We start from the raw sequence: 70168 nt of genomic DNA, 5'->3' as shown, positions 1-70168 counted from the left end.
TTTGATAAAAGCAGTTGCCAGACCACCTTAGGATCTGCCTTGCTCCCAGAGGGCAACGCAACAAGAAAAGACAAGAACCTCTCTCTTAAGTATCAGCCTCATTCGTCCAAACTTGTTCTGCTATTAATAACTGAGCAAAAAAAAAAAAAACCGGTCTTGCATGAGGCGCTAAGGTGTTGGGGTGCCCTCTGGCGGTGCCTGGCAACAGCAACCAAAGATTTCTCCCCCCAAAAGAGAAATGTCGAGATTGTGTTTTCACAGGGAAATGACAGGCAGTGTTTCTCATGGTGGGGGAGCCTTCTTCCACTCGAGAGCAAGAGGGCCAGCCCTCTGAGACGCAAAGAGGGCCTTGCGGGGACTGCCTGTTTGCAGGTGTCACTATCTGCTTCAAAAACAAACATGAAAGGGGAAGAGGGTTACCTGATCATGCACACATCCGTATGGACTGGAATCAGTGGTAACGCAGGACAGACAGAGAAGAAAAAGAAGAGTTGGTCTCTATATGCTGACTTTCTCTACCATTTAAGGGAGACTCAAACCGGCTTACAATCGTTTTCCATTCCCCTCCCCTCAACAGACATCCTGTGAGGTAGGTGGGGCCGAGAGAGCTCTTAATAGAACTGTGACTAGCCCAAGGTCACCCAGCTGGCTTCGTGTGTAGGGGTGGGGAAACAAATCCAGTTCACCAGATTAGCCTCCGCCGCTCATGTGGAGGAATGGGGAATCAAACCTGGTTCTTCCGATCAGACTCCACTGCTCCAAACCACCGCTCTTAACCACTACGCCATGCTGGCAAGCCTCTGATGTCTCCTGTGTGCATGATCAGGTAACCCTCTTCCCCTTTCATGTTTGTTTTTGAAGCAGATAGTGACACCTGCAAACGTGCGTAGTATGCAGCAAATGTCAGAACAATAGAAAAATGCTGCACTTTCAAATGTGAATCACATAGATTTAAAAGTGTGCAGCAATAAGTAAAGAAAAATAATCACGGTGGGCTGCTTTGAGCTAGAATGGGGGTGGGTAGGTGGTTGAAAAAGGCCCAATAACAGCAAAATGGACTAGCAAAAGGCCAGGATCCTGCAGCTACTGCTGGAGCAGATGCCAAGCCAGCATGGTGTAGTAGTTAAGAGCGGTGGACTCTGATCTGGAGAACCGGGTTCGATTCCCCTCTCCTCCACATGAGCGGCAGAGGCTAATCTGGTGAACTGGATTTGTTTCCCCACTCCTCCACCCGAAACCAGCTGGGTGACCTTGGGCAAGTTACAGCTCTGATAGAGAGCTCTCAGCCTCACCTACCTCACAGGGTGTCTGTTTTGGGGAGGGGAAGGTGATTGTAAGCCGGTTTGAGTCTCCCTTAAGTGGTAAAGAAAGTCAGCATATAAAAACCAACTCTTCTTCTTCTTCTAAGGCAGGGCAGTCAGACATTAGTCAGCTAAGGGTGGGAAAGGGCAGCCAGGTGGAAGCACAGGTAATGCTAGGGGGGGGAAGGGGTTTGCTGAGGCCATTAGTCACCATGAGAAGCACCTCCTTCTGGCTGGAGTGGGTAATATCAACACAGAGTCCCCGCTGGCTGCACTACTAGAACATCAGCTGCAGTTGGTAGCTCATGAATTGCCACAAACCAATTCTTTGAAACAAATGGGTGAGGAAAACAGTGAAGCAACAAGTTGGGATGAACAACATCTGGACTGTGAGAATCAAGCACTCCGCAGTGGAGAGGAAAAAAATCCTTGTTTGGTTTGTCCTGAAGAGATGGCATCTTTGTAATGAAGAGCTTCTGGAGCAGAGCTTAATCAGAGCCGCGTTTCTCAGCTTCACCCAAAGCATCCCCATCCAGCATCCTTCATGACACAGGCCTGCCCTACAGAGCAGGGGGGGGGGCATGCTCATTTTCCCTCTCCCTTCCTTTTCTTAACATAACCTGGTTTGCCTCTGGCCTCATTGTCAAGAGGGGCTTGAAAACAGCAAGAGAGAGATGTGCAGAAATCTCTCCTCGGTTTATCGAGGCAATATATTGAATAACTCATTATGTGAAGACTGAAACTATGGATTTTATGTTGGGGGAGGAGGTTATCAGGATTGTCCCTCGTGAAAGAAAAAGAAAGACAGAAAGACTCCTGATCTAGGCGATTTTTCTGAATTAAATTCAGTTCATCTGTGTTCAGACCGGTGAGAAGGGAAGCCACAGTGGCCTCTTGTGTTCCTAGAAGAGACGGCTCCGGGCACACCCAAAATCTCCAGCTATTAAACAAGTTAAGGCAGTGCTGATGATCACATGGGCAACAAGTAATTATTCCAAATGCAGTTATACCGGGGTTTATGAGAGTCACATTTTTATGCGCCATTGTTGTTTTTCAGCCTTGGCCTCAAAGGTTCTCTGTCGCTCTTCTAGGGTTCTAGGGGCCACTGCCTCGTGCCGTTTTATCAGGGGCCCACCTGGCCCTTGACAGGCATCACATAATGCTGTCATTCCCACTGCTTGAGTTGTAAGTATCCACAACTGACCTCTGACAAACAGTGTGGCATCTACAAGGGAACTGTGTTTGATCCAACAGGATGGGGATTGTCTGGAGGGGGGGGAACACTGGAGACGAGGAATTTATAAGTGATACACCAAGAAGGGGATTACACTTTCTCTTGTGAAAGGGGGAGGACATTTAACCATTTTCATCCATGACCGTAAAGGGTTTTTTTTTTGGCTACATTCCATTTTAACTAAGGCAGTCCAAAAGAAAATACCCTAGAAATACAAGTAGGGGGGAAATTCCAGCTTATCAGCTGATGTGAGGGGAAATTCCAGTCCTAAACATGATGCTCCATTACCTTCCAGTATACACCAAAACAATTTCTTACTTGGCAGTCCAAACCTATACCATGCCTATCTCCTGTTGTGGCAAACTTCAGAAAACAATGCAATGGAAGGAAATAATTATGTATCTGTGTAAAATATTAATTTCCTCCCCCACCCCCGCCCAAGGCAATCTACAAAAATACCTGAATAGACATCAATAACCAACAATTAAAACCGTCAAAATTACAAACTAGCAGAAGAAAACAGTAAAAAATACTAAATGGCCAGAGTCCCAGACATGGCTTATATTGCAAGCGACTCCAAGCCTCAGCAAATACCCTCTCAAACTAAATAACTTTACATCTTTTCTGTAAAACTGTTAATGATGGCGCCATCAGGCAGGCAGGCCGTCCCTCCAGGGGGTGGGCTCATGTCACAGTCCTTGCTTGGCACAAGCAGGTCCCTGTTTCCTTCTGTGAAAACTGGAGACTGACAAAAGGGTGGACGGATTCTTCCACCTTTTCAATGCATTTTGGGGGGCAAAACAAGTGACTCGGGCTAACCCATACAGGAGAGTTTCCGTCTAGACATTAGGAAGAATTTTCACACAGTTAGAGCGGCTCCTCAATGGAACAACAGGCTTCCTCAGGAGGTGGTAAGATCTCCTTCCCTGGAGGTTTTTAAGCAGAGGCTAGATGGCCATCTGTCAGCAATGCTGATTCTGTGACCTTAGCAGATCATGAGAGAGAGGGCATCTTGGCCATCTTCTGGGCATGGAGTAGGGGTCACTGGGGTGTAGTTGCGAATTTCCTGTGTTGTGCAGGGGGTTGGACTAGATGACCCTGGTGATCCCTTCCAGCTCTATGATTCTAAGTGGTGGCATAGACAGTGGACACAGAGCAGGAAACGAAAGCAACTGAGACACAGGCCTGACAGGAATAGACAATGGACTTCAACTGTGAATGTCCCTTTGCACACAAAATAGCTTCCATGTAAACCAGTGGTTCCCAACCTTTTTTTGACCAGGGACCACTAGATCTTTTTTGTTCGGTGCAGGGATCCCAAGGTTCAAAATAAAAAATCAGAGAATTTGAAAATAAACTTTAATCATAACTGTTAGTTAAACATTAAACTTAGAATAATATTTGAATATATATATTTTATAATAGAGAACTTTTAATTGAAAATATTAATTTATTATGCGTTTATAACTTTGTTTCACAGACCTTAATTCAGTTCTTGCGGACCCCTGGGGGTCCACGGACCCCCGGTTGGGAACCAGTGGTTTATAACTTTGTTTCGCGGACCTTAATTTAGTTCTCGCGGACCCCTGGGGGTCCATGGACCCCTGGTTGGGAACCAGTGCCATAGGCAGATGATGAGAGGGAGGGCATCTTGGCCATCTTCTGGGCATGGAGTAGGGGGTCACTGGGGGTGTGAGTGGGGGGAGGTAGTTGTGAAATTTCTGCATTGTGCAGGGGGTTGGACTAGATGACCCTGGTGGTCCCTTCCAACTTGGTGATTCTATAATTCCATGGACCCCTGCTTGGGAACCAGTGATGTAAACAGACAATTTGCGCAAGGAGAGCAATTCCCCCCCCCCGCCCCCTTACCTTTGCTGCACGCGTTTTGTCCTGCAGGAACTTCTGACACAGGGGATGCGGCCCCGTAAGAAGATGCTCCCGCGGCCCTCTGCAACGGTGCCATCTGTGCCACCGGCTCCTTCTCCACCTTTGAGCCCAGGGCGGCCCTAGGAGACGCCAAAGCGAAACTCATCCTCTACCTGCAAAGGATGAAATGGGATCGCGCCGCTGCTGCTTTAAGCGCAGGGCTGGCTGCGTCTGGTCCTCCGCCGGATGGAAATCTGGGGCTATTGGAAACGGGCTGCTTTCTGCAGCCGGGCTCCTTGCACGCTCGCCCCCCACCGAGACATCCCCCCCCCGGCACCCGGGGAGTCCTCCAGCCCGTAAGGCGGAGCTGTGCCGGCGAGCTGGCCTCCTCCTTAGGGCCTCCTCCTTAGGGCCTCCTCCTCTGCTTTTCCTGCCCATACATGTGTTTCTGTTTTGCAGCCCTTGCATGTCCTGGCGGCTCATATTTATATTTTAAGTGTAGCTGGTGGGTGGGCGTTAGGAAAGGGGGGGGGGGTCACAGGAAGCCGTCCAAAATACTCAATTTTTTTCCTAATTTTTCCCATGCAATACTATTTTTCCCCCACTCCTCCTTTATTCGAGTGCAGCTTGAAATCTGATCCTAATTGCTATTGGAGGAGGGCGAAAGTGGCTATTTTTTTCATTCCCCTGGATGGGGAGACACAACGAGGAGGGGGGGGGTGAATTTTCAAAAAGGGGAAGGAAGGCGGATCCACGTGGTTTAATCGGAGACAGACAGAGACCCCATTGTTCCAAATCAATAAAAAGAGAGGGGGGAGGGAGGAAAAAAAGGGGACGCTGGTAGGAGAAAAAAAAAGGGGGGGAGAAAAACCCTCCAGAAGGAGATGTGGACGGAATCGCCACCTGGACCCTAAAATAAAAATCGCAGCGGAAGCGCGCAGGATCTGCGTTTTGGGGAAAGGCGACTCAAGAGGAGACCGCTGGGAAGCAGTTGGAGGACGCGAAAGTTTGTTTTAAAATTTCCTGATTTTTTTTTTTTTGCAAACTGCCCCCCCCCCTCCAAAAGCAGGTGTTAGAAGACCGGTGGGGGGGGGCTTTTTGCTATTCGGGTTCCTGGCTCTTTTGTAGCAAAGGCCCGATTTAAAGCGGGGGAGGGGGGCAGGATCCAGCAAATTAAGAGACCGGCTTTGAGCAACCCGCGAATCCGAGTTCGTGCGAGGGGATTATTGTGCAATGATTTGCAATTATTTTAATTAATTAATTGCAATAATTTGCAATTATTTTGTGCAATTATTTTTTGTAAAGTTTGTTACTAGGAAGGATAAATTTTGTGGGTTGGGGGGAGAGAAGCCGCGGGTGCTTCCCAGGGCCGGCATCCATGGGCCGCGGGTCGGCTTTTCTTAAGAGTTTGGGGCTTCTTTATTTTTAAAAAAGAGTTTCAAGCAATTGCCCCCCCCCGTCTAGGTTTTGTGTTAATTCTGGTATTTTAATATGCAGTTATGGGTTGTTTTCTCGGGGGGGGGGCGGTGATCCGCGTCTTTCATGGCTTGCAATTCTAATGTTCGGGGGGGGGGTGATGAGTTGTATGCGTTGGCCGGCTATGTTGTGCGGCTGGGGGGGGGGTCTTTCTCGCCCCCTCCTCCTTTGTTCTGCTTCAAAATGCATTTGGGACCTAGGAAGGGGGGAGGCAGTCGCTGCTCTGGAAAGTCCCAAGATGTGTTCCTGGGGGGGGGGATTTCGGGGGCTGGGGAGACGAGCCCCCCGCCGCCACCCTGTCTAATTATCGGTTTCAATGAAACCGGGTGGAGGAATAAGAAGCTACTTAATTGCCAGTTTGCAAAAGTTGCAAGTGCAGACGCCAGGCCGGGGGGGGGGGTCTTGTTTTGTGAGATGTTCTAATGGGGGGGGCTTTGGAAGGTGGGGGTCTGCTGGCAAGGAGGGGGTCCCTTCCCCTGGAAGGGGGAGTCTGGGGGGGGTGACCCAGACCAGGCTAAAGGAGGAGCTGGACCCCTGGCCACTCCTCTGTCCCAATAAATGTCCTTTAGAATCTGTGGGGTCTGTGGCCTGATGACCCCCCCCTTTCAGATGGTGGGGGGTTTCTCTTCTCTTCCCCCCCCCCACAAATATGAAATGGGTGGGTTCCTGCGCTGACGGGAGACCCCAGTTCTCTTATCCTGACACAATAACATAGATTGGGGGGGGTCTTTCTTTCCCTCCCTCAGTTTCCCTCCTGTGGGGCCAAGTTAGGACTCCCCCCCCCAACATACTCCTTGGTGGGCAATTTCCCCTCACACCCCTTTCCCTCCAAATGGGTCTGTGAGGAGGGGGGGCTGTCTGTGAGGAGGGGGTCAAGTGGGCTTCATGCCCTTCAGTTTTGGGGGGGGGCGCTGGAGGGCTAATTTCCCCTCAGTGATGTCCATGGGGGGAGGGATTGTCACAAAAGCTTTTTCTGCCCCCCCCCCAATTTATTTCAAAGGCCCTTGCTTGAGACCTTTCTCTGCCCTCCCCTCAAGGCCCCAGGTACAAACAGGCCACAAAGCCCCCTCCTCAAAAAAGCCGGCTGGTTCAAGGAGGGGTCTCTCCCCTCAGCACCTTTTTAGTTTTGGGGGCGGGGGTGTTTTATTTTGTCAGTTATGTTTTCTTGCTTCAGGGGGGGGGTCTTGTTCGTGAACAGGAAAGATTGTCTGGCGTGGGAGGGGGCTCCATCTCTGCTTCTATTCCCCCCCCCCAAGAAAAGGCCGGAGATGGGCTTGTTTTGTGAGCAGTTCTAATGGGGGGCTTTGGAAGGTGGGGGCCTGCTTGCAAGGAGGGGGTCCCTTCCCCTGGGTGGGGGGGTGCATGCTCCCACGTTGCATACTCATTTATCCTGGGAGGGGGCAATGGGGTGCTACTTGTGTCCCCCTAAGTTGCATACTCACTTATCCTGGGGGGGCAATGGGGTGCTATTTGTGCCCCCCCAAGTTGCATATTCACTTATCCTGGGGGGGGAGCGTGGGTGCCACTTCTGGCTTGCCCGAGACACTTTTTCCAGGCGGGGGTGATGTTAATGACCCCCCTCCCCTTAATGACCACCTCTCTCTCCTTTCTTCCCCCCCTCCCCCAGGCAGGTCTCCAGCAACTCGGCCAGTGTTGGGCCATGCCCCGCAGGAAGACGGCGGCGGGGGGACCAGGGAGGGCATGGGACAGCGCCGGGGCGGGCAACGGCCCTGGGGGTGCTGCACGGAAGCGGACCCCCTCCACCGCCTCATCATCCCGTGGGGGGGCCCTCCCGCCGCCCAAGAAGAAGGAGCGCAACGGAGGAGGAGGAGGCGGCGACGAGCAGGGGGGCGGCGTGGCATCCCGGAAGGCGTCCCGGCCCGGGGGTCGAGGGGAGACCCCCCAGCAGCAGCACCTCCTGCAAGGACCGCCGCCCGCCGCGGCCGTGGTGGTCAGTGAGCCCGAGCACAGCAAGGAGCGCATCGTAAGCAGGCACAACAACAGCCCTTCGGGGTAGACCCTTCTGCCCCGGGATAAGGGGGGGCGGCGTTGGAAAGGTCCCCCCTTTAGAGAAAGGGAGGAATCATAGAGTTGGAAGGGACCACCAGGGTCATCTAGTCCAACCCCCTGCACAATGCAGGAAATTCCAATCTTGAGCCAAACCCAGGAAAGGAAAATGCATCATGGGGAGGGGGGCGGTGCAGCCCTTTAGGGGGATGGGAGGGTCCACCTCTGGGGAGGATGTGAGGGGAAAGGACTTGCCAGTGTGGGGGGGATTTGGAAGGTCGTGGCACATGTGGGGGGGGGGTCCACAGAAGGAGGGGGGGCTGTTGTGGCAGCTGAGAACCAGCAATCCCCATTTAGGGGGCAGAGGGCACATTTTCTGTGCAGGGGTGTGTATGTTAGGAGAGTTGTGCAATTGTGCACCCACCCACCCCCACAAATTCAACTCACTTGGAGAGAGATTGGAGGCCCCCCCACAATGAGAATGCAAGGGGGTACTAAGCATCTCAAAGGAAAGAGCACGTTGCAAAGAGACCTCAGGTCTTTGTATTTGGAAGGGGGGCATGTCCTCTGGGGGCCATGATGGGCAGGCTGGAGGGAGGTCTGAGCCACCAATGGCTCCCGAACACTTTTTTTAAAAAAGTTTTATTGAAATATGCTGAATATTACAGAATATGTCAAAGTATATAACATATACAAAAAACATAACATACACCATTTGAATGCCTGCCTTGGAGTCTGGGAGGAGTAGCAGGTTGGTGCCTGTGGCCCCCAACTGCCTAAACGTCCACCACCACCCCCGTCCCAAATGTCGGGGGCTGTTGGACAGCAGCTTTTTCTTGCTCTGGGGTGCAGCAGCGTGAAAGAGAATCGGCATCCGGAGCTCTTAGTGGAGAAACGGGCTCCTTTTCCCATTCCTGCTTCAGTTCGGGGAGCCTGGAAGCAGGAGATGGGTGCCGGGTAGGGACTCTCCTCCTTTCTGCCTCTCTCCCTAGGAGCTGGCGGAAGCCCTGCTAATCTGAAGAGGGTCAGGCAAGAGGTGCGCATGTCTGGTCTCCTCCCCCCTTCCCAGGCTGCAAGGGAAGTCCTGCTCCCGAAGAGGGGGTGGGCACACCCACCCTCCTGCGCTTTCCACATGGTGGGGAAGCCCAGCCTTTCTGGGCAGCGGCGGAAGAGCGCTTCATTAGCATGGCTGCCCGCCACGCTCCGTCTCCTCCCCACCATCCCTTTTGTCTGCCTGCAGACCTGCCTCTGTCAGAAGGGAAAGAAGGAGAACTGTGGGGGGGGGGGGGAGCTGAGAGCTGTTGTCTGCTAATTAAAAAGACTGGGCTAATTAAAACCTCCCATTGCTGGCCGCCCAGTGGCTGGAGCACCAGGATCACGCCTTGGAGAAACTCTTCACTGTAGTTCCAAGCCTGCAGAAGGAACACCCGCATGCCTGGGCGGGATGGCAGGGGCTGTGGTCTGCTTCCTTTCTTCAGAATACACCGTTTCCAAATCCAGGTCTGGTTTGTGCAAGGTTTGCCAGTTGCACGGTCAGCTGGTTTTTAATATAATTGATTGTTCAGTTCTGTGCACGTCTGCTGAGAAGGAATGTGTGAACTCAGTGGGACTTAACTTACTCCTGAAAAAGCCAGGGTGGGGGAGGGGTCTGCACGTCTGGAGCTCCTGAGCATTTTTTTTTTCAGATATCAGCTGCATTCAGACCAGTTCATGTTGAGGTCATGTGGGGAGAACCTCTTTTTCCCTGACCTGAAACAGGCCTGTGGGGCCTCGGCTTGTGCTTCTGAGCAAACGTTTTGTCAGTCGTAGAGCTGAATGTTTATCACAACAGTTCTGTTGCTGCTCTGTGGGGTCATTGCAGGTTACGGAAAGAGGTACCCCCCCCCCAAATACACTATGTTTCCAATCAGCCCCAGGCCCCCGCTGGCTGATATTTACAAGGGGAAAGGCTTGGTGACTCTGAAATCGGAACTCCTAGTTTCTAATCTAGCGTGACTCTTACTTTGAGTATCTGCTCCTCAATGCAGGTTGACCTGACCTGGGAGGGCCAGTTTCGGGGGTCCCAGCCCATCTCGTGACTGGACTACGTCAGTAAAGGTTTATTGTCGGGGAAAGTTCAGGGCTTCTGGTCCAGTTCTGGATTCTGGAATAGAAGACGTCTGGTTCCAATCCTTCAGAGGCTAGGGCCCTAATACTGCCTGCAAACACAGCGCTGACTTAGACGCTCATTCTCTCTTTCTCTGACACCCAGAAACTTGAAGGGCCCAAGTTCAAGGGGCAGCTTCTGATATTTGGAGCAACTAACTGGGACTTGATCGGCCGCAAAGAGGTACCCAAGCAGCAAGGTAGGTTTACAGCAGCGCAGATCCTTTTCGGATTAAATGACCGGACAGGAAGGAAAAGGAATGCGGGTGTTTTTAGCACATTTTAGAAACAGGTCATTCCAGCAGGCCTTTGTAGGGGTCAGCTGCTGAAGGGGGCTGACTGAATGGCAGAGAGCCTGCTTTGTCTGCAGAAGGTTACAGGTTCAATCTCTGGCATCTCCCATTAAAAGGATCTCTGACAGGTGCTGCTGGGAAAGGCCTCTTGTCTGCCAGTCAGAGTGGACAACAGTGGCCTAGATGGGAGTTCGTATACAAATATAATGGGGTATAAGAGGCTGATCAGGCTTCTGCCATCGCCGTCACTCCCCTCTCTCGTGCTCCGGGTCCCTTCCCCAGCCCACATCTGCCTGCAGTGCTGGGCACATCTCTTAGCAGGAATTGTGGCTCCTGGGGTTCAGTTGCCAGCCGCTGGCTGCCATTTTCCAGGGTGAGCCTCAGACTTGACAAGTGGTGTTCTTGACCGAAATAGCTTAGTCTGCCTGTGTCGTGACTCTCTTGCTCTCTCATGCTATTACTCCTCTTGCATTGCAGCTGCATACCGTAACCTGGGCCAGAACTTATGGGGGCCCCACCGGTACGGGTGTCTCTCAGGGATCCAAGTCCGGGCGGTCGTGTCGGGGCCATGTGCTGCTCACAGCCTCCTCATTACTACGGAGGGGAAGCTCTGGAGCTGGGGTGAGTAGCAGAAGCCGCCTTTGGGCTTGATTCTCCTTCGGTTTCGCATGCAAAAGGTCCCAGGGCGAGTCTGCGGCAAGTTGCTGGTGTTGGGGAAGGCTTGTGCCTGGAGATCACGGAGAGCTGTTGCCAGTCAGAGTAGACTGTGCTGTTGAGGACGGTGATTCAAGATAGGGCAGCAACTTTCTGGCTATAGGTGGGGGAGGAAAGCACAGTGCAGAGAGAGCGTGTAACTGTTTTGCATGGAGAAGCTCCCAAGTAGCATCCTTGGAGTCTCATGGCAAAGAATATGGCACAGCCAGGCTGGAAAAAGACCTTGGAGAGTCACTGCTAGACAGACCAGACAATAGTTGATTCAACGGACTGTTGGCCTGACTCTATATAGAGTTGCTGTCTGTGTGTTGATCTTTTATGGGGGGGCATAGTGGGAGAGCACAAGAGGGCCCCAGTTCAGTATACAGCATCTCCAGGTGAGAGAATGTTGGGCAGAGTGGCTGGTGAAGACCTTCATGAGAGAGCCATGGGGATGCCGATGGGGGAGTCCAGAGAACAGAAATCTAGGCAAGTTGTAGCTGCTTGATTGGTTTTCTATAGATTTTCCCGCAGTTTACGTTTCTAAAAATGAAGGATGCGTGTACTTGTCTTGTCTTGTGTATGTGTGATCTTGATGGCACAGTATTTTTGTGTGACTCTCTAGGACGCAACGACAAAGGACAGCTGGGCCACGGAGACACCAAGCGTGTGGATGCCCCCAAGGCCATTGAAGCGCTCAACAGCGAAATGATCGTCTTGGCAGCTTGTGGCCGAAACCACACACTAGCCCTGACAGGTACGGGAGGTTTCCTGTGAGCGTGCAGCACCTTTTGCTGGGCTGCTGTGATGCTGTAGAATGTTCTCAAGCATTCTAACTGCTCAGTGGGAAACGGGTGACATTGCAGTGTTGGAGGTGGGAGTAGCAGCTTCGTGAGATGAGAAGAAAGTTTTCACTGGATAGGAGAAGGCCTCCCGCAGTGCCTCAGAATAGGAGGAACTGTGCTGTTGGCAGGAAGAAGAGAGGGAGAGAAGCTGAGCAAGAAGAGTAGAAGCAAAACCCTCAAAGTAAGAGAGAAAGTAGATCGTGTAGACAGCGAAAAATGGACCTGGTGGGTAGGATGAGTGGAAGAGGGGGCAGAGCAAAGAAGACTGGAGGGGCTCAAAGAGAAAGAGGGTGGGGGAAGAGACTCACACATAGTCCAGAGTCAAGCAGGATACCCCAGGGAACTTCGGGCCCCAAAGGCAAAAACGAGGGAGAGGGTGGGTGTGTTCATACAGCCTCTTTCCCTTTTGCATTCCAGAGAATGGCTCTGTATTTGCCTTTGGAGAGAACAAGATGGGGCAGCTCGGCCTTGGAAATCAGACGGATGCGGTTCCCAGTCCCACACAGGTTGGCTCCACAGCTTTTCCTCCTTTTATAAACAATGGAAGACACAGTGAACTGATCTGCAGGTGTCCACTGAAGCTCAGTTCAGCTCTCGGGGAGCTAAATTAACAGTTTCTGCTTTGGGAAATGTCTTGTGTTTTCATGGGCTGGAAATGGGTAACCTGTCTTTCAGATATCTAAAAAACTTGGATTTCAGGGAATGAATGGTGCATTTATTCAAAATATCTCATGCCTTGTGCAGTTCTGTCTGTGGCAACTGTTGGGTGCTCCATGCATGTATCTGTTTGTGCAAACCTAATAGCAAATGAATTTGCACAGAATTGAGAAACTTGCTTACCTGGCACAGGGTCAGTTGTGTGCCCTTTGAAATAGCTTAGGGGTTGTACGTTAACTTCCTACAAGCATACAACCTGCAGCAATTTCTCCAGTGAGATGACACCGACACTTTTAAAACTCCCCCCTTTCAGATCATGTACAACGGGCAGCCAATTACCAAGCTGGCCTGCGGAGCGGAATTCAGCATGGTCATGGACTGCAAGGGGAACCTCTATTCCTTCGGGTGCCCTGAATATGGACAGCTGGGTAAGTGGCCTATCCTCTTGGAACTCTTCTTTCTTTGAGTTTATCTGCTCTTTCTCCCAACAGACACCAGCTGCTTCAAGGGCATAAGAACATGATGGTCCAGCTGGATCAGAACAGTAGTCCATCTAGGCGAGCGTGTTGCTTTCTGCAGTGGCCAGCCGATGTCTGGCCAAGGGCAGGGCGCAGAGGTCAAAGCTGTTCACAGGGGCCGGCATTCAGAGGGACTGTGCCTGTGAACTGGGAAAGGGGGGAGTCCCATTTATCCACCAGCGGGCCTCTTCCTCTGAAATTTGTCTCCTCCTCTTTTAAAGCCATCCAGACTAGCAGCCAGAGCTAAACCCTTCTTCACTCCATTTGGAGTCCTACCAGTGAACCGTGCACGGTGCTTAGAAGTGCTCCCTCTTATCTGTCCTTCACCCATGACACAGCAAATGCTTGGGATATAGGAAGCTCTCCTCACCTTTTTTTTCTACTTTTATCACATTACTAAGGGAAAGGACAATTTTTTGAATTCTTCGTTCAATGTCCTGTGGTTCCTGCCAAGGAACCATTCAGCTGCTATGAAAAACTAGTATCTTGAACATGCAGAATACTGACTTTCCCTTCATTTCAACAGTTAAGCAGTATTCTTCTCTTTAAAAGACTACTGTTTTTAGTCACCTTGTTGACTAGTCACCTCGTTGGGATTTTCTTTGCTCTGATCTGTTTGTTTGTTTGTCCCACTCAGGGCACAACTCTGACGGGAAGTTCATCGCCCGGGCACAGAGGATAGAGTACGACTGTGAGCTGGTTCCCCGCCGTGTTGCCATCTTCATAGAAAAGACGAAGGACGGGCAGATCCTTCCTGTACCAAACGTGGTTGTGAGGGATGTGGCCTGTGGTGCTAACCACACGGTAAGGAGCCACAGCAGAGCCTGGGACAGGCCCAGAGGAGAGGGCGCGGATGATGGGCATAGGCAGCTGCCATGGTTCTCCCTTGTTCTCCCCGTCCCATTTTAATTCCTCCAGGGAGCTCAGAGTGGTGTATGTTGTTCTCTCCTCCCATTTATTTGTCCTCTTGGAGACCCTGTGAGGTAGGGCAGACTGAGAGAGGGGTGGGTTCTGCCAGCCTTTCCATCTTGTGTGGCTCTTGTCTGCACAGTCCACAGATCCCAGGCATAGCCTTATGGGTAGTCTAATGGATTTCCTTCCTTCCCCTGTCACCAGCAGAAAAGCAACACCACAAAGGACTGACCCAGATCTCCTTGTGAGCTCTGTTAGTAGAAAGAGGGGGGGAATGTGTTTTTCCCTGAAAGAGAGAATATGCTAAGCATTATGAATTAAACCCATGTGACATTAGGCAGGTGCAAAGTGAACTTCTGTTGGGAGAGAAAGGTGTACTTGAGATGCTTCATTCATGTTAGAAAGGTACCAGTAACAATATATTAAACTACTTTTCCATCCTTTTTCCTGAGCCAGCATGGTGACTTTGCAAGAGTGCTGGTCTGTGATCTGGGACCCCCAAATTCAACCCCCCCTGCCTTGGAAGCACCCAGGATCACTTTGGGTTGGTCACATGCTCTCACCCTAACCTACCTCACAGGGTGGTGGTTGGGAAGCTAAAAGGGGGGAGAGGGGAATAAAGCATTGAGCTGCTTTCAGCCCCCACTGGGGAGAGACTGAGTTTGAATTTATAAGTAAATGTTAAGAACCAAGTGTTTGGAGAACTGTCTTCCAGTTATTCTCATTGTCTGGTTTCTCCTAACAAGGCCATATTAAAACAAGCCCTCTGTAAAGCTTCCTCCTCTCCTGAAATTCATTCCTCCTCTCTCCATTCAGCTGGTTTTAGACTCGCAAAAACGAGTCTTCTCCTGGGGCTTTGGCGGCTACGGCCGGCTGGGTCATGCTGAGCAAAGGGACGAGATGGTGCCCCGATTGGTCAAGCTGTTTGACTTCCCTGGCCGTGGAGCAGCACAGATCTACGGTGGCTACACCTGCTCCTTCGCTGTTAGTGAAACAGGTATGTGCGGCCATCCTCAGGTAGCTTTTTAAAGTGTAAACTGTTACTTCTCTAAGGGCTGAGTCGGGAAGGGACTGTTGCAGTCCTGAACGGGTGCCTGGAGATGGTAATAGGAGGGACAACGCCAGTAAAATGCAGCTCAACTCTGACAAACCAGAGGTGGTTTTGGTCAATGACAAAGACGTTCGAGGAGTCAGCTGGCGGGGGGGGGGGTGCGCCTGAAGGAACCGGCTCATAGCTGGGGTTGCTGCTGGTTCCTGGCCTGCAGCAGGAGGCCCAGGGCTGCTTCTCTGTGGCAGAGGGTGCCTTTTATCCGCTTTGGCTGGGATGCCAGGTACAGCTGTTTCTTGGAAAAAAACGTGATCTGGCTACAGTAACCCATGTTCAGATTACATCCAGGCTAGATTACGGTAATGCACTTTATACTTCTGAAAACAGTCCAGACATTTCAGCTGAAATGCAGCAGCTGAGCTGTGGTCAGGGGAAGAAGAAAGCCCTGGTAGCACCCCCTTGCTGAAAGATCTTCCCGGGCTGCTCACTTGTTTCTGGGCCCAGTACTTGAGCCCTAAATGGCTTGGGGCTAGCATACGTAAAGGACTCTCTCCCCCCTAATTAAGATCTGCTTCACAAACCCCCCTGCTCTCTGTAGCCCTTCACTCCTTCGGAGGTGAGGCAGGTGGCAACCTCAGACAGTTGCTGGATTTTTATTAATATATTTTAATGTTTTGTTTTTTATAATTTTTATTTTGTATGCTGCCTCAGGCAGGTTTCTGGAGAGGCAGCATAGAAAAGTTCTATGTGAATAAACCTTTTGCCCCCCCCCCCACTCACACACAATTAATTACAATGCAAGCCTGCTATTATTGGATGGTCTCAAGAGAGAGACTAACTTTTGAGAGAGACTTAACTTTTGTAAGAACTCTAATGGTGAAGCAGGCATAAGGGTGAAGAAAACCTGCCTGTTGGCATTCCAAAGCCCAGAGTTGTGGGAATAGGTGCCTGCAGGGCCAGCGACTCCAGGAGCAGAGCGGAGCTGCCCTCTGCCAGAGGCTGTGGTAACGATGAACAAGAAGGCTGACCCCCCACCCCTGTCTTGCAGGTGGCCTGTTTTTCTGGGGAGCCACAAACACTTCGCGGGAGTCAACAATGTACCCCAAAGCGGTGCAAGATCTGTGTGGCTGGAAAATCCGCAGCCTGGGTTGTGGGTAAGATTGTGATTGTGTGTGAGAGAGAGAAATCTTTACAGGAAAATTGGGGGGGCGAGAAAGAGTTGTTAGGGGTTTTTGTGAACTGCCTTACCCCCCTCCCCAAGTCCAGAGCTAGCTTGTTAACAGGATTGACATATACAGCTGAATTCTCTTCGGAACTGGGAACTGGAGAAGTGGTCTGTTGTCCCCAGTGAGGTTTGCTATCCTCCAATCTTGTTCACATGCTCCCCAGCCTGGCCCTTTTCCCCTGTATCAGTTGTCCCCCATGGTGAACTCTGCCATGGGAAGTGGGTAGCTCTGGGACCGATTCTGTTGATGTGCAAATGAGCAGGAAGGGTTGACCTTTTGATAGCCAGGACAGGGGCTGTGGTGGGGAGGGAGAGATCTGCCTCTGCATAAGGGTCTTTGCCTTGCCTTCCTGTGCTGCAGGGCCACACTAAAAAATCTATTGGGAAGGTCCAGTTGCTCATTGTTGCTTTTAATAGAGCAGTTTCTATGCCTCTAATGGGCTCTGAGGTTCTTTTAAATTTGTTTTGGACTTTCTTTGTATTGTCTGCTAATGGTCTTTCCATTCCATTGTCTTTATAATGCTGGAAGGAGAATTGGAAATCTCGGGTGGGGGGAGTTTAATGGGAGGTGGGTGAGAAGGGTTTAAAGTATCTTGCTTCTGGGCGGGTCAATATCCAGGGCTCCTGAGGCTCTTCCTTTCTCTGGCATCCTCACCCTAACAAAGGGAGAAGGATCAACCCTCTTTTAGTACTGGCAACATTGGCTTTCTGGTTCCTAAAGAGAAAAGAAACTGCCCTACCTTAACATAAGAAAAGCCATGCTGGATTAGCCTTTCTGTCTATAGAGGACCAGAGGGATGGGAATTTTATTTATGACTGTTATTGCCTGCTTTTCAGACCAGGTGGGTTCTCAAAATGGGATGCAACCCATCCCATAGATGCAGCTTGGGAAGGGACTGGTCTTTTCAGCCCCTGGTGCTTTATAATCTAAGTCCAGGCTGCAGACTCCTTCCTCCAGGGAGAAGGTGCAGAAGGAGTTGCAGAGGGACTTGGGACTGCCAGTGGGTGCTGGGGCTGTAGGAAGGGGTCCCCAGCAGGGCTTTCTGAGCAGTAACCTCCTTTGTGTACCTGTTTCAGGAAAAGCAGTGTTATAGTGGCTGCAGATGAGAGCACCATCAGTTGGGGCCCATCTCCAACCTTTGGAGAACTGGTAAGGAGGCAGCCACAGGGGCTGCGGGAAGCTACAGCCGGGGGCTTTTCTGTTGTTGCTTGGCACGTCCAGCACATTTCTTCTGGATGCTTGCGTTTGACCATGAACCTTGGACAAAGGGTCTCTGCAGAGTGTCTTCCCTCTTCTCCCCTGCACCCACCATATGGACCTGGTAAATGGGTTTTGGGGGAGAGACCCTGTATGGTAAGATTGCAGTGTCCCCAGAAACACTAGATGGGTAGGGCAACCAGGGAATGCCTAGTTCTTCAGGGGGAGGGGGAGGTGACTCTGACACCACTCTCAGCCCCCCCTGCGCTTAGCTTGCTGGGCATCCCTCAAGTAGCCCCTGTGAGTAGTGGAGTAGCGGCAAGCCCGGGTGCAAGGGGGCACGGGGTCATTCCTGGCACCTGCTGTGCTGGATGCTGTGGGCAAGGCCTAGGCGAGCTGTCCTTGGGGACAGCTTCAGCACCGCCTTCTGGCCTCACACTGCTGATGGGCCTGGCAGCATCTAATCGCTGAATGCTTTGCTTTCCCCACAAGTGTCAGAGCCTGTCTGGCGTGTTCTTTTAAGAGGCAATTTGGCAGGCAGAGGCTGTTTGTACCCCAGACACTGCTGTTTATGGGCACCATTTTTCACCTGGAAATTGGAGATTTATTTCCAGAGGTCTGCACACTAATCTCAGGGCACATTCTCCTCTGTGGAGTAATAAATTCCCACTTATCCCTCCCAGAGAGACTCTTCATGCTTATTTTTTCCAAGCCAGAGATCAGTCTTCAGGGTTAAGATGTCAGGCATTGACAGTGTCTCCGTGACTCTTTGCTGTGGATACCAAGGCTGAATGGTGGGGCCAGAGGCGCAAAGCAGGGTGCAGAGCTTTGTGGCAGGCGCTTTCTGACTTCCAGAAATTCCGAAGCACACGTTCCCCCAAACGGGAGGCTAATATGTGAAACAGCTTTTGAGTTTGCTGGCTGGCAGTTACCGTGGCAGCTGTTGGCCTTCTCGGCTCTGACTTCTGCTTTTTGTTTTCTCAGGGCTATGGAGATCACAAGCCCAAATCCTCTACTGCGGCTCAAGAAGTGAAGACCTTGGATGGGATCTACACAGAGCAGGTAGGAGCAGGAGCAGCCAGAGGGGAGACCTGTTTGGCCTCCTGCCCAGCCAGAAATGGCCGTCTGAGGTGAGACTGAAGCCGCCAGTCGAGCCGAGTGGCCAGCGTTTTCTTTCTGCTTGCTCAGGTGACCATGGGCTACGCGCACTCCCTGGCTATAGCCCGCGACGAGAGTGAAGCCGAGAAGGAGAAGCTCAAGAAGCTGCCAGAGTACAACCCGCGCACGCTCTGACGCAGGCCGCCCGCCCTCGCCGAAGCAGCTGCCCCTTCTGATGTGCACTGGGACGCAGAGTCGTACGAAGAGATGGCCAACGGCGACGCGCCGGCTCTTGTTAGAACGCCAGAGATTGGGTTTTATGAGCAATTTCACATTTTGACTACCTGTTGCTATGACTCTTCCTCCTCCCCTGCCCTCTTCTGCCCTTTCCAAAGGATGGCTTGTTTCGTATTGGTGCTTTTGTTTTCGTTCTTTGTTTTGGGGGAGGGCGTTACGTTGAAGAGATCTAACTTCACCATTCCAATGAAAATGGCAGGACCTTTTTGTCGAAATTGGGACGCCTTGACTTTTTGTTAATTTGGCTGCGGTTAGCCGGTGGACCAGAAGCCAGCCTTTTGAAGCAAGGCGGCAGCCAGAGCTTTTTCGCCCACAAAAGCTGCCTGTTTTGTAGAAGGGCCTCTCCTGCCTTTACACCACTTCTTTATAAACAAGGGGTAAGTAGGAGACCTCTGTTCATTGTGGGGGCATTTGTGGGGCTTCTTGCTCCTCTCTGCTTAAATATGCACCTGTCACACAAACACCCCCAAGTACATTCAGACATGAGCCAGTAGGAATATCTGTTAATTCCTTGTCACTTAAGGCTGAGTTTTCACATGGCAGGGTGTTGCTGAGGTCAAACGGTGGCTTGCATGCTGAGTAGCTCCCTCTGTTGCATCCTTGTAGGATTAGCCTGTGTCCTTTTCTTATGGGGGCCTCCCCGGCAAAGCTCGTATGGTCTCTGCCATTGCAAACGCCCCACCACATGAGGGCATCTGTGAATGCTGTTTAAGTGTGAGAGGAGAGTGGGAGAATCAGGAAGGGGGGCATTTCTGGGTTGGGTGGAAGGGCTGCTACTGGCTCTTCCTCTCCCCCATCAAGCTGTTGAGTAGGGGTAGTTCCGTACAGAGCAGAGAGCCAAGTTCTGTGCAGCTGGGACTTGCTGCCCCTGCAACTTGGAGAGCCCCGGCTGTTCAGTCTTGACTCACGCCAAAGGGCTGCAGCTCAGCCCTTAGCGGTCCCAGGGGGTTGCCAGTTCTGCCAAGGGAACGCCTCTGAAGGGTGCTCCCATTCTAAGAGCACTCCCAAGTGGTGCTGAAGGGGGAACCTGGATTAAAATCTGGTTGGAGGTGGAGCGGTTGGTCTCCCAATTGCAGTCTCCTTGACTGGCTGCCCACAGGTTCTTCTGCCATTCTGTGCCATGTTAGAGAAATTTGGTGCCTTGAACCAGAGACCATGTATGTTCTTTTTCATATAAATCCCTATATTAAGGCTTTTCTTCCCGTGTGCTCCCCCACCCCCTTTTGTTCTCCTGAAACGCACTCTTGAAAGGTTTGGGCAGAGAGTAGCTCTCCCACTGAGGGGATGAAAAGAAAAGGAAGGGTGTAGCGTTATTTTGCCTTTTGGGAACAAAAATGGGCATGGCTGGTCTACGCAATTTCCTTCTCTCCACAGTCCTCTTAACTGTTCAGCAAGTTTTTTGAAACGTTCTGTTACCCTCCCTCCCCACCATGACCTTCACAAATTGGGAGGGGTTCATTTGCCATGTAGCTCTGACGTGAGACTGGACCACCTCTTGGGAAGAAAGCTCACTTGGAGACGTAGTTTGGAAACTTGTTTTGGGGAGAAAAGACCAAGAAGTGTTTCATCGCCACCAAAGAGAGAGTGTGTTTGTGTGTCTCTTAAGGAAAAACTTTGCTCAGGTACTCTTTGAGTGCAAATGTGCCGGAGGCCTCTAGTTCTAATGGTTGGGGGGAGACGCAAGGAAGGGAGAAGAGCTGGAAATAAATGTTGAGGCCATTTTGATTTTGAATACGGTGGGAAAGTTTCCTAGCCTCATGCTGTAATTACCCGTTTGTTTGTTTGTTTGTTTGTTTTTATATTTCTCAAAATAAAATGTTTAAATACAGGATGAACTTGCGTAGACCCTCCTCAGTGCAAAACCCACGCGCTCGCCATCTGCGCATTGTGGAGGCATTGCATCCGATGGGTTACAGAGCGCAGAGCAGCTTCTGGCTTCCTAGAGGCACCTGGTTGGCCACTGTGTGAACCGAACGCTGGAATTGATGGGCCTTCATGGTCTGATCCAGCAGGGCTTTCCTGACATCCTGAGCAGTCTGTGGTGCTCTCTGCCACTCAGCTGGGCAACTCATGGAGGCTGTCAGTGTAGGCCAGGCCTCAGACGTCAAGGGCTGATGCCTCAGGCTATGGCTGCACTTGGGGTTGGCCAGAATCTCAAGACTTCCAGGCATGTGGTGGCAGGGAGGGGGATGCTGCATCCCCAGAGGCTGTGGAAGTGCCTCCAGCTCTCTGCCCGTGTGTGACATTTCTGAGCTGGGAGATTGTGGAGCAGAAGACCACCTTGGCCAAGGATGGTTGGTTCTCTGTGCCTCTCACATGCACACACAGGTACTCACAGACACAGGATATGTAGGTGTGAGTACCTTTCCCACCTCCGTGGCATTAATCAATACTTAACATTTCTTCAGAACTTTAATCAAACAGCATGTAAAAATAATTGAGGTGGGGGGAAAGGTTGTTGCCAAGATACAGTTTTTTAAAACGATCTGCAGATAATTGAAAATGACCTGGTTTTTAAAAAGGAGATGTATACCTCACCCTTGTTCTTCTCTGGCAGCTGGAGATCTATAGCCACATGAGGGAGAGAGGTGCAAGCCCCCATGCCTGGATGCCCACAGTGGCCCCTTCAGGTCACCTGCTTCTGCCCTAGGCCTGGTCTTTGGAGGTTGGTGCTGCAAGGATTAGCAGCGAAGGGTTCTGAATGCTGGCCCTTCCCCCCTCCCCCCTCTCTCGCTCTCTCTAAGAAGACTTCCTAGGGCCTGCCTTGGGACAAGTCCAAGGGTCAACCACCCATCCCAGTAGCACCAGTCACAATCCTAGCCTCTGTAGTCTCAGGCAGGCAGTGTACATTGGAGGAGCCAGGGAGTACTTTTGCAGACTCCAAGCCTCCTCATTTCTTACAATTGTGCCTTTCTTCAAACACAAATTGGGAGCAGAGGAATGAAGCATCGCTGTAGCCCCTTAAGGTTGTCGCAAGAACCCTGGAGGTCAGGATGAACCGCGTCATGGGAAGCAAGAGGATAAGATGGTCTATCAAACTCCATCCTGTATTCCCAGCAAGAGAACCAAAGGAGGTTCCCGAGAAAGTTCCTGATTTCTACATGCAAGATTGGGGCCAGTGATGGAGCACCTCTGAAAGTGTCGACCTTTCCTGTTCAAAGTGTAGGGAGTCAAGGCATCGGCATGTTCCACCACTTGAAGGAGAAAGGCTCCCGGCAGACGTTGGTGCCGCAGTGGATTTCGCCGTGGTTTCGGTGGTAGGCCTTGTAGTCATCGACAAAGGTGCAGGACAAGCCCAGGGGCTCCAGCAGCCGCCGGACTTCCTTTTCCAAGCAACACTCTCGGCTCACGACGGGCCCAAATGGCTTTGGGATGCCCAAGTGCCTCCCCAGGACAAGCATGTTCACCTGCAGGGAGGAGAAGAAGAAGAGTTGGTTTTTATATGCCAACTTTCTCTGCCACTTAAGGGAGAATCAAACCGGTTTTCAATCACCTTCCCTCCCACCCCCACAACAGACACCCTGTGAGGCAGGTGGGGTTGAGAGAACTGTGACTAGCCCAAGGTCACCCAGCCAGCTTCATGTGTAGGACTGGGGAAACCAACCTGGTTCACCAGATTAGCATCCACTGCTCATGTGGGGGAGTGGGGAATCAAACCCTGTTCTCCAGATCAGAGTCCACTGCTCCAAACCACCGCTCTTAACCACTAGACCATGCTGGCTCTCTTGCACCACGCTGGCACGCTAGAGGGAGGAAGAGGCCCCCGGCAGTGGCAAATGCTCTGAAGGGACAGTCAGAATTTTGATACACAGTGTGGTTGGATAGTGGAGCCTCTCTGGTTTAGGCTACATCGGGGGGGGGGTCTACTCAGAGAAGCTCCAACGGCATTTTGAAGCTGGGCCTTTTAGGAGAAGCCTTTAATCAATCAAACTGCGACAGTGATCTGAGTTGTCATTCTCTGCCTGCAGCCTCTGATGTGGGGGAGTGGAGAAGGGGGTGGAGGCAGGCTTGGGATGGTCAGCAGATTAATCAGCGGGGAGGTCCAGGACTTCAGGCCACCTGCTGTAAGACTGCAACTGAGGGCAGGGTGTGTGTGTGTGTGTGTGAAATGTTGACAGTCTAGAGGCAAACGTGGTGTATGAGAAGTGGCAATTGTGGGGAACCCCCTGCTCACAAACACCTGCAAGGGGGCCCAGGTAGGGGTGTTTGCCCAGCATCTTTTGCTCTGTTTCAGAGTCGGCCTCCAAGAAAACCAACTGCTTCTGGAGCCTTACCATGTCAGGGAAGTATGCAGCAGCTTTGCCAGAAGTCTCATCAGGCGTAAACAGCTGGGGGATATCGATGATGTCCTCCTCAGTCAGCCCCAGCTCCTCTTTGAGGATGTCTCTGTTCCAGTCGATGCATTTCTGGAGACAGAGGAGGCAAGTCGGAGAGGGAGAGGCTGGTTTGACCTCAGGCCAAGGCTAAGCAGTTCACCTGCCAGCTGTGCTTGGCCTGGCCACGCAGGAGAGGGAGAGCAGAGGGGTGGAGGGTCTGTGGTTGGAGAAAGGGCTGTGTTTTCTGAGGTCATTTATAGGTCCCCTCTACTACCTCCGCTTTCTGTGTTCTCTTTCTGCTGCTTGTTTAGACTGAGGCACCCGTCTGGGCCTCTAACGTGTTGCCCTGATCCCCTCTCCCTGTGGGCTCCTGGGGCTGCTGGCATCTCCTCCCCACTTGTCCTAACAGGCTCTCTCTGATCACCTGCGGCATTCTCTCCTTAGACGTATACTTAGTAGTGATTGCAGGGGGGCGGGGACAGGTCACAGGGCTGTGCACCTTCACACAGCCTCTGGGGTATTTAGAAGGAGCAACAGCAGAAGCTTTGCTGTCTCTCACACATTGGCAGGGTGTTTTTTTGTGTGGGGGGGTTCCCTGCTCCCTCTGTATCCCAGTTTCTGCATCCGAGATAGTATGGGGGTGCTTGGCCATCATTTGATCCCCTGCCAGATGCCTGCCAGTACAGTTGCGGGGGGGAAGGTTGATTACCTGGAAATACTCGTTGCTGACCTCCAAATCTTGATCAGCCAGGATTCTTTTTATTTTGACCTGATGGCAAATGTCCAGTTTCCCTGTAATGAGAGTCAGGATGCTGCTTGGTTCATGCTCATCTGAGTGAGAAAAGCCCTCGGCAACAGCACCATCTTCAGCTCAGCAGCCCAGCCAACCCCGAAATCAAGAGCCGTCATATGAACATAAGGTGTTCCAACCCCCATGCCTCCACTAGAGGATCTGGAACGAGGTGGCACCCATATAGGGCCAACAATGCCCCTCTTTTCAGCTGAGTCAGTTGAAAGTGATGGGTGTTCTGAATAGTCATGGGCTGTCAGAGGCCCAATAAACAGCAGAAGGGTAGTACCACTGGCTTTTTATCCTGCCCTTTCTCCAAGGGGTGCTGAGCAGCTGTTTGTGATTCTGGCCTCCTCCAAACCATCCTGTGAGGCAGTCCAGGCCGACAGGGCATGTGACTAGCCCAAGGTCAGCTTAACGGCTGTGGGGGGTGTCACGTGGGCCTCCCAGGTCCTGCTCTGGTGCTCAAAACATCACACCGCGTGACTGGATAAATAAAATGTTTGAATTAGCAGAAATTGTAAAATTAACAGCGTTGGTAAATCAAAATAAAAATGAAGATTTTGTGAAGGAGTGGGAGGCATGGATGATAAATTGTGATAAGGAACTTAATATGAATGATGTTAAAGGTTATGAATTAATCTAATTCAACAGTTAAGAATAATACTATTATATTGTTAAAGGGGAAAAGAAAATAAGAAATAAGAATGAATATAAATACGTTATAAATGAATTAGATAAATATTGCAAAGAGGATAACAGAGGTTTGGTAGTAACAGAGGAGGGGAGAGGGGAAGTTAGAAGAAAATCTAGGTAGAATTTTATGGCTTTTTATTTTGGTAGAAAAATCTGTATACAAGGTTAATGAAAGGAGCCCCGTGACGCAGAGTGTTAAGCTGCAGTACTGCGGTCAAAAGCTCTGCTCACGACCTGAGTTCGATCCCGACGGAAGTCGGCTTCAGGCAGCCGGCTCAAGGTTGACTCAGCCTTCCATCCTTCCGAGGTCGGTCAAATGAGTACCCAGCTTGCTGGGGGTAAAGGGAAGATGACTGAGGAAGGCACTGGCAAATCACCCCGCAAACAAAGTCTGCCTAGAAAATGTCGGGATGTGACATCTCCCCATGGGTCAGGAATGACCTGGTGCTTGCACAGGAGACCTTTACCTTTTTAAGGTTAATGAAATGTATAAAATTATAATAGAAAATTAAAAAAAAAATTTAAAAAATCACACCGCGCAGAGTGTGGAGATTTCGGGTACCGTATCCTCACCCACACAGGCACCATAGCATCTGTTAACTCTGGCTGGACTTCTGGCAAACTTGGATCCTGTGCTATTTAGGAGAGTCATCAGGGATAAAAGACGTTCTTGTAGGTTACTCTCATTCCTGCTCTTTGACCTGATATTGGGATACCCACATTAACCATACACAGCACAATCATGCCTACATGCTTTCACGTTTTCTGCTCCCCAAAACCCTTTCAGTACTGAGTTGTCACGCTGTGCCTTTGGGTTACTTAAATGCTCTCCAGCTCCAGCTGATCCATGTGGGTGTCTGGCCAGTGGAAGCCTGAGGATACTGCTGCTTATTAAACCTCCCCACAATGTTCTCAGAGTGCAGGAGGGCAGCCTTCAAAGCTACCCCAGAGTCCAGAACACAGAAGAGACGTGGCATCTGTCTGAGGGCATAACTTTGAGGAGGGCAAGTGTCCCTTGCCTTGTCAGCCTCTGCAGACTTGGCATGAATATGTGAAGGTGGCATCATTACTTCTGAGCTTGAGCTGAACAGGGCTTCTGTTTTTGTAGGGTGGGATATTTTTGTAATGACTTGGTTTCATCAAACTAAGCACAGATGACTAGCTGACAACCCACTACAAACTCTTCTAGGAAAGCAAGGCCATCCTTCCTGAAGGCTACAGGCAGAAGAACCCCCTCACCTTCAAACATGAGAGCATCTCCGTAGCCCTCCTGCTCCTTCACCTTTAGCAGTTGGTAGCAGGCGGAGGGGCTGGCCAGGAGCAGCCGGAAACCCTGGAAGCCAAAGAGGACAGGCGGTGAGTAAGGGCGGGGGGTCTGGAACCTCAAAGCATTAACATAAGGAGAATCCATCAGCTCAACCATGGCATTCCCCCCACCCCCCGCCCATCTTAAAGGCTGTTTCGTAATGAAAAATAGCTCAGTTCTACTAACCAGTAGATATAAGATCGGGGGAAGGCCTCAGCCTCTATGCCCTCTTGCAGGATCTCCAGAGGAACTAGTTGGCCTTTGTGTGAAACCAGATGCTGGACTTGGGGGACCCTCACTGGTCTGATCCAGCAGGGCTCTTCTGATGTTCTTACATTCTGATTTCCAAGCCTAATTTTGGATCCAACAGAATTTGCCCATCCCATGGATGCACGAATCTGCCTTACGCTGACTCAGCCCGTGAGTCCATCAATGTCAGTATCATCTACTCAGACTGGCAGCAGCTCTCCAGGTCCCAGGCAGTGGTCTTATTTATCACCTCCTACTTCATCCTTATATGAACATATGAAGCTGCCTTCTACTGAATCAGACCCCTGGTCCATCAAAGTCAGTATTGTCTACTCTGACCGGCAGCGGCTCTCCAGGGTCTCAGGCAGAGGTCTTTCACATCACCTACTTGCTTGTTCTCTTTAACTGGAGATGCCGGGGATTGGAGCTGGGATCTTCTGCATGCCAAGGAGATGCCCCTACCTCTGAGCCATAGCCAGTGTTACCCTCACTGAGCCCATGAGCACCAAAGGAGAGACAAGGTTCTTAAGGCATTTGCATGCCTAATTGATTGCCTGTCTAGCTCGCCTGCCAGGTTGGGCCTGCCCTGGAGCTAAGGCAGGAGTGAAGGAGAAGGACAACATCGTTGCCATGAGAGACGATGCAGTCAGAGGCTTCACAAATGCAATTAACATAATTGCATAACAGCTAAAAGCACAACATTATTCACGTGAAGAAGCAGGGCAAGCTGAGATCTAGCGCATCCTCAGGTTCCTTGCACCTCCAAACTGCAGGGGTGAAATAAGGGATCACACCTCCTCCACAGAGAGGCAAGCATCTGTACCATGGACATGTTAATCGACTTTCAAACCAAAGACTCTTAGGACAAAGGGGAGTGAGTGTGCTGCCTGTTTGTCTTGATTCTATGTACATAATTTTTTTAAAAATTGTCAGTTATAGTCTGCATGAGTCGGAAGAGACTTGACGGCACTTAACACACACACACACACACATAGTCCGCATTTCTTGGAAAGTCTCAAGGTGGATTAAAAAATATAGAAAATATGTTCAAACAGCAATGACCTCCAATAAACAATGCATAGGACTGGGATTCCAGAGCTGGAAAACAATGCAAACAAAAACCTGTTTGGGGCACGACGTCCCATAATGCAGAAAGCAGGTTACAAAGGTAGAAGACAATGCCATAAATGAAGGTGCAGCATGCAATACACACGGCAGCAGAAGACAATCCTGTTCTCTTGTAAAAGCAACCTCCTGCACGGTCCCAATACACAATTAATCTAATTACCTTTATAAAAATGCCCTCCTGAATATTTCTATTTTGCAGAATGCGAGAAGTAAGGGGGCCCTTCCTGACCTCCCCAGGCAGGCTGTTCCACAAGGAAGGGGACCCAGCAGAGAAGGCCTCTGAGCGGGCAGGTGCTGATCTCACCCACCAGTTTCATTTTAGACACAAGATGCAGGCAAGTTTCTAGCTCTTGTGCCGTGGGGGTGGGGTGGGGTGCCTGCCCAAATCTCAAAAAAGGGGCTGAATAAGGTTTTTACTGGTTGGAGAGGGGGTTTCAGTGTCGTTGCTACTCCCAAGACCTCCCCCCGCCCAAGCAGAAAGCTTTATACAAAATGGGGGAAATGCAACATTATGGAAATCTGCACGGTTAGCATTTTTTATGCAAGGCAGAGATCAAGGGATACCGTCGTACCTACCTTTCTGTCAGGAGTGGGAACAAAAGTCAAGAACTCATCCACGTGCCCTACAACCAGCCAATCAGAATCCAGTTCCACGGGAGACTGTACTTTCTGGGCATAGAGGAAGTCCCGGACGACCTTGAACATCTCTCTGTTTTCTGCCCTATTAAGCAAAGACAAGCAGTGGTTGTTTCGGGTCACATCTGGCTCAGGGTTGCTGCCAGCCACATCTGCCACTTCCAGGTTGGTCTGCATTTTCCTTGGAGAAAACCACGGACAACGTCTTCTTCGTGATCTCTCTCCTCGCTGCTGCTTCACGCACATTTCCCAGTCCTGCAAAGCTTCCTAGGGCAATGGCTGCTTCATGGCACAACAGAACAGGAGAGACGGAGCAGCAAGTGGAAGAGCAGGAGGAGAGCCCTGCTGGGTCGGGCTGATGTCCCAGCTGGTCCAGCATCCTGTTTCCCACAGAAGCAAACAGCATGGAGACCGAAACCTCCCCTTCTTGTGTGTCCGCCACAGGAATTCAGAACAGGTATACTGCCTCTGAGCATGGCAGTTCCATTTAGCCCTTATAGGCTGTGCCAGAGACCTCTCCTCCATTCATCTGTCTAATCCCCTTTTCAAACTATCTAAGCCCAAAGGTGTCCACCACATCCCGTGGCAGCAAGTTCCACAAGTTAATTTCTAGCCCACCTTTCTCCCCAGTTGGGCCCAAGGCAGCTTACATCATTCTCCTCTCCTCCATTTTAACCTTACAACCACACTGCGAGGTAGGGTAGGCTGAGAGTGTGAGTGACTGGCCCCAGGTCGCCTGGGAAGTTTCCATAGTATGAGTGGGGATTCAAACCCAGGTTTCCTAGATGCTAGTCCAACGCTCTTAAACACTACACACTGAGTTAATGATGCGTCATGTGAAGAAGTATTATCTGATGCCTGCTGGAACTTCACGTGGCAAAAGGGTGAGGAACAAGCCAGTCGCATATGCTAAACCAACTCAAGTGATTCTTATTCCCCAACGGAGCCCAGACCTGGGTGGCCCAGGCAAGCCCAATCCCATCAGATCTTGGGAGCTGAGCAGGGTCGGCCCTAGTTATTACTTGGATGGGAGACCACCAAGGAAGTCCAGGGTCACTTCGCGGAGGTAGGCAATGGCAAACCATCTCTGTTTGTCTCTTCCCTGACCCGGGTGGCCCAGGCAATCCCAATCTCATCAGACCTCGGAAGCTAAGTAGGGTCAGCCCTGGTTAGTATTTTAATGGGAGATCCCAAGGAAAGACCAGGGTTGCTACGCAGAGGCAGGCGATGGGAAGCCACCTCTGTTTGCCTCTTGCCTTGAAACCCCTGCAGGGTCTCCGTGGGTCGGCTGTGCCTTGATGGCGCTTTCCCCCATCGGAACCCGGTGCTTACTCACCTGGCGATGTAGCTCCCAATGAGGATCCTGCCCAGGGGGTACTGCTTGCCCCTGACGGTCACCGGAGGGCTGACTTCAAGGTTTCCAAAGGAGTCCAGTTGTGAGGCGACCTGATCGTCAGCTGGCTCTCGTTTCACATAGCCAAAATCTGGGCCCTTCCGTGGGTGCAAACGAGAGCAGAGTTAGGACATTCTCATCACTATGGGTCTAGCAAAGGACGGTGCAAAAGAAAACGGCCACACGGGGGACGGCTGGCCTTTGCAGGGCGAATTTAGGGCCATCGATGGCTGTTAGTGAAGAGAGCTAAAAGGAACTTTCAAGTTTGGCCTCGTTCTGCCAGTTGAAACACAGGTGTTAGTGATCCATTTCAGGCCTTGCATGCGAGCACCAAGGGAGCATCTATTGGGCGCAAAATGCTGAGCTAAATGGCGGGAACCAGCAGACCGGAGATCTTTGCAGTCCTATGTCTGGCTCAAAGAGCGGCAGTGCAAATTATTTACCAGCTTCCTCTCACTGCTACTCCGAAGGTATATTAAGAGGCAAAAATGGCCCCGAGAAAAGGTCCCTGATATGGGGGGGGGGAGATAGGAGGGAGGGGGCCTTCACCTTTCACCATCTCTTTAGCCACAAGGCCCAAGACACTGAGAAACAAGAAGGTCAACCACATACCAAAAGGTCTTTAAAGGGGAAATCCTTCAGCTCTCTGTTTCTAGGGGAGTCGAAGACCACCGGAAACCCTTTGTGGGGAGCTTGCACGTAGCCAATCTCCATCTCATCCTGTTCCGGAAGATGAAGAGAAACACAGACGCTCTTTACTTCCTCATGCCAACAGGTGAGCACAGCAGCAACAGTCTCAGGTACCCACACACTGCAAACCACCGGGGCAAGTCTGCCCTGGAACACCCCGAATCTCAACTCCATTTCAGAGCTTTGTGGCCCCTGTTTCCTCTGGTGAGGACCCCCAAGGCCCTTTAATGCTCTTGTTAATTTGAGCATAGGAAAGCATGCTAATTTCTTGTATCCTTTTAAAATGCACATCAACACAGGAGAGCTGATATACTTGGAGAACCAGCCCCCATCCACACTCAGCATTGCGAGGAATGCTTTCACATCTCTCCTCTAGGTGTGATAGCTGTGGGGGGACAGCCAGGAACTGCCCTTAGTCCTTGGGGGCTGCTGCACCTTGTCTGGCGTGATCTGCTGGCCCTGCAGCACATCTGCAGCTCTGTCCTCATTCCCACAATCAATCACCTGGATCCAGCGGTCTCCGTGGTTTTTGTCTGCCCTGCAGACGACCAGGGAGCAGCCAGCCTTGCGTGCCAGCTCCTTCACGGCATCCACGAAGTCCGTGTTCTTGCTGTCCCTGGCCAGCTTGCTCACGGCCGCCACAAAGTCCCTATCGTTGGTCTTCCTGACCAGCCTGCACACTTCGGCCACTACGCTGGCATGCTCGCTGTGTCTGTGAAGTTCTTCCACAGCTTCCACCAAGCAGTCGTAGCCTCTGCTTTGGGCAAGCTCGGTCACATCGTCCACAAAATCATCGCTGTCGCTAATGCTGAATACCAAAATGAGAAGGTGAGGAAACTGAAAGCAAGCCACGCTAAAAAACAAAAACACGTCCCCAGATGAGGGAAGGGTTTGCAGCTTCCACAAACCCAATGAATAGGAAATGCTGGACCAAGAATCTGAGCCTGGGGCATGAAATGACAGCACACCGACAGAAACCTTTGTTTACAGAAGATCTCTCACCTGCAGACATACACTTTTGTTGGTTGCAAGGTATTGGGGGTCATTATCCATGGGGCAACATGGAAAACCACAGCATCGCTGAAAATGGGAGTCGCAGGAAATTTCTGTCACAGGGAGGAAGGAGAAAAAAATATGTTGGCGAGCAGGACTCAAAGACAGCTGCTCCAGTGAGGCCCGGCAGCAGGGCTGCTTATTTTAATTTTGGATGAACGGTTAGTACAAAACACCAAGAAGCTACAAGGTGGGGAAATGGCTCACTTGATCCACAAAGGATTGGGTTAGAAGCCAGGAATGAAGATTCAAGGCCAGCTCACAGAACCAAGGGGTGACAACTCCCTGAATTGCCCCATGTCAGGCTGCAGGTGCTGAGGTGGGAAGGAACTGTGCCCACACAAAGCCAGCGCATCAGAGAGACTTTTGGATGCAAAAGGTTTTTAGCCACAGGAGAGTTTTCCAACATGCCATGCCCATTCTCTTTCTCTCTCCCCCCGCCCCCCACTAACTGCTTGGCCACTTGATCCTGCCAGTGATATAAATCCTTCCTCCCATTCAACTTCTTCATAAGAGCACATGTTGTGACTCACCTCCCACAGATATTCCAGGGCATAGTGAGTCTCAACCAGTACTTGCCCCAAACCCTAAGCTCTTGGTGGCTTCATTGTGTAACCACCCCATAAGAAAAAGGCTCTGGGTTCCACGTATTTGCCCCGGCCCTGCTCTCTGCCCAGAGACAAAACGCTTCGCTACCAACCTTGGCTTAACTCCTCCAGGTTTCTCAGCCAACTTGCGCTTGAGTGACTGTCCAAGTGGCACTGGGGACACAGGTAGGGGGACTCCATTTCTGGACCCCACCACCACCACACCTGTTGTTTCCACCTTTTTCTCCATGAGACTTAAAATGGGCAAGCCCAACCACACCTTGACTGGTGCTGCACAATGGCCCTGCCAGAATTCTCCCTCCTGTGCCCCTTCTCAAACCTTTACACCTGTAAATCTGGCACCACAAGGCCCCACTGCTCCTTGGCACATGTCCGCGTACCTCAGACGGGTTCTCCAGCAGCGTGACATGGAAGGATACCAGCCCTGAGAAGTCGACATCTGGAAAGGCCAGCCCTTCCACGTAGAAAACTGCCTCTTGGTCTCTGACACCCTTCACCTCGTAGGAGGAGTTCCTTGGCCCCAGAACTGCCCGGTATTGGCTCACCTCCCTTCCCTCTGTAAAGCAAACACAAGGATTTCCCCACAAAATAACACCCACCTGGTCAGAATGGGGGAAGGTATCCATTTTTGCAAACATAGACACCCTCAGTGTGCATCTGTATAATTAAGGAATTCACTGCCAGAAGCTACAGCAGCAGCCACTAATTAGATAGCTTTTTAAAAAAACAAGACTTAAAGTCTATGGAGGACAGATTTGTCAACAAGTAGTAGCTACAAAGGCTACATGGAACTTCCATGTTTGGGAGCAATATACTTCTGAATGCCGGACACTGAGGCAAGGGGAAACAGAGGGAGACCCCCCCCCCACTCCCCATTCATGTTCCTGCTGTGTCTGTTTGGCTTCTACTGGAAATAATACAGTGGATGTGATGGGCCTGATCCAGCAAAGCAGCAGCCATGCAGGGGAATGTGGGATGCCAGCCAGGTGGACGGAGGAGAATCTTTGCTGTGCATTTTGATTGCTGTTGTGTGTAGAAAGAAATTTCAGTGCCAAGATCACATTCCCTTGGAGAAAGGGAATGAGGCCCCGCCACTCCTCCTCCGGGGCCATCCATCCACATTCTCCATGGGCAGCACTGAGCTATTCCTTTACAAAGCAAAGCCCGAGGCAGGTCAGCCCACAAGCTCTGAAGACACTTACCCTGAGCATGAAAGACCCTCACTTTATCATTTTCAGATGCCGAGACGTGGAGAACCAGCTGGTACTTCTTGAAAATGTCAGCAGGTCCTCGAGTTGTCAAAATCATAACGGACATATCTTTGAGGTCTGAAGAGGAAAGGAGAAATCAGCTGTGGCAGGAGGCAGCAGGAAAATTCCTCACGTGCAGGGCGGCAGGCTTTTTATAAATGCCTTGGTGTGAGCAATAGCCATGGGGAACCCAACTTGAACTGTTGCCTGTGTCCTTATGGTGCTGGCATGATACAGGCTGTCTCATGTGTCGCAGTTCTGTAATGATTGTTAAGAAGTGAGAGAATATGCTCCACTCCTGGCTGTGGTTTAACTGAACAGCCAGGGACCCTTCTCCTTGCTGGGAACAGTGCGCATATCACTGGAAAATAGTGCTCATTTTGAATGTAGCCATTTAAAATAGATCCTGGATGGTGAAAGTACCCCTCAGTTAGAAGTCTGCGTAAAAGGAAATGTGTTGGCCAGGCACCTAAAAGCAAGTGAGGTACCTGCCAGGTAAGCCTCCGTGGAGAGGGTATTCCAAAGGTGAGGTGCCACCACAGAAACAGCCTCGACTCGGGTTACCACCCACCTCACTTCGGCAGGCAAAGAAAATAAGGCTTTGGAGGGAGGTCTTCTCTAAGCAGAGGCTGGATAACCATCTGTCAGCAACGCTGATTCAATTACCTTAGGCAGATCATGAGAGGGAGGGCATCCTGGCCATCTTCTGGGCATGGAGTAGGGGAGGGGTCACTGGGGGGGTGTAGGGGAGGTAGTTGTGAATTTCCTGCATTGTGCAGGAGGTTGGACTAGATGACTCTGGTGGTCCCTTCCTACTCTATGATTCTGGACAGTACAGAAGGAGGCAGTCTTTCAGGGATCCCAGCCTCAACCTAATTATGGCCTTCAAGGTAAGAACCAGCACTTGAATTGTTCCTGGGAAAAACAGGCAGCCACCGCCGACCTTGCAACTCAGGGGCGATGTGATCCCTTCTGTGTCCAGCTCCTGCTAACAGCCTGGCTGCCTCAGACGGAGCGCATTGCAGCCATCTAAGTGGGATGTGATCAGCGCCTGGATCACCACGGCCGTCCAGATCAGGCTTTTTGAGGCATGGCCAAAGATGATGCATCTGCCAAAGGGGGCCACAGAGGAGACCTGACTATGAACCTGCTCCTGAGAGGCGGGGGCGGGTGTGCAATGAAAAGCATGAAAGCTGTGCTGGTTTCACGTGGTCACTGACCTTCTTCCGATCCCACTTTTTCATCTTGACAGTCCAGCCCCTTTGTCTGGGGCCAGTCTCTGTCGCAGTTGACCAGGAGGACGGCTCCTTTGCCTTCTGGGCCCCACGTCCACTTTTTCTGCACAGGCAAAAATCAGTGGCAGGTCTTGCCAGCACAAAGATGTGGAACCCCACACCTGCCCCCCCCCCCAGCCACCGGGGAGACAGGGCTTCTTCCATGCAGCCTCTGCCCATCACCTTTGGAGGGGGGTGGTCATGAAAAAGAGTGCCCCTCCCACTCTCTCAGCGGCTAAGGACGAAGCTGGTTTCTGCTGCTGGGAAGAAGTATGCTGATTTGTTGTTTTTTTAATCAGCATAAGTCTACCTAGCTGAGCTCACGTAAGCATGTTTACAGGGAAGCACCACCACAAGGTGACATTTCCCTGTTAATCACTCATCCTTATAAATATGATGGAATTGAGCAACAACCCCAGGGAATTCGGCCACTGAAAAGGAACGTTGTCATTCCTGCGGTCATCATGCAAACAGATAAGGGCTCCTCTGAGCCTGCCGAGCGCTCCGTCCTGCTTTGCCCGGCCGCTTTTCCTGGAAGCCGCGGGCCCTCTGCTTCCCTTCCTGTCCTGCCAGGGAAGGTTTTAAGAAATACTCGACCCCAGCCTTGTTATGGTGAAGAATAAGATCAACCTTCAGCAGGGTCACCCTCCAACTGACCGCTCTGACACTACTCACCTGGAGGTCCCAAAACAGACCGGATTTGGGAGCTGCATGGACCTCACCTGGACTTAGGCCCCATGGCAAAGGGGATCCACAAAGTGTTCTGTAGGACCACTGAGCGGCCTCTAGCTAAAGCACTCCAAGACTCTTATCTTTTCTACCTTATTTTCAACTTTCTTTGTCACGGTTCCTGAGCGGATTGAATCGGCATCCAGGGAAATCTCTGCAGAATGGTGAGAGGGAAAGAGAAACATCCGTGGGCCAACGAAGCAGGCTAGAAAGGAGGGCTACTTCTGTCACACACTTTTTAGTGTTAACAAGTGGGGAACCCCATCCTTTTGTCCCCCCTCCCTTGGCGGACCACCCACTCAGCTGTCAGCCCACCCACCAGCTTACCCACCAACGTCTGCCTGGCTGATGCAGTAGGGGGAGCAGTTCCAGCTCCCCCCACTCCTCCAGTGGCCACCAGAAGCCCACTCTTACTGCGGGCCTCCTTTTGCTTTTCCTCTTGATCCCAACAGTTGCCAACTTACCTACGCAAGTGAGCTGGAGCACCGCTGTGGCCATGGGTGTCCCCTCATTGGCCTTGTAATATGAAATTGTCACCTGCCAAGAGGCCACAGGGTAGGCATCAGTTTCTTCAAACCACTGGCTGCTAAATGCTGCAAACCTCTCCAGCAAGTCACACCTCCAGCAGAGACTGGTTTCAGCTGGGATCCCGGCCATCTCTCATGTGGGGAGAACAAGGAGCACGCCCCTTACTCCATCTTTATCCCACTCTCCCTCTAGACCGGGAACCAGCATGGGATGAGAGTTAGGCTTAGACCTGGGAGACCCAGGTTCAAATCCTCACTAAGCCACGATCTTAGCCTCTTAGTTCAAATCTTCACTAAGCCATGATCTTAGCCTCTCTCTCAGCCAGCCTGGGAGCTGAATACCATCACCCCCTTCAATTTCATCCTCAAAATAACTGCGAGGTAGGCTGGCTGAGAGAGAGGCTAAGATCACACACTGAGCTTCATGGCTGAGTGAGGATTTGAACCCAGGTTTCCCAGGTCTAAGCCTAACTCTCATCCCACGCTGGTTCCCTGTCTAGAATTCTTTGCACCCTTACAGAACTACAGTTCTCAGGGTTTCCAGCAAAGGAACACTTAACCAGTTTATGCTCTTCATGTAGAAGCACTCTTTATTTCTTCACTGGGCCCTTATTCTGTTGAACAATGGACACAGGTGAAAACTTTTTTAAAAACTCCCAGGCCTCTGCAGATCTCTAGATCTTGGCTGTGTTGCTCTTCAGCCCTTTTATTGTTAAGAGTTTATTGTTTCTTAATGTTGTGGCATTCGTTTTTCTTTGATGGGTAGTTGTAACTCTCATGTGCCAATTATGTTGTCAAACAGCCTCCTCCTTGTCACTAGGAACAAGGGCCGGGCAAGCAAGGCACTCGCCTCAGGGGCACGGAGCTGCCTGGCACAGAAACAAACATCTGAAATATGCCTCTGCTCTCCCAAGCTGCCACCCCACTGGGAAAAGGGCACATTTCTATATATTCCAAGTGAACCAATGAAGCAGGGGCAGCTGGTGCATCAGGGCCAAAGGGGCAGTGAGGGCCCCATGAAGCTCAGTTCTGCATTCAAAAGGTAAAGGTCCTCTGTGCAAGCACCGGGTCATTCCTGACCTGTGGGGTGACGTCACATCCCGACGTTTTCTAGGCAGACTTTGTTTACGGGGTGGTTTGCCAGTGCCTTCCCCAGTCGCCTCCCCTTTACCCCCAGCAAGCTGGGTATTCATTTTACCGACCTCGGAAGGATGGAAGGCTGAGCCGACCTTGAGCCGGCTACCTGAAACCAACTTCCGTCGGGATTGAACTCAGGTGGTGAGCAGAGCTTGGACTGCAGTACTGCAGCTTACCACTCTGCGCCACGGGGTTCATCCTCAGCTCTGCGTTGCTGGACAGTAAAAGCCAAAGTAAACTGGACAATAAAGCCAAAGCCTTACTGCATTTATTTATTTACAAAATTTATATCCTGCTCTTACAAGGGCCGCCAATGTTGCTAATGACTTAAAATATGTGTGATAAAATTGCATTATAAAACCATTAAAATCAAACACCTCCCAAACACATATATACAATTAGAACATTTTAAAGGAGTTTTAAAAAGTGTTAAAATACATTCAAAAGTCAAAACACATACAAAAGTATAAAAAACAGTGGTTTGAAAGGAGGGATCATTGAAGGATTGCCAAATAAAACAAAACAAAAAAAAGTCTTCTCCCGCTGGCAGAAGGCAGCAATAGAAAGGGACAGAAAAATCTTCTTGGGGAGAGAGTCCCAGCACTTTGGTGCCATGACCAAGAAGGCCCTCTCCTGGGTTGCCACTTGCTTAATCTCAGAAGGTGGGGACATATGAAGCAAGCAGGGCCTCTGAAGATGACCATAAGGTCTTCTTGCCTGCTTGTCTTTCTGGACCTCAGCCACGTGTCTCTCTAAACTCAAACTATACCTTCTTCTTGAAGGTATAGGTTCTGTTCTGGGCCAAAGTCCATTGCGGCCCAATGCCAAACTATAGAAAGAGGGTGAGGCATATTAAGATAAGGAAAGATTGACAGGCTGGGTCAATGGGTTTTTATGGAATCAGAGACTGACAAGGGTAGCAGCGCCCACTGCCCTAGTGTCCAGTTGCAGCAATGGAAAGTAAGTGAAGGCTAGGGTTGCCAACCTTCAGGTAATAGCAGACGATCTCCTGCTATTACAGCTGATCTCCAGCCGATAGAGATCAGTTCACCCGGAGAAAACGGCCACTTTGGCAATTGGACTCTATGGCATTGAAGTCCCTTCCCTCCCCAAACCCCACCCTTCTAAAAAAAAAAAAAAACCTCCCGCCGATTGAGAAAAGGGACCTGGCAACCCTACCGAAGGCTCAGTCAATGGATGTGGTTTTGTTTTGCTGCTCTGGAACGGCCTTTGCTGTGCAGAACAGTAAGGAATAGGGTGGAAATGGGAGTTTGTTGCTGTTCGTAATAATCCATGGAGTTGATTGTTTCTTGGCTCACTTGGCCTGATGAAAGAGGGAAAGAGGGTGTGGTGTATTTGGGGGAGGAGGGCCCTGGCTCAGTGGTACAGCTTTACATGCAGAAGGTCCCAGGTTCAATCCCCGCCACCTTCAAGTAAGAAGATCAAGTGGTAGATGATGTGAAAGACCTCTGCCTGAGACCCTGGAGAGCCACTGCCGTTCTGAGTAGACAATACTGACCTTGAAGGACCAAGAGTCTGATTCAGTATAAGGCTGCTTTATTTGTGATTTTTATGGTAAAGTTGAAGATAATGGACAATGAATTAATCCAGGGTTCTGGGGAAGGGAGATGTGTAAAAAAACAACAAGCAATCTATGACAATCTACAAAGGTTTCACTTTAACTTTTGAACTTTTTAAAGCAAGAACATTTTATCTAGAAATAGGGTGAGGGAAGGGTTTTGTTTTGTTTGGTTGTTCCCTCTCCCATAATGTGTGTGACCCCCAAACCCCACTGGGTGCCAGCCACCCCCTGCAACCAAGTGTTAAGAATTTCAAACTTTGCACGGTATTGTCATGTATGGTCAAGGTCCTGGGCTGCCCGCTCCCCCACTCTTTCTGCCACTTTCAAGAATAGTGGTTGGTTGCTTTCTGGCATCAGAGAAAATTTGAAATAGAAAGGGTTACGCTGGTTCCGAAGAAACGATGTTGCCCAATAGTGAGGCCAGATGTATCACCAATCAATCAGGGGCCGTAATGCAAAGTCTGACCCAATAATATCAATCAGACTTCATGGGAAGCGTATTAACATAACCATCATTCATGTTTACGCCCCAACTACAAATGCTGATGAAGAAGAAATTGAAAGCATTCGTGCCAGTGTCCAGGAGGAAATTGATCATATACCGAAACAAGATGTGCCGATAATCATAAGTGACAGGAATGTGAAAGTAGGAAACAAAGCAGAATCAAAGCAACGCCGCGCCCATCGGCTCAGCCTTCGGTTACTTTCCACTGCTACAGATGGACACTGGACAGCGGGTTCTGCCACCCTCGCCAGTCTCTGATTGATCAATAAATTCCATAAGAATCCATTGACCCAGCCTGTCAATCTTTGCTTATTTTAATGTGCCTCACCCACTTTCTATAGTTTCGCATCGGGCAACCATGGGCCTTGGCCCAGAAGAGGGCCTATTTTTAAGAAGAATGTGGCAAAAGCCCTCTAGCTTGAGTGTAGCGGCTGATGTCCCAAAAGACAAGTGGGCAAGAAGACTAAGGTGGGAGCCGACAGCCCACAAGCCCTGGCCTGGGAGTAAGCTCACGGAGGCTTTTGTTTTACTTTACTTTTACTGTGATAGCGGCAAGGAGTTGAGCCTGATGGGGCACGGCCCCATTTGCCCACCCCGATTGGTCAGTTCAGTTTGAATTTATAGAAATTCACCCTTTTCCTAATGGCACAGCTGCTTGGGATACTAGATGCATATTTCATATCTATTTTCCTGCCCCCCTCAGCCAGCTGCCCCCCTTGCCTGGCCCTTCTTCCAGTTCTGCCACTACAGCTTGTTCTTGCACCCGTCGGCCACCTTGAGCCTTTGGGGCAAAGGCAGGGTACAAATAGTCTGACAAACAAAATAAATAAATATAACCTACTCCAAGAATCTCAGGCTAGCAGGTGAGGTACAAACATAAAGTAATAATATCTAACCATCGTCTGCATTTATGTGCCATTTTTCTAGAGCATTTTCAAGGCACCTTGCAGTAAGCAAAGAAAAAAAATGTCATTCAAAATAATTATTAGGAACTAAATGCCAAAACATCTTTAAAAAAAAACAATCCTGTAAAAAAATTGAGGGAGATGAAAAAATAAGGCTGCGCAATCCTTCCGATATACCAGTAAAGCAGGACACCTTGTTGTCTCTAAGGGGAAATCATTCCCCTGCCTTGGGGATGCAGCAGTAAAGGCCCTGCATTTAGTCTTAGGGTCCTCTCGTCCTGCTCCCGCCCAGTGAGGGTATCTAAAGCAGGCTCATGGCTTGCTGCATCTCCCACTCCCCACAAAGCCATGAATGCCCCCTCTCACCTGGCCATCATTGACTCTCCAGCTGGATTTATTCATGGTCACAATCACTTCCACACTGATGTCCAAGGGCCACCTGGTTATCTGTGAAGGGATCTTCAAAATGTTTGTATCATGGATGACACAGTTCACTCCAAGGGTCTTGTGAACACAAAAAGCAGCGGCACCTGCAGGGGCTGACCTGCAACAGAAGCACAGAACTCAGGGGTCGCCTCCTTTATAGTTTGTAATATCTGAACACTGTCTGAGGAAGGGGCAGCAGAAGGGCACATGAAATGCAGTCATTCCAATGGGAGGTAAGGCAATACACACAAGGGAGGTAGTTGTGAGTTTCCTGCATTGTGCAGGGGGGTTGGACTGGATGGCCCTGGTGGTCCCTTCCAACTCTATGATTCTATGATGGGGTCTGACCTGAAAGAGATAGACCACCACCACCCCGCTTGGGAGGGGGGGGGGTCACAGTGGATAATTTAGTTAATGGGAATGCGGACCCAGCATGCAGCAGCCATGAGAAAGGGAAGTTCTGCGCTAGGGAATGTTAGGAAGGGGACTGAAAGCAAGGCACCCAGGGTTCTCATGCGCTTCTATGGCACTGATTGGTCGTCCTGCTACATTAGAAATATTCAGTATGATCTGGTTTCACCATACCACCAAAAAAGGACATCACAGTGCTAGAAAAGGGGCAGAAACAGACAAGCAAAACAGTGAAGTGGTTGGAGCATCTTCACAACAAGTGGGGGGGAAATCTCTGTCTATCCTGACCACCCCCATGCATGATTTTATAAAGTTCTAGCAAGTTCTCGGTAATTTTTTTAAAACTAAAAGGCTCCAAACTGTAGTTATTTCCCCCCGCACTAAACTGAAAAGCTCCAAGTTCCTCCAGGTTTGGAACTTTGAAGTTTAGAAAAATATGACTTAAAAATTACTGACCTTCATGAAAGTATATTTGGTGTGGTCAAAGCAGATAAGGAGGATGCCTCCACCCACCACTACCACACTAGAACTTACAGCCATCCAGTAAAATAAATAGGCATTTGGGGTTACTGGCATATATTTTCTCTCCCCCCACCCACATGAACATAAACCTAAGTAGATGGAACTCCTGTCCAAGCATCAAATTCCCCCAATTGCACTGCTCTTGGGATTTAAAAAATGTTAGTAACATATAGCACTTAGCACCATGCTGGCATGAAATAAGTATTTGTAGTAATTGCTTTGAATGTATGTATTTTTTTTCATCAAAAACCGCAGGAGATCTAGAACTGGTTCTTCAGGAAATGTGTTAGTACAGATAGATCCGGCTTCTATACAATGTCAGTTAATACCAAAAAGTGTCTCTGAGCATGTGCAAAATATCCACCCCACATCAGAAAAGCCCCACAGCCTCTCTCTCTTGTGCCACCCAAGGAAAGGACTCCCAGATAACAAACTGCATTTGCTGGGCGGATTCAAGCCCCACCACCCAAATGCAACTCCCTATCCTTGGAATTGCCAGACCCCTTTGCCATTTTTTTGCTTGACAACAAAGCAAGGTTTTATAACTGCTTTTGAGCCCCTCTGCTCTTTCTTTAGGCCCCAGACAATGATAGGTAGAAGGTTTCTTACCCACAGACGTCAAGGGAGAGTTCGGTACCCAGCACATAAATGCTGCTTGTTGGCTTCTCTGTGGAAAGTCGGACCCATCTCTGCTGAGGCATGTCGGGGCCTTTCTCTGCCCCCCAGGCAGCCTTGTGCACAACAGGTATCCAGTAGATAACCTACAAGGTAATGTTTTAAAAGGCACGGAACACTCTGGGCACCACCGTCGCTCCTCCGTCCTGCAAAGCGGGTGATGGGTTTAATCCCACCCCTGGAGCTCCTCTGCCTCTGGGCTGGAACGTGGATAATCCGTGGGCGGTCAGTCTGCACACTCCACTCGAGGGTTGTGAAGTGAGAGAGAGATCAGCTAGCAGCCGAAGGAAGGAGGAGATGGCAGCAGCCAGAGGGTGTGGGCAGGCTTCCTTGTCCTGGAGAAGCAGTCCAGCGAGGCAGGGGATGGCCTGCTCCCTCGCTGGTGCCAAGTTGTCCTGCCCGGTCAGGGCTTTTGTTATCTGCACCAGCAAACAGATTTACCTGCTGCAAGCAGAGGGCTGGCTCTGGAATGTTTTAACACCAGGTGATTTATGCTGACTTAAACGGAAGTGACCTTCCTAGGCAAATATCTCATCGAAGAGATTTTTACATTGCTGAGAGAAAATAGAAAATATATTTCTCTGCAGAAAAGCATTTCAGATGGATTCTCAAATCTCGGTGTTGGCTTACCCTTAAACAGGAGGTGTCTGGTGTGTGCCTTACCCATTATTTTAACCCTGTTCCACTCAACCCCCAAACTTGTTTTCTGTGCAGAGCTCAGATCTGGGGTATGTGATATGGAAATGGAAAAGAAATGGAATTTAGGAAGCTGTGCATAAAATGTACATCTTAAGCCCCAAGTGTCTTGCACCCATAGGTGCTGAGGAAAGTTTTAGCCCTGCAGTACATGGATAACATATCTTATGTGGTTGGTCAGACTTCTGAAGAATCTGTGGGGGGAAAAACCCATCACTGTTTTTGTTGCAGGTCACCAAGGGGGTGGCCCTTTTGCCATTCTGGGCCTGCCCAGGCAACCATTACAGCCCAGCCTTGCAAGCACAACCAGTTGGAACTCACCACACCTACCCTCCTTGGTGGGGGGGTCATGACCAATCCAGCCTCTGACCCTCTCTTTGGGGTGTAAAGAAAGTCAACAAAGGTGTTTATTGGCTTCTGCTGTGGGAAAGATGCGATGGGGGTCACAAGCACAAACCGGACGTCGCAGAACAGAACCTGCAAAGGCAAACAAGGGGAGGCATTTTCCTCCAGCCAGTGCAGATATTTTCGATCAACCTGGCAAGCCCCTACCCCATGCATGCCCTGGTCCTTTTGAACAAGCAGAGCTCAGAACCTAGAGATCCTCCCTTGGGAAGCTCCCTCGGTGATGGAGACAGCTGACTGAAGGCTTTTGACAAAGCTGACTTTGGTTCTTGGTTCCATATTCACAAATCCAGCCACAATATTAATTATACACAAAGAGCTCTGCAGCACAACTCACAGATCCCCAGGCTCAGAGGACTCTGCCCAGCAAGAAGAGCTGTGGTGTTCCCTGGTCCAACAGCAGGTGTCAGTGCTAACTGCTGCAAAGCAGGGAGACATTATGGTTAAACAACTGCGGGCATCCCAAAGAAAGCTTTTGGACCAGCCCAAATCATATAATCCCAGACCCCGGGGACTGAGCCCAATGAAGAGGCGTACAGTGAAGAGGCAAACTGGGACCTGGTGTGGGCACTGGATTTGTGGTGGTACCAAGCTTACTTTGGAATGCAGAGCTTTTTAAGAACCATCGGTATTTGTGGTTGGATTCACAAAGGAAGAACTAGGAGCTGTAAATAAGGAACCAGCAACCGACTTCAATCTGATAAACTGCACCTCTCCAGCAGAGACAGCAAAACAAGAGGCAAACTGCAGCATCACCAACTGATTGCAAATTAAATTTGCAAATTAGGATCTGGCACGGGTTCCTTACGATCATCCCTGTGTTTAAATGACTCTTCACCCAGACGGCAACTGTGTACAAATCCAGTCTGCAAAAGCAGCAAATTCATATGTTAATAGAGGTAGGCCTAGAAAACACCCAGAACCTTCAGGTAAGCAATGGAGACTGCTATAATTTTATAATTTTATTTATGTGTTTCTATTTCTATCCCGCCCCTCCGCAGCCAGGCCGGGCTCAGGGAGACCCACAGCATGTTATAACAATTAAAATTTCACAATCATAGTTAAAATTCTCAACATTTAAAAATTCTGAGGGCACCCCTTAATTGTTTTGTAGGAATTTAGCAATTTCCCACAAGGTCAGAGGGGAATCACCTCTTATGGCATATAAGGCAATTTCCTAGGACGTGTCCTCTCTGCCAGGTACAGATTTGCTCATGTGACAGGTGTGCAGTGGAACCCAGTCAGTGAGTGAATTATTGGGTTGAATTGCGAGATGGAGGGCATTTCTCCTACAATATCTAGCTAGGTGCAATGTTCTTCCTTCAGCTATTACTTTTGGCAGATATAACCAAACCAGATACTCAGCGAGGCTTTGTCCCTGTAACTCAAATTCAATCGAGTCGGTTTCCCATATTCTTCTTCGTTGTCCTCAGTATAATGTCATCCGCTCCAATTTTCTCTATTCTATCTTAGCTAATATGTCAGGTCTTTTGGAAGCCCTGAAAACTTATCATCTCCTTAACGATTTATCACCCGAAATAACTGGAAAAGTAGCTGTTTTCTTAAGCTTAATAATCAATAATCAAAAACAGATTGGACAAGGTCTAACGATTGATGGCTTTTTTAATGTGTTTTTGTTTTCTCTGACCGTTTATTATTTGTATGGACGATCTGTTGTATCATATCATATGCCAATAAGGGTAATTGTATTGTATTGTATTGGAAGGAAAGAAACAATGAGATTTTGAAATATTGTCGAAGGCTTTCACGGTCAAAGTTCATTGGTTCTTGTAGGTTATCCGGGCTGTGTTACTCCTCTGAAGATGCCGGCCACAGCTGCTGGTGAAACGTCAGGAAAGAAAATTCCAAGACCACGGTTACACAGCCCGGATAACCTACAAGAACCAATGAGATTTTGGTTGGAGGCAGGCGATTCACACCAAAGACGTAAGACTTGGCCCGGGATAAGTTCTGTTACGGTTGCCAGGTCCACGTTAGGAAATCTCTGGAGATTTGGGGGTGGAGCCTGGGGAGGGGAGGGACTTCAACGGAGTATAATGCCATTTTCTACAGCAGCTGTTTTCTCCAGGGGAACTGATATCAGTACTCTGAAGACCAGATGTAATTCTGGAAGATCTCCAGGACTAGGGTTACTGACTCTGGGTTGAGAAATTAATGGAGATTTTGGGGGAGGAGCCTGGGTAGGGTGGGGTTTAGGGAAGAAGTTCAGCTGCAGTCTTCTCCAGGATAACTGATCTCTATCATATGGAGATCACTTGTAATTCCTGATCTCCAAGCCCCACCTGGTGGTTGGTAAACCTATCTAGGTCCCACCTGGAAGTTGGCAGGCCCTTTTGAGGTGTGATATTTGATGTATTGGAGGGGTTGTACTTTCCTTGAAGACCAAGGTTTGCAATTTGGGGTTACTTCTGCCTTCATGAATGGCCAGGCACCAGCCCTCCTGGTCTTTTTTGTTTGTTTGTTTCATTTGGAGGGCAGCGAAGATGGTGAGGGGTCTGGAGACCAAGTCCTATGAGGAAAGGCTGAAGGAGCTGGGTATGTTTAGCCTGAAGAGGAGAAGACTGACAGGGGATAGGATAATCATCTTCAAGGACTTGAAGGGCTGTCACATAGAGGAGGGTGCCAAGTTGTTTTCTGTTGCCCCAGAAGGTCGGACCAGAACCAACCGGTTGAACTTAAATCAAAAGAGTTTCCATCTAGACATTAGGAAGAACTTTCTAACAGTCAGAGCGGTTCCTCAGTGGATCAACAGGCTTCCTTGGGAGGTGGTAAGCGCTCCTTCCCTGGAGGTTTTTAAGCGGAGGCCTGATGGTCATCTGTCAGCAGTGCTGATGGTTGTAGGTTGAGTCATCCATCCCCCAAGCACTGAGTAATTCAAGTACTTCAGTGCTTACAGATGCAAATGGCTCTGGTCAACTTAAGACCAAAGGTTTATCATCCAGCACTTCTGCTAGAATGTCACACCTAAAGAGACAGACTGGATAGCCAAATGGCTTGATTGTTTTTCTTCTTTCTAGGTCCGTAGAGAGGCTGTGGCTCAGTGGTAGAGCCTCTGTTTTGCATGCAGAAGGTCCCAGGTTCAATCCTGGCATCTCCAGTTAAAGGGACCAGTCAAGTAGGTGATGGGAAAGACCTCCACCTGAGACCCTGGAGAGCCGCTGCCGGTCTGAGTAGAAAGTACTGACTTTGATGGACTAAGGGTCTGATTCAGTATAAAGCAGCTTCATGTGTTTGGGGAGGGGCTGTGGCTCAGTGGTAGAGCATCTGCTTGGCATGCAGAAGGTCCCAGTCCTCGGCATCTCCAGTTAAAGGGACTAGGGAAGTAGGTGATGTGAAAGACCTCTGCCTGAGACCCTGGAAAGCCGGTCTGAATAGGCAATACTTTGATGGACCAAGGGCAGCTTCATGTGTTCAGTATGATTGTGAATGACCCTACAGGGGACTCTCAAGGGAAGATTATTCATTCTCACGATAGAGGGGGGAAATCTTCCTTATCTTTTGGCCAGAGAGGTTCAAGCCATTAAAGATTAAGCTTTACAAAGGTAAAGCTTTGACCAGGTGTTGAAGATCAAAGGAGAGAAATCTTAACTCTGAGAACTAAGATAATGAAAGATTTTAACTACTGCATCTTCAAGCAGTAGATTAACTATAGAGTTTAGGGTTTAGAGGATTGCGTGGTTTCACTTTTTCTTTGTATTCTTGCTCAGCCTGATGCTGCATAGCCCATGTGTATGGTTTTTATTCTTTTATTAAACTTCCTCATAATTGGAACGCTCAAAGTGTGGTCTCTGTGCCCACACCACACCTATTCAGTCCCACTTTCCAAACAGTGGTAAAGGGGCAGCACTGCGCTTGCCATCCCTGGAGCACAAAAACATGAAAGTCTGAAGTTGCAATAGACTGTTTCCATGCTAGCTAGTAGGAATGAGGCGGGAGATGCAGTCGGTAGGCAGAACCCTTAAAACAATAATGCAAAAATGTAGTGCTAGATATGCAAACCTGTCTAGTGGGAGATACCATTTCTGGTGTGTTGGTGACAGCATTGCTACCCAGAGAGAAGGTGGTAACCCCCAGGAGTAAGGGGAAGGATTGCCTCTCTGCGGGGACACTTTGGATGGCAGCTGGGGCTTTTCTGAACACCGGGGACCTGAGGGAATGGGACTTGCGAGACTGCCTCCTCCTGGGAATGTCTTGGTCCCTTACTCTAGAGCAGTGGTTGTCAATCTTTTTTGCTCCATTCTCCCCTTTCACCATTGTTTAGAATATAATTCTCCCCTTCCCAAGATAGTCATAAACTTTCTTGAATGTCGCAGATTTTACATAATCTACAGGACATCACACTTCACTGAACAGTGGTTCCCAATCCCCCCGCCCGGAATCCTAAAATCCCCCCCCAGGGGGAATTCCCCCCTTGTTGAGAACCCATGCTCTAGCATCCACTTCTCCTCATGCCAGAAAACACTCACTTAAAGCACCTGCCAGTGTGGATCCATTTCCCACCTCCACGCCATTAATCAATACTCAACATTACCTTCAGACCTTTAATCAAACAGCATGCAAAAACAATTGTGGGGTGGGGGGGAAGGAAAGTTTGTTAGCAAATATATATATATTTAAAAAGATCAGCAGAGGTATAAAATTCAAAATAACTAGTTTTTTAAAAAGAAAATGCATAGTTTTCACCCTTGTCACTCTGTGGCAGCTATAGATCTTGTGCCACACCTTCTAGGGGTGGGCAAGAGAGAGAGGGCTAAGCCTCCCCACTGTGCCTGGGTTGCTGGACTGGCCCCTTCAGGTCGCCTGCTTCGGCCCTCAGCCTGCGTCTTTGGCGGTGAGTGCTGCATGGATTAGAAGCAAAAGATTCCGAGTGCCAGCCCTTCCTCTCCCTCTCTCTCAGGGGCAAAGGCGGCTCCCAAGCGGTAAGCCATCCAGCCCAGTAGCACTGGTCACAATCCCAGCCTCGGTGGCCTTAGGCAGTGGTCAGCAAGTCTACCCTGAATTGAACTGGGAAGTAGAACTGCAGCCTGCAAGCTCCTGGGATCTGCGCCTGGTGTGCCCAGTTGGCCGTGACTGCAGAATGCAGAGGGAATGCAGCTGTTGGATGCTGGAGACGGTCAAATCTGTGAAGGCCAGCGTTGCATGTTTTTAAAGGCCAGGAGCCTACCAGGCATGAAATGTGTTTTTAGACCTCCCTAGTTGGTTCTTATGACAAAGGAATGTGAAAGAAATCATGATCTGCCCTTTAAGCTGGCCAGAGTAATGCGAGGTGGTAGGATAAGAGGGCAGTGGGAACATCTTTGTAAATCTGGGTCCGGTTTTTGCCCAGTGGGCCATACTGAGCCAGAAACAAAGCAGTTTAACTGAAGTGAATTAAAATTCTATTCTGCACCCTGGAGTAAAATGAGGCATGAGGGGAAACATCAGCGGGGTGGCCATGTTAGTTGATTGCAGTAGTGTAAAAATTATTTGGCACCTTAAAGACTAACAACCTTTATTCTCGCATGAGCTTTTGTGAATCAGAGCATCTGAAGAGGTGTGAGTACTCTGTCTCATGAAAGCTCACACTGGAATAAATGTTGGTCTTTTAAGGTGCTGCAGGACTCCTGTTTTGTAGGGAAAACAGAAATGTTTCCTCCAGTGGCCTACCTCCACTGACGGAAGGAAAAGGAGACTGCATAGGGCAGGTTTATTTGGGCGCTCCCTTCCTCCACCACTCCCCCCCCCCCCTTCATTCCTGTTTCGTCTTTCTCTGGTTCATCTGGAACAACAGCCCTTCGGACCAGTCTCCAGCTCGGTAAGCTCTGAACTTGCTTTGGGATGTGAACTTGCTTCAGCTTTTAAGTAGGTGGACTGGAAGTGAGGAGGTACGAATAGGTAGCTGGCTCAAGGTTGACTCAGCTTTCCATCCTTCCGAGGTCAGTAAAATGAGTACCCAGCTCGCTGGGGGTAAAGGGAAGATGACTGGGGAAGGCACTGGCAAACCACCCTGCAAACAAAGTCTGCCTAGAAAACGTCAGGATGTGACGTCGCCCCATGGGTCAGGAATGACCCGGTGCTTGCACAGGGGACCTTTACCTAACCACTTCCTACTTTTCTTTAGCACTCTCCCATGAGTCCTATCCTATTTTACTTGGAATGTTAATCACCCCTCATCATTGATTCCTTCAGCGGAAGTTGTGCCTCAGTAAACTGTTTCATTTCTATGAGTTAAAGGGCTGAGTCTGTGCTTCTTTTTGATTGGTTCAGAGTGACCCTTCATGGCAAAAAGGGGACCATGTACTACTGAGGGGAGCCAGAGAGGAGGTCCCTGAGAAAGTCCCTAATGCATTGAGCTCAAGATAGCAGCAAGCTACACAGCAGCTACGTCGGCATCTCCTGCTCCCGCCCAGAGCACAGGGAATGGTCGGAAGCCCTCCTCCTCCTCCCTAACTCATGGGATGACGTTCCACCACTTGAAGGAGAAAGGCTTCCGGCGGACGTTGGTGCCGCAGTGGATTTCACCAAGATATTCATGGTAGGTTTCAAAATCATCTATGAAGGTGCAGGACAATCCCAGTGGCTCCAACAGGCGACGGACCTCCTCTTCCAGGCAGCAGTGGTCATGAAGAATGGGTCCAAATGGTTTCGGGATGCCCAGGTATTTCCCCAGAACAAGCATATTCACCTGACAGGAGATGGAAGTTGGGACATGCATCAGGAAAAGATTCCAAAATAAACATTTCCCTGAAGGATAACACAACCTGCTTCAACACATCACAGAGAAATATGGTAGTATGTGGGTGCTATGAGTAGAGAGTCTGGCAGCCTGAGCAGGGAGTCAATGGCGGGGCCAACATCATCCAGCCACATCCATGCCTCAGGCAGTAAGCAAGAGCTGCAACGGCACGCAAGCTGTTGGTGCTGAATGGCACAAACCGTGGGGCGAGTCAAGTACATCTTCTAGAAGCTGTATTGCATACACTGTTTAGAGGCCACTGACCCCATTCTACAGCTGAGAACCACTGAGGCACAGCAACCCCAAGATCAGACTGTTCATTCATGGCACAGACTTCTAAAGCAGAAATACACAGAGCACCCTTTCTTCGCGATCAAAAACTGCCCCCTGCCCTCTACATGCACACAATTAAGAAATGGGGTACATAGTGATGGTAGATCTCCCACACAGATAAGGGCCCCAGCATAATTCCCTTCAGAAATTAAGCATTGACTCCACCAGCAAACTACGGCCTCTAGCACTCCGCTCCTTCTTTTCTTTCCACCAATTTCATCACAGGAACAGGTTCTTTCTTTTTCATAACTATCCTCCCGGCCCCTCCTTCTTGTTATAGGCTGGGAGGGGGGTGTCTCTTGCCTATATGCGCCATGCTTCTCCCTCTGCCCCATTCCTTTATGGGAGCATTTAACCTAAGAAGCTGTAGAGCAGGGGTGGGGAACGTCAGGCCCGGGGGCCGTTTAAGGCCCCCGAAATAATTTTGTCCGGCCCTTCATGGGTCCTGGCAGATCTCTAGCTCAGAAGGATCTAAGACTGATGATCTGCACCCTCCTGGGGACAGGAATAGCCTCTATTCAAGGCAGGTGTGAGTTTGTTTTGCTGAGAAAAGCAACCTTCCCCCCCCCCCTTGCAGCAGAGTCGTTAGCTATGGAGCTGCTAGGACCGCCCAAGAAACTGTGTTAACCCTTTCCCACCGGGGCCATGGAGAAATGTATTGGTTGGCTAATTTTTAAGTTGATAATTTTGTATGGCCCGCGAATGATGTTATAAATATCCAAATGGCCCTTGGAGGAAAAAAGGCTCCCCACCCCTGCTGTAGAGGCTACCACAGCTACCAACATTTCTGCCTAGCCGATTAGCAGTTCGAGAGCAGCTATTAACTGCCTTCCAATTCTGCTTGGGACAGGGTGGGAATTTAGAAAGAAAAAACCCTGTCTCATGTATCAGAGTCCTGTGCTGCATCTTGAGCAGTCAGTGAGCCCAGCCCTTTGACCCTGCCACCCCCATGATAAGGCGGCCAGCTGGAGCCTTCTAGATAAACCCAACCGCCCTGTTGAGGCAAACTGCAGCAGCGCCTACTCTTCCTCTCAGTTGCTAATATGCTGGCAAAGGAGCTATGGAGAAAATAGTATTTGGAGCGACAGACCCTGCTGGCCAGCACCTGTACGGGGACCAGGGTAGAGGTGCTCACCCAGTACCCTTCGCTTGGTTCTCAAAGTCAGCCTCCAAGAAAAGAAATGGCTTACAGAAACTTACCAGGTCAGGGAAGTACGCTTCAGCTTTGCCAGAACAATTGCGACTCTTGAAGAGTTGGGGGATATCAATGATGTCTTCCTCGGCCAGCCCCAGCTCCTCTTTGAGGATGTCTCTGTTCCAGTCAATGCATTTCTGGAGGGGGAGGAAAGCAAGGCGGGGAAATGTTGGCTCCATTGCTGGAGGCATGTGCAGGTGCTATGCTTCTGGCAAAGAATCCATTTGCCACCGGTGTCTGTCTTGGCCCATGACCCATCATCCTGGGGGTGTTTCCTTACTCAAGTCCCTGCAGGCTCCTGGGGGGTGCTGGCATTCCAGTCTCCCCACTTCCTAATACTACCACACATGGCAGGGTCTTGTCCGGTCTTATGTACAGTACATATGGTTAGCCCCTGAGTGTAAGAAAAGTGAGAGCCAGATTGTGCTCCACTTTGCCACTCTGCGATGCCATCTTCTTCTGTGGCTCGTCTGAAAGTGGAGCAGAGAGAAGATGAATCCGCACACACATGCTCAGCCTGCCAAAAACCACCCCCCTCTCCTCTTGTCTGGACTTGCTCCCCCACAATCTCTGCAGCTACTGGGGCAGCTTGGAAACCAGACCTCAGGCCAATATTGGTCTCTGCACAGATGAATGGGCATCTATGACCATAATGGGGAAAACCAAACGGCCCTTCACAAAGATTACCTGGTAATAATTGTTGTTGTTCCTCAGCTTTTGGTCAGAGAGAAGCTTTTTTATTGAGATTTGTTTGCACTTTTTCACTCCTGTAACGAGAGACAAGTCACTGCTTTCATTCAGTTTTGGGCTTTTAAAAAAGTGATCATTCAAAGCTCCTCAGCTCTGGTAAGAGGATACCTGCCCTGGACATTTTTATCCCTCCCTTGCCTCATACTGAATCAGACCATTGGTCCATCAAAGTCAGTCTTGCCAACTCAGACTGGCAGCAGCTGTCCAGGGCAATAGAACGGGGCAATGAGAGGAGAGGCAGGGCTTCGCTGGGGCCTCTTGGCCCAAGATCCTGGACCCCAGTGGCTATGTTGGGTCACTCTGGCTAAGAGCTGGACTTCGGCTCTAGCTACAGTCGGTGGGTAGAACTCAGTCAAAAAGAATGAATGAATGAGTGAACAAACAAATGAACAAATAAATGGGGCTGCCACTTTAAAATCAAGAAGATCTCAAGGGGCCATTTCTTCTAAGAGAGGATGCTGAAAAACAGGGCTAGCTGGAAGGTATGAAAGAACACAAGAAGTTTTAACACCTTTAGAGATTATCTGGGGGGATATAATCAAATGAACTTGGTCGAACTACCCAATCTGCAACTCCAGAGCAGCTCCAGTTGCTCTTGATAACTTGGGTGTCATCTAGGAAGGTTTTTATTATAGCTTTTACCCTAAAAAACTGTTGTGGTTATCACTGCTACCAAATCAGCAGCCAGAGTAAACCTGAGGTAACCTTCCCTCTCAAGTCTGAAACGTTGGGCAGGCAGAAGAACCCCCTCACCTTCAAACATGAGAGCATCTCCGTAGCCCTCCTGCTCCTTCACCTTCAGCAGTTGGTAGCAGGCGGAGGGGCTGGCCAGGAGCAGCCGGAAACCCTGGAAGCCAAAGCAGACAGGCGGTGAGTAAGGGTGGGGGGGTCTGGAACCTCAAAGCATTAAGATAAGAGAAGGAGAATCCATCAGAGCTCACCCATGGATTGGGTGAAATGGCATTTTGCATGCCCCACTTCAAAATCTTATTACAGGCTGAGAAATGTGATAATACGTTAATTGACTGAGATTTCATCAGGACACTATTTGTTTTTATTTTAATGTTCAATGCCTATCACAAGCTATTTTCAAAAATTAAAAAGTCACAGCAAAAGGTGTGTGTGTGGGGGGGGAGAGATTACATTGGAGGAGTTCCCTTTGAATGGATGGAGAGAGGCATCAAGGGGGAGGGCTTCACCCAGTTCGCCCAGTGGACGCATGCCCTCCCTGAACTGCAGAGACCCTGAGGTGTCCCAGACACCCAGATAGGATCCATGCAGCAGCAGTTTAATCTCAAATTACCATGACGTGTTCTCGTTTTTATGAGGCATCTAGATCACATCACCGTCAGCATTTTCTGTACTTTTAAAAACCTGATATGTAGCATTGTTTAAATATTTAATTCAATTGCAGGGCCTTGGTATTTGTTTTTATTTTAAGACTTCCGATTCTCCCTTAGCATTGTTGATGGATCCTTTACCTGGGCAGGAGGAAGCTTTAATTACTTCTCTTACCCCTTTGTAGCAATGTGATTATTCCTTAATTTTTCATTGTCTTAATCACACCATTAGCATATTGCTATCATAAAAAATAAAAATATTAATGAGTACATTTTTCTCTCAAGAGAATGGAAGTAATTAAATTTCCCCCTTCCTCGCCCTGCCCAGAAGAAGGAACTGATTACAAGTACTTTCAGGTAAGCTGAAGCATCAGGAGTGAACAGGAAGTAACTAATTATGTACCAGAGAGAATCAGGACTCAAGCAGAGGCAACCAGGTTCAGCAAAATCCAGTGTGGAGTGATCACTCCAGATGGTAGAGATACAGAAGAATGAATCAGGGCACTCAGTCCCCCAAAGAAGAGACGCTGGTACCTTTAAACTACACACTTCACCCACTTCCAAATGTATTTAATGGTCACGGTCCCAACCAAGTGACCTTTGGAAGAAGAGTAGCCGCTATGGCAAGCTTGCCCTGACTCCACATAAGCACAGATTGTGACAACAATCACAGATAGGGTTGCCGGCTCCGGGGTGGGAAATAGCTGGAGATTTCGGGGGCAGAGTCTGAGGAGGGCGGGGTTTGGGGAGAGGAGGGACTTCAGTGCCATAGAGTCCAATTGCCAAAGTGGCCATTTTCTCCAGGTGACCTGATCTCTATCAGCTGGAGATCGGTTGTAATAGCAGGAGATTATTGTCATTTTACGATGGAACATTTTTTCTTTTAAGGCCCCTGTATAAATGCATCTGCCAGTATGGTTATTATGCTAATGAAGGTTCATGTATGTATGTATGTAATGCCAGGAGATCTCCAGCTACTACCTGGAGGTTGGCATTCTAAGTCACAGAATCTGGATGAATAAAATTTCCCCTGGCTGGGGGTGGGACTGCGATATCCTGGCTCCCCCACTTATCAGCTAACTGCAACAAGTTATGCAAAATAGCAAACACACAAGCAAAATTGGCTCAATCAGCATAATTTATGCAGGCCACAGAGACAGAAGGAAGGCTGGCCAAGGGTTCTCTTCATGCAGGGGCGCAGACCTTTCTATCAGGAGCCGGAACAAATGTCAAGAACTCATCCACGTGACCCACAACCAGCCAGTCGGAGTATAGCTCTACGGGCTGTTGCACTTTCTGGGCGTAGAGGAAGTCCCGGACGACCTTGACCATGTTGTTACCCTGGAAGCTAGAAAAGAAAGCAAGACTATGGTGGTTTAGGAATCCCATCCAGAAGTAGGAGGCTGCGCAGCTTGTCTTTCTTGCCTCTTATCGCTCTGCAGAAGGCAGACAGGCCGCGTCCTCCCCACCAGACCTCCGTTCAAACCATGCCGCCCACTCGGAGAGCCCTGCTGGATCACACCAAAGGTTCGCCCACCGCAGCATCCTGCTCCCACCCACCCACCCCCAGCTCACAGTCTCGCAGAGAGGCAGTTACCCCCCAGCAACTGGTATTCTGTGGCATACTGCCTCTGATGATGGAGGTTCTGTTCTGCTCATGGCTATTGATGGGCTTCTCCAGCATAAATTTACCCAGCCCCCTTTCCCAGCTATGCAAGCCTTTGGCCATCGGTGCTTCCTGTAGCAACAAATGCCATTATGCATTGTGTGATGAGGCGGGGATGATAAAGGATAGATTACGTATACAGGAACAGGACATCGACATGCCCCAGAACCTCAGCCAGGCTCTTTCTACCTGCTACCCAAAATACAGAGGGCTGGCACCCCACAGCACCCCATTGCCTCAGGCACTGGCACAATCGCTGCGGGCGATGCCTGGCCACACGGACTCTGTCCTCAGGCCCAAGGCTATCAAAACCGCCTTGATTCTTGCATGACACTACTGAGAAAACGATGGCCCGTTGACCGTCTCCCAGGAAACAGCATTGTGGCCCCTGTGGATGCTGAGGCTCTAGGCAGCAACATCCCCCACCAAGAGGCACTACGAGGCATCATGAACTTTATCCCCGTCAAGGCCACGGCATTCAGCTACTCATCTAAAAGTCACCACTCTCTGACAAACGAACTTTAAATGTGAATCCAGTGTGCAACTGCTGACTACTTCAGATCTCCTACTACATTACTCAGTTCAAGACTATTTGTAACAGGGGATTCCTCTCACCGCGGGTGCTGACACCCTGCGTCTCTCGAAATGAGTCCAGCCATACCTCTGCAACTTCCTTTTGTATCTGCTTATCCGGCTCATCCTGAACTATCTCCTATGCTAATTCTACTTTGTCTGCCTGTCAGCAGTTGTGAGCGGCCCACGCCCGCTCTGGCCAACAGACTGCTTTTGGGTTGGGATGCTGCTTTCAACTGGGCCTCTCTTTGTAACGTTCACATGCGCTCCCTCCCCCACACCGGAGTTTCTATTGTGAATACAAACATATGGATGTACAACATGAACATCTGATGACATGGGCTCTGGCTCACAAAGGCTCCTGCTGGAATAGATTGTCTGAATCCTGAAGGTGCCACCAGACTCCTGTTTTATTTTGCCGCTTGCGCACGAGCAGGGCTGCGCACCTGGAATTTCCCAGAGACTTTGTGCCTGTTTCCTTGCTTCTGCCGTGCCAGCTTTCTGTTCCTGATTCATAACACAAAGCAGTGCTTGCCACAAGATTCAGGACCAAAAGTGAGGAGACTCAGCGTAGCATAGAGGCTAGAGCAGGGATGGGGAACCTTTTTCCTACCAAGGGCCATTTGCACATTTATAACATCATTCGGGGGCCATACCAGGTGTAGATCTCCCGGTGGAGGGGGGGGAAAGGCTGGGGTTGCCAGGTCTCCAGCCACCACCTGGAGGTTGGCAACCCTAGGAGAGGCTATGCAGAGGAGGGAGGGAAGGAAGGAAAGAGAGGGAAGGAGGCTTCCCCCCACACTCACACATGCACACACGCCTTCCCAGCTTTCCCCCACCCTCCACACACACACACTCACTGGGCTGTGTTAGCGGCCCGGCAATTGGGGGGAGCCTTTCTGGCTTCACACGCATGCGCATGGCCCTGCGGCGACAAAGGCGGCTTCTGCAGGAGAGTTGGCAGGCGGCACCAGATGATGTTGCAGGCCTTAAATGGCCCGTGGGCCGGAGGTTCCCCACCCCTAGGCTAGAGTGTCAGAGTGGGGAGATTCAGGTACACATCTCCACTTGTGGGGTGACCTTTGGCCAGTCACCTCACCTACTTGGCAGGGTTGTGGTGAGGATAAAACTGGGAAAGGACAGCTGGATGCTCTGCCCTGAGCTCTGGCCAGGACAGAAAGGATACCATGTGAGTGTGCTTTTCATTCCATGGACACGTCCTGCCAGAAGCCACCAAATATGGGCCAGGGATGGGAAATCTCATTATGGGATGGCCCTGAGTGCTCTGGCAAGGGCTGCTGCACGTTATGGCCCAGGGCTGGAAGACTCCCCCCCCCCACAGCCACTCTTCATGACAGCAGCCAAGAGGGAGAGGTCCATACAGAACACTTCTTCACTAATACCGCTCCCCCAAGCAAGTATGATTCTCCCCCAGGAAGCCATGCTGATTGACACTTCTCTCTCCCCCTTCTCACCTGGGGAAGTAGCTCCCGTGGAGGATCCTGCCCAGGGGGTACTGCTTGCCCCTGACGGTCACCGGAGGGCTGACTTCAAGGTTTCCAAAGGAGTCCAAGCCGGAGACAGTCTTCTTATCAGCTGGCTCGCGTTTCACATAACCAAAATCTGGGCCCTTTCGTGGAGAGCAGAGTTAGGTCATTCTCACCACCACAGAACCAGCAAATGATGGTGCAGAATAAAATTGGGTATAGTTTGACCAATTCTTACAAATAATTTTATGTACAATTTTTATACACATAGATCTATTAGTGGATTCACTGGGTTCTCTTATCCTTTAAATTTGTAATATGTTAATTAGTTTGTTTATACAGTTTTCACTTTACTGTGACCTGCCCAGGAGAGCTGAATTCAGATGGCAGTGTGGGACAGAAATGTGTTTAGTCAATATTACCCACCGTAGATAGAATGAAACCTCAGTGTTCTGATACACTCCACCTGTGATTAATAAAGGCTCGGTGTAATCTACAGGCAATAGGTGCCTCCGTCAGGCACTACTTATGAGCATGTAGACACAGAGGACATCAGTGACAAGGTAGGATTTAGAGTATTGGTCTAGAATCTTGGAGACCCAGGTTCAAATCCCCACAATGCCATGGAGCTCTCTGGGTAAACTTAACCCTTAACCTCAACAGTGAGAACGGTGTATGCTGTCCTGAACTCCTTGGAGAAATGGTGGCATAAAAATGTACTAGACAGATAGAATGCTGAGCTAAGATGGACACACCAATCAGGGGGATCCTTGCATGCCTAGTCAAAGAATGGCACTGCAAATTATTCCTTGGCTGCCCCGTGGAGTTTCTCTGTCTCTGCTTCAGTCAACTAACAAACTTAACTGGATGGCCCAGGCTCACTCGATCTTGCCAAATCTTGGAAGCTAAGCAGGGTCAGCCCTGGTTAGTACTTGGGTGGGAGACCACCAAGGAAGTCCAGGGTTGTGAAGCAGAGGCAGGCAATGGCAAACCACCTCTGAACGTCTCTTGCCTTGAAAACCCCTTGAGAGATCGCTATAGGTCAGCTGCGACTTGATGACAAAAATTTTTGCAAAATTGGATTAACCAGTGCAAAGTTTCCGCAGTCATGCAAGCCGAGCACTGGATAGGAAAAATGGTTCAATTGATTCTGCCAGTTTTCACCTGCAGAGAAAGCCTGTTGTGTTGGAGGGGGTGGCAGACAGCTGAGTACTGGGGCAAGCCCTTTATGCAAATCTCACCATTTCTTTAGCCTTGAGGCACAAGTCAGGAAGTTCAACCACATACCAAAACACCTTTAAATGGGAAATCCTTCAGCAATCCATTTCTAGGGGAGTCGAAGACCACCGGAAACCCTTTATGGGGAGCTTGCACATAGCCAATCTCCATCTCATCCTGTTCCGGAAAATGAAGAGAAACAGAGATGCTCCTTACTTCCTCATGCCAACAGGTGAGCACAACAGCAACTGTCTCAGGTACCCACATATTTCAAACCACCGGGGCAAGTCCGCCCTGGAACACCCCGAATCTCAACTCCATCTCAGAGCCTCATGACGCCCATTTTCTCTGCTGATGACCCTTTCATGCATCAAATATGGTTTTGTTACAAGGCAATAATCTGAGTGCATTAAGTTTTTTTTCCAGGGACATTCCCGGGTTGGGTCACAGATGTGTTCTGGGAGCTACCTGAATCCAGCGGTCCGAACGATTTTCCTGCTCTGGGCAGATGATCAGTTTGCAACCAGCCTTCGCAGTGAGCTTACTCACAGCTGCTACAAAGTCAGCATTGTACTTAACACTGGATATCAAAATGAGAAAGCAAGAAAATTGGAGCCAGTCACACAAAAACTAACATTCACAGTTGAAGTAAGGGTTTACATAACAAGAAAACTTTAATCCGGTTTGAGAAAGGGAGAAGGCAGACAGAGAAAGAGAATACCTGACCCGAAACATTATCTAACAAAGTCGAGAATGCAAAGAAGATGAAAGTCTCAAATGCTAATATGATCGATCCTCCCAGCCAGACCAAACCCCCTTTGCCTCTCCCTGTGGCCCAGCATCTCATGAACCCTCACAGATGATCAAAGGGAGCAGCTTTGAGATCACACATTGCTCTGTCGGCACCCCTAGATTAAAACTGACCCCACCCCAGGTGTAACCCTCTCAGGATGCACACTGTCAGAAGATGCTGGGCCCAGAATCTGGGGGCTGCTGCTCAGAATTCTAAGCACAACACACACAACTGTTTGAGCATGAACCCCCTTACCTGCAGACATAAACCGTTATTGGCTGCAAGGTATTTGGGGTCATTATCCATGGAGCCATCCGGAAAACCACGGTGTCATTGAAAATGGGAACATCTGGCATCGCCTGTAACAGGGAGGAAAGGTGTAAAAGGTCTGAGAAGGGTGCCGAGAATCAGGAGGGGACTGACAGTCCAAGTTCTCCAAAGGCAGCTTCTGTCTTGAGATGGCCAATGGAAGGGACTTGTTGGCCTTAGGGAAACAACTCTGGGCTTCTCAGACAATTTACATTTGAGTCACTGCCTAGCTGGGATGGTTTCAGAGGGCAGCCTGTGTTGGCCTGCAGTAGAACCGCTGGATTCGAGTCTAGGAGCACCTTAGAGACTAACAAGATTTTCAGGGTATGAGCTTTCGAGAATCAAAGCTTCCAAAGGATCCAGTTGGGACTGGTGACTCAATCAGCGAGATCCCATTTCTTCTAGACCACACCACCGTCACGCTCAAGCTTTGCATGATTCTGTCTCCATCTTTTTTCTCCATCAGACTTTAAATGGGCAAGCCCACCCGCACCCTGACTGGTGCTGCAGAACGGCCCTGCCAGAATTCTCCCTCCTGTGCCCATTCTCAAACTTTTACACCTATGAATCTGGCACCACAAGGCCCCGCTGCTTCTTGGCACATGCCCGCATACCGCAGATGGGTTCTCCAGCAGCGTAACGTGGAAGGATACCAGCCCTGAGAAGTCGACATCCGGAAAGGCCAGCCCTTCCACATAGAAGGTGTTCTCTTGGAAGCCGTCACGTTCCACCGCGTAGGAGAGCTTCCCTGATCCCAGAACATGCTTGTAATGGTTCAGCTTCTTTCCCCCTGTAAACCAAACAAAAGATAAACTCTGACCTGGGGTTCTCCGTTTATTTTGCAGGCAAACCCTCAGCTGGCTCAGCTCAAATGTTCTTACATGTATCATCCAGTTACAGAAGTCGCAACCACAGACTGGAGAGGGAGACCCCTTCCCGTCCTCCCCCCACTGCCATGCAGCTCAATGGATGACCCCCCTCTCACCCTGCCCTACCTGGCAGGGTTTATTGTGAGGATGAAAATGGGGGCAGAGTATATTAGCTTCCCTGAACTCCTTGAGGGAAGGGTGGAATAAAAACAAAGAACCAACTAAATAGAACAAATAACTAATTTGCCAGCATGGTATAGTGGTTAAGAGTGTCAGACCGAGATCTGGGAGAGCCAGGTTCGAATCCCCACTCTGCCACAGAAGCTCACTGGGTGGCCTTGGGCCAGCCACACACTCAGCCTCACCTACCTCACAGGGTGGTCATTGCCAGGGTAAACCAGAGGACAGGACAATACTGTAAACCGCTTTGGAACCCCATTGGGGAGAAAAGAGGGATAGTAAATAAATAAATAAATAAATAAATGAGGCACGGGAGCTTAAGAAGGCTGCAGGCCCTTACCCTTTGCGTGAAAGACGCCCACTTTGTCGTGGTCAGAGGCCGAAACGTGAAGGATCAGCTGGTAGTCGTCAAAAATGTCTTCGGGTCCGGAAGTGGTCAGTATCATTAGAGACATGTCCTTGAGGTCTGAAGAGAACAGTGGTGATAAGAATACGGCGGAAGGAAAGGACAGCTTCGCTAAGGAGACCAGCAGGCTTTTTAATACATCCACTGGTGCTTTCCCAAAGCAGGCAGGGATTAGATTCCACATCTCCCTAATCCTCCCTTTTGTCTGGCCCTCACACCCAAGCAGTTAGTGAGCACTTTGAAATGTGCATACACACACCTAGTTGGAGGAGATCTGTGTGCAGCATTCAAGGCGTACGTGGTGGTGGTGCAAAATTCACAAAGCAGGAAATCCATACTGTTGAAGTTCCTCAACAGGATTGTTCGCTAATCTCCACCCCCTGGTCAGGAAGCAGCAGCCTTGCTTGAATTGCTCACCAACCTGCGTACGATTCCACTCTCAGGTCCTGGTTGTCCATGTCCTTTGCTCCAAGGCAATCTCTGTCGCAGTTGACCAGGAGGACGGCTCCTTTGCCTTCTGGGCCCCACGTCCACTTTTTCTGCACAGGCAAAAATCAGTGGCAGGTCTTGCCAGCACAAAGACGTGGAACCCCACACCTGCCCCCGCCCCAGCCACCGGGGAGACAGGGCTTCTTCCATGCAGCTTCTACAGGGGGGGTTATGAAAAAGAGTGCCCCTCCCACTGTCACAGTGGCTAAGGACAAAGCTGGTTTCTGCTGCTGGGAAGAATTATGCAGATTGTTGTTGTTTTTTAATCAGCATAAATCTACCTAGCTGAGCTCATGCAAGCATGTTTACAGGGAAGCACCACCACAAGGTGACATTTCCCTGTTAATCACTCATCCTTATAAATATGATGAAATTGAGCAACAACCCTGGGGAATTCCACCACTGAAAAAGGAACACTGTTGTTCCTGCTGTCATCATGCAAACAGACAAGGGCTCCTCTGAGCCTGCCGAGCGTTCCATCCTGCTTTGCCCGGCTGCTTGTCCAGGAAGCCACGTGCCCTCTCCTTCCCTTCCTGTCCTGCCAGGGAAGGTATTAAGAGATACTCGACTCCAGCCTTGATGAGGGGCAGAATAAAATTGGCCTTCAACAGACACCCTCCGACTGACCACTCTGACGCTACTTGCCTGGAGGACCCAGAACAGATCGGCTTTGAGAGCCACATGCATATGAGTCACTCTTGTAGGGCAGGAGTCCTTCTAAGCTCAGTGCTCAAACTCTAGGTCTACATTAGTCAAGCAACAGATCATTTCTGAAACGCCCATGTGCCTCTTCTATCTGAAATAATGCAGGAGGCAATGCAAAACGAGGCTTCGATTATGAAGTGCTGCCTCCTTAGATATTCAGCTGCCACTGAGTATGTTAAGGTCCTGCCACCAGCTAAAGACTGGCCATTTATGCATGGGAGGTTTTGCCTTGGATTTGCCACTCTCTAGATGCACATTTTCCCCATCCAGATTCTCAAAACTCTGTATGGGGGTTTATTTTTGAGTTTTGAGAATTCAGATGGGAAAAATGTGCGCCTAGAGAGCGGCAAATCCAAGGCAAAACCTCCCATGCATAAATGGCCATATACTTATCTACCCAGGCTTTCTGTTCATCATGTTTGTTCATCATATTGCCGAAGGCTTTCACGGTCAGAGTTCATTGGTTCTTGTAGGTTATCAGACACTGTCCTTCAGTGTTACTCCTCTGAAGATGCCTGCCACAGCTGCTGGCGAAACTTCAGGAAAGAAAATACCAAGACCACGGTTACACAGCCCGGATAACCTACAAGAACCAATTTGTTCATCATGTTTCTTTAATAATAGGAATTTAATATTATGTATCTATATATACATACTATAGCCATCTTGAGTGCCTTTGGTGGAGAAAATAGTGACAGAAATAATTAAAATCGAGTCCATAAATAAATATATTCTACCTTGTTTTTAGCTTTCCTATTCACAGTTCCTGAGCGGCTTGTATCGACATCCAAGGAGATCTCTGCAGCACAAGAGGGAAAAGAAAATCCTCTGTGTTTGGTGTAAGGTCTCTGATCCACTTTGGACTGGCCAGCACCAGAAGCAGGTACATTCCTCTCTAGGCACCTCAATTTTTAAAAAACTTTCCTGCTTGATTTCAGCAGCCTTACCTATGCAGGTGAGGTGGAGCAGAGTTTGAGCCATGGGCCCCTTCCCGTTGTTCTTGTAGTATGAAATTCTGACCTGCCAAGAAACCGCACTGCAGAGGTCAGTTTCAATAACAGACTAACAGGGAACCCAGCCCTGCTATACCACATTTAAGCGTATCCACACAACAGGTTTAAAACCATTTTAAGTTGGGAGAGCTTTCGTTGTGACACCCCATGAAGTAACATGATCTATCTTGTGGTTGTTTTTTTCATGGCAGTGAGAATCCTTTGATACAGCTTAAGAGGAAATCCAATTGCATTTTTTTACTCCACGCTACCGCCAGTGCTCAGGACACTGTATATGATTCCTCCTAATTTACCTTAACAACTTTGTCAGGCATTAGAAAATAAGAGTCCTGCGGGATCAGACCAGGGGTCCAACCAGCCCACCCAGCATCCCCTTTCCCACACCGGCCAACCAGCTGCCCTGGAGGGCCCACAAAATGGGCACAGAGGCTGAGGCGTTAGAGATCTGCTGCCATGGCAGAGAAGGGGACTGAAAGCCGGGCAGGTTTCAGCTGAAAGAGAGGGACCAGCCAGAGCCCCGGCGTGTGGTGAGCCTCATTACTGAGTAAGGATCTGAACCTAGGCCTCTGCAGCTGAAGGCCAGCGCTCATTCCCTTATGCTGCATTGGCATGCTCACCAGAATTCTCTTTACCCTTAAAATGGCTACACTGCTTAGTGTTTTGGGCAGAGGGAAGCCATGGAAGTTAAACCAGTTTATGCTCGTATTGTATACACATGAACACATGAAGCTGCCTTTTACTGAATCAGACCCTTGGTCCATCAATGTCAGTATTGTCTACTCAGACTGGCTCTCCAGGGTCTCAGGCGGAGGTCTTTCACATCGCCTGCTTGCCTGGTCCCTTTAACTGGAGATGCTGGGGATTGAACCTGGGACCTTCTGCATGTAAAACAGATGCTCTGCCACTGAGCCACAGCCCCTCCCCTAACTTTGCAGGTCCTCCCTGCAGATGCTTATAAAGCTTATAAAGATGTCTTTTCAAGCCTGCAGCCTCTCTTCCTCTCCCTCTTCCACTGCGGCATTGCTGACCTTGTCACTATTGACTTTGATGCTCGGGGTATCCATGGTTATTACTGCCTCTATGTTGGCCTCCAAGGGCCACCTGGGCACACAGGAAGGTATCTTCAAAACTTCCCCATCGTGGACAATATAGAGGTTGACTCCTGCCGTCCCCCAGACATCAAAGGATGTGGCACCCACAGGGGCTGACCTGCAACAGGAAAATAATGTTTGTGCTGTTTCGTTGTACTGGAACTCCACCCGGTTCTGTCATCTTCAGAAATAATCTTGGCTAAGAAACAGCCTTACAGTGATCTTCTTTTCTGCTGTATTATGCCAGAGACTTTCAGTGTCAGCCGAAGCAGAGTGACACTGACTTAGAAGGATATAACTCTGGTTAGGATGGCACTGTTAAAACGGATTTTTTTCCAAGTAAGCATGCACAGGATTGCACTGTATTTCCCATCATTGCCTTGTGTGAATTTAGGCAAATGATCTCTCTGAGCACATCTACACTACAAAAGTTCAACCATATTCAAACCTGTTTCACTCTCATGGCTCCCGTGCAAAGAACAGACACAGTTCATTGGGGAGCAGCACACCAGATTTTCAGCATCTTCCCAGAACTCTCATTCCCAGGTTCCTTTGGGGGAACCTAGCTCATGACATCCATTCCAACAGCTGCCTTGGGCAGCCTGTTCTGGAGAGACAACATAAATAAATGCTCCACCTGGTATATGGAGAGGCAGCATGTATATTATCTAGATAAACGAAATAAATAATCCATGTGGACAGGAGTATTGCAAAGGCAAAGTTTTTACAAAAAGACCCTGTACATAAAGTGTTGGGGGGGGGGGATTTAACAGTGCTAAGTAAATGAGCAAATGCAAAGAAAATTTCCTTCAATACTAGCTAACCAGGCCAGTTATTAACCAGTGATTCATAGTTGGTATTAAGTAAAAGAGCAGCCCTAAACTGATTAATCACTTGTTCATCATTAATTGATGAAAAGTGCTTTGGTCACTAATCAGCCCCACCTGCCCTTGATCCGGCAATACATTTTAAAGAAGTTAACAACTTTAGTGTAAGTACTTATAAAACTGCAGGTGGCAAGCACCATCTTGGAAGAGGCATTGCCTTCACACTCATGCCAGAGGGATCATCTTCTTCTGATGGCCCCGCTGCAACAAGCATGTGCACGGTGGAAACACGACGTGTGCTTCCCTGGCAAAAGTATGATTTTTCCATTGCAAAGTTGTACAGATTTAATTGATGGGCTGAGATTTCTGCCATCCAGTGATAGCCCTAGTGTTAAAAGAGGGGATATTTGCCTTCCAGTTCAACTTGAATCCACCTTTTTCGTAGACATTAGCCACTAGAATGTGCCGTCTGGCTTGTCTGATTGTGGCCCTCTGGAGCCGTCTGCTGTGCCGGCACCCCCACACTCTCGACAGGCGGCACCTTGAAGTATGGCTTACAGGGGGTGTTTCTTTGGTGGGCTGCTCTGGTGGGGAGGGGCGTTCTGGCTGGGATTCTGAACTGGATGGCTCCTAGGTCCACTGTGGCCCTATGATATCTACAGTCTGTAACAGGCTGTTTTCAGAAGGTCTCTGATTAGGCAAGGCGCTGGCACTGATTTTGTGGTTTAGGGCTGGAATGCAGAAGTGCTTCCTTCAGAATCAATTCAACAGGACACCCAACATTTCAGTCTGGTCTATAGTGGTCAGAAGCTGACCCAGGAAGCCAAAAGCTGCCAAACAAGCAGAGCTGAAACATTTTGTTCCCCCGTTTCTATGAATAGCAAGAGAAACACAGCCTTTGAAAACGCTATTGACAAAGGGGGATTGTCTTGCTGGCTGACAGGCGGGACAATGGTTTCACCAGCCTGGGAGCCAAACGGGGAAAAAGCTAGCTCCCAACTATACCTATGTAACAGGTTAGCATAATGCAAGCCAAGACACTTCTCCCGTTGGAGTCTGGGCCTGCTGTTTCAGTCGTTCCTACTGCTGCGGTCCTGCAACCACTGAATGCTTCATGGTAGGGGATGGGCACAGTTGCCACCACTGAATTTTTCCCTTCTCATGCACATACTGGAGACAACAATCCCTGTTTTTGTTTCCGAGGTGGGAGGAGTGGCAATAGTGCACATCCTTTACTAGTACCAGCAGGTGACATTGGGGTCCGTGCAGGTAACCATCTACCAACAGCCAGTCACCTGTTTTGTCATTAGGGTTGCCAGGTCCCTCTTCGCCATCGGCAGGAGGTTTTTGGGGCGGAGCCTGAGGACGGCGGGCTTTGGGGAGGGGACTTCAATGCCATAGAGTCCAATTGCCAAAGCGGCCATTTTCTCCAGGTGAACTGATCTCAATCGGCTGGAGATCAGTTGTAATAGCAGGAGATCACCAGCTAGTACCTGGAGTAGGTTTGGCAGCTCCAGGTTGGGAAATACCTGGAGATTTTGGGGGTGGAGCCTGAAGAGGGGAGGGTTTGGGGAGGGACTTCAATGCCATAGAGTCCGATTGCCAAAGCAGCCATTTTCTCCAGGTGAACTGATCTCAATCGGCAGGAAATCAGTTGTAATAGCAGGAGATCTCCAGCTAGTACCTGGAGGTTGGCAACCCTATTTGTCATGCCAAATAGCAAGGACAATCTTGCCCCTGCTCTTTCTCCCAGGGATATCTGATCAGGCGGGATATGTCTGCGGCATGGTTCTCCCCATCGCGTGGCAGGCCCAAGCCTTGTCAAGAACTCCCACCATATGCATGGAATGAGCTCCCATTCGGCAAATGTCCATATTCTCCCAAGTTCCTTCTCAAGATCTCAGTGAGGCACCCCACCGGCTGGCCCACTAAGAATAGTGCCTCCAGTCCTAGTGGTGCCTTGTCTCGCTGGTGCCCAGCCATTCCTCGTGTCTCTGTTGTGGCCGGGCTGCCCTGCCTATTCCAGCCCCCTCCCAGTGCCTCATCCTGAGGCTTCTTCTCCTGTAGGCAGACAGCAGTGTCCTGATCCCCTGGACCAGAGCTACAGTCACAGTTTAACAGACCTGTTCACATCATTGCAATTTACGCCCTGCTCCTTTCCACATTGTATGAAGAAGATTATGTCCTTATCTTTACAAGAACAGTTTGCTCCGGTCAGTGGGGTCAAACCTGCAGCCAGTATGAGACTGCCTACCATAAAGAAGGACAACTCCTCATCCACAGACCCAGACACAACAGACCAGGACACATCTGCACTGTTCGATCTTGATGTGGCTGGACATGGCTTTACTATGACCAATAATTAGGGTTGCCAGTTTCGGGCTGGGAAACACCTGGAGAATTTGGGGCTGGAGCCTAAGGATAACAGGGTTTGGAGTGGGAAGGGACTTCAATGGGGTATAATGCAGTAGAGTCTACCTTCCAAAGTGGCCATTTTCTCCAGATGAACTGATCTCTGTTGCCTGGAGATCAGTTGTAATTCCAGGCGATCTCCAGCCACCACCTGGAGGTTAGAATATCAGTACAGGAGCGAATATTATTGGAAATCAACAAATTCTTATTGTGACTACACACATATATATTACAAAAATAGTCACGTTGACCATCAACATACAAAACGCAACATGCATCAGACACAAAAGGTGGGTAATAAATAGCGTGAGTACACTTCAGTCAATAATCTTTCTATGTTTCTTTTTCCACAGGAGCAGGTTTGTATGGATGAAAGGATGTCAATGGACACAAGTTCATCAAGAAGATACGATCGTTTCGAAGTCTCAAAATTCAAATCTTCATCAGTCCTTCATAACAGAAGTCTCATAAATTCCTATGTTATCATCCATGTTGCACAATCCCCTTAGGGTAAGGTTGCCAAAGTATTGCAATATCAAAATATCCCGAGCAGGGTAAAATTCAAAGTTCCTTCCTCTAAGGGTAAGGTCAGAAAAAGGCTTACCCACCTTTTGTGTCTGATGCATATTGCGTTTTGTATGTTGATGGTCAACGTGACTATTTTTGTAATATATATGTGTATAGTCACAATAAGAATTTGTTGATTTCCAATAATATTCGCTCCTGTACTGATTTTCTTATCCCCTGGATATTTGTGCAGAGGTGTCTTTTTTCCTCCACCACCTGGAGGTTGGCAACCCAAGCCACAACCTACTCTCTTAGATGGGCCCTGGCTTGTGCTGCAACCAATTCACTCATCTTTAAGGTGCCCCTAGACTCTTTGGTTTCAGGTAGCCGGCTCAAGGTTGACTCACCCATCCTTCTGAGGTTGGTAGAATGAGGACCCAGCTTGCTGGGGGGAAAGGGAAGACAACTGGGGAAGGCACTGGCAAACCACCCTGTAAACAAAGTCTGCCTAGGAAACGTCGGGATGTGACGTCACCCCATGGGTCAGGAATGACCCGGTGCTTGCACAGGGGACCTTTACCTTTTAGACCCTTTGCTATCTTGGCTGCAGCAGACCGCCACAGCTACATGCCTAAACTTCAACATGACAATTTCTTGAGAAGTCTTCACCTCAGTGACTTTCTTGACAGGACTTCCTCATGCCCTGTCTGTGGGAACAAGGCAAATAAATGACTTTTCTCCACACAAAAGGGATGTTGTTCCGGGGTCTGTGTACTATGGGGGTCTTGATCCCAGCCCTAATTCTGCCAAAGCCAGTCCCCCTCCTTTGCCTTGCCTCTCTGCCTCTGACTAGTCATGGCCAGCCTGGTATTAACACACCACTCCTGTTCACAACCCCCCCCCATCTGTTCTAAAGCCTCTTCCAAGCACACCCGTTGTATAGCTGGTTTATTTATTAAAGTGCTCCTAGCTAGCCTCTCCCCATCTGCTTTCCACAAACAATATCTCTTGCTGGGCAAGGGGAGGGTTCTGGAGAACTCATTCAGTTGGTCCTAATCAAAGGTGGTGTGGGTGGTGTCCTGGGGTTTTACTTTTGGACTGGCATTATTCCCACAAACCAAGGGTGCCAGAGACCCCTGCCTCTTCTGCACCCCAACCTCCTTAGCCCACATCAGCAGATTAGGAGCTCGCAAGGGTTCCTGGCATGGGTTGTGTGTTTGACAGAATTGGAGCAAAGCTACCAAGCCAGGAAATCCCATACCCAGGATGGAAAAAATATGCCAGCACAAACTGCCTTCAGAAGGGTGGCAGCCGGACCTCTGATCGTGCAAGGGTGTCTCTGCCTTTTTCTGCCACATCTATACAGACCTAAATAAACGGGGGTACTCAGCACCTGCCCGCGCCCTCCCCTGTGCAAAAAAGGTTTTCGATGCCTCCTGGGAAGCTGCTGACAAGAACGTTAGCTCTGAACAGCCCCCAGCCCCATGCTGGTGCAAAGCCAACCCCGGGCAGGGCTGGTGGTTTTCTTTGGACCCCTCACAAGCCCGCTGTTGGAGCTGATGCCTCGGGAAGGCTCCCGTCGAAAGGCCAGCAAGGACAGCGCCTGGGCAGAGTGCGGCCGACCCCGCCCGCGCCCCACGGAGGAGAGGGGCCCTGGGGAGCCTTACCCGCAGACGTCGAGGGAGAGCTCGGTGCCCAGCACGCACACGGTGCTGGTGGGCTGCTCCGCCGAGAGCCGGACCCATCTCTGCTGCGCCATGCCGCCCCCGCCCCGCCAGCCAGCCCGCCGGCCGGCCTCGCAGCGGTTGAGGACGGGACGGGCCGGCAGGAGGCGATTAAAAAGGCAGCGGGGCCCCCCCGGCCGCCGGCCCAGCCCCTCCCTCCGGCCAGCCGATAGGCTGCGGGCAGCCGGGAGCCACCTCCCCGGGGGCCGGGTTGGCCGCGCCCGCGGCTGTCCCTCTGGGCGCTCAGGTGATGCGCCGGGAGCAGGGGGCCGCCTGTCGCCTGCAGGTAGCAGCCCTCGCCAGGAAGGACGGCAGGCAGGCAGGCGGGCAGGAGCTGGCGGCAGTCCGGCGAGGCTCCCTCCCTGGTGCCCGGGTGTCTGGCCCAGGAAGGGCTTTTGGCTCCCCTGCATTAGCAAACGAATTGCCAGCTGCAAGCAGAGACTTCTGTTTAGCCGGCCCGGGGTATGTTTCGCCTGAAGAGGGGGAGATGACAACCCTCTTCAAGGACTGGGAGGGCTGTCAGAGAGAGGAGGGGGCCGAGTGGTTTTCTGTTGCCCCAGAAGGTCGGACCAGAACCAAGGGCTTGAAATCAGATCAACAGAATTTCCGTCTAGACATTAGGAAGAACTTTCCGACAGTCAGCGCAGATCCTCAGTGGAACAACAGGCTTCCTCGGGAGGTGGTGGGCTCTCCTTCCCTGGAGGTTTTGAAGCAGAGGCTAGGTGGCCATCTGTCAGCAATGCTGAGTCTATGACCTTAGGCAGATGATGAGAGGGAGGGCATCTTGGCCATCTTCTGGGCATGGAATAGGGGTCATTGGGTG

The 70168-nt window shown here is 49.9% G+C and overlaps 2 protein-coding genes across 2 annotated transcripts; both read right to left on the bottom strand.

The window, feature by feature from the left end:
• Nucleotides 1-21983: 21983 nt before the first annotated feature.
• On the bottom strand, nt 21984-41675 carry LOC130491805 (protein-arginine deiminase type-3-like). Its single transcript, XM_056865599.1, has 16 exons — nt 41556-41675; nt 39954-40131; nt 35396-35468; nt 35024-35085; nt 34149-34266; nt 32881-33006; nt 32059-32234; nt 31020-31123; nt 30522-30825; nt 29940-30047; nt 29271-29425; nt 27875-28019; nt 25855-25948; nt 23839-23921; nt 23088-23219; nt 21984-22220 (listed from the first exon to the last, which is right to left on the bottom strand). Exons 1-16 carry the CDS (start codon nt 41645-41647, stop codon nt 21984-21986), a joined length of 2187 nt encoding a protein of 728 aa, XP_056721577.1. The 5' UTR covers nt 41648-41675.
• A 7498-nt stretch (nt 41676-49173) lies between these two features.
• LOC130491806 (protein-arginine deiminase type-3-like) lies at nt 49174-69380 on the bottom strand. The gene is made up of 16 exons (XM_056865600.1): nt 69289-69380; nt 63813-63993; nt 62719-62791; nt 62509-62570; nt 60999-61116; nt 60512-60637; nt 59737-59912; nt 59069-59172; nt 58489-58600; nt 58090-58197; nt 56791-56945; nt 54280-54424; nt 52490-52583; nt 51674-51753; nt 50992-51123; nt 49174-49407 (listed from the first exon to the last, which is right to left on the bottom strand). The coding sequence occupies exons 1-16, from the start codon at nt 69378-69380 to the stop codon at nt 49174-49176; spliced, it is 1992 nt and encodes a 663-aa protein (XP_056721578.1).
• Nucleotides 69381-70168: the final 788 nt, after the last annotated feature.

Source organism: Euleptes europaea, chromosome 19 (assembly GCF_029931775.1).
Source record: "Euleptes europaea isolate rEulEur1 chromosome 19, rEulEur1.hap1, whole genome shotgun sequence".
Lineage (NCBI taxonomy): Eukaryota > Metazoa > Chordata > Lepidosauria > Squamata > Sphaerodactylidae > Euleptes > Euleptes europaea.
This window is presented reverse-complemented; position numbering and strand designations above follow the sequence as displayed.

Coding starts and splice junctions, on each gene's coding strand:
- LOC130491805 (XM_056865599.1), bottom strand. CDS start 41,647: ATGCCTCAGCAGAGATGGGTCCGACTTTCCACAGAGAAGCCAACAAGC. Junction 40,132..41,555: donor CTCTCCCTTGACGTCTGTGG/GTAAGAAACCTT, acceptor CTTCTGTTGCAG/GTCAGCCCCTGCAGGTGCCG. Junction 30,826..31,019: donor ACAAAAGTGTATGTCTGCAG/GTGAGAGATCTT, acceptor TTTGGTATTCAG/CATTAGCGACAGCGATGATT.
- LOC130491806 (XM_056865600.1), bottom strand. CDS start 69,380: ATGGCGCAGCAGAGATGGGTCCGGCTCTCGGCGGAGCAGCCCACCAGC. Junction 59,173..59,736: donor TGCTGGAGAACCCATCTGCG/GTATGCGGGCAT, acceptor TCCCTGTTACAG/GCGATGCCAGATGTTCCCAT. Junction 56,946..58,089: donor TCCCATTTAAAGGTGTTTTG/GTATGTGGTTGA, acceptor TCTCCACGAAAG/GGCCCAGATTTTGGTTATGT.